This window comes from Erythranthe guttata, chromosome 11 (genome assembly GCF_056151865.1).
Source record: "Erythranthe guttata isolate IM_541 chromosome 11, IM_541, whole genome shotgun sequence".
In the NCBI taxonomy this organism is placed as follows: domain Eukaryota; kingdom Viridiplantae; phylum Streptophyta; class Magnoliopsida; order Lamiales; family Phrymaceae; genus Erythranthe; species Erythranthe guttata.
In genome coordinates, this window is record NC_142543.1 from 8,761,672 (window position 1) to 8,833,760 (window position 72,089).

Sequence of the window (72,089 nt, forward strand, 5' to 3'; positions counted from 1 at the left end):
CTAGAACACAGCATTAAGCACAAATCTCAATAATGGCTACCTAAGAGATTAACTATATTCCTATGTTAATACCACAAAGGCTCTTCTACCACAGTTCTAATTATTAACCCGATCTTCCGATTCATGCGATTAACAATAACATAAAAGCGCATAAAGTGACCAGTTTCATGAACTTAATAAAACAAGTAGAAGAAATAATCCGGAATTAAAACTTGCATAAAATCATAGAATTGAGTTCATAAATCCCACATAGGGTTCTAAATAAAATCCTAGAAATAAAAACTTAGCTACTCGTAATTCTTATGATAAATAAAATAAAATAAATAAATTAAATAAGAAAAACTATGCTTGAATCTTCGTTGATCTTCTATGCTCTTGAATTTGCGTCCAAAGATTGATCCCCAATTGTGTGCTTGGCTTGGTCTTATATAGGGTGAAGAACTTGCGGAAGAAGGCAGTTTCCTTGTGCAATTAAAATCCCTTTTCTGCGCAACTTCGGATTCTCGGACGGGGGTCCCACGATTTGCACTAAAACTGGGACGGGGGTCTCAGCATTAAATCTTCAGAATTTTGATATTTTCACTTTTGACCCATATTTTCGCCAAAATTGCAGTTTTGACCCCATACTTTTCCAATTCTTCAATTTGTACCTAAAATACAATAAATCAACTTTTTAAGCACCAATTATCATTAAAACACACCAAAAGCTCAAATAAAAAGATATGATAAAGTGTAAAAATATACACTTAACAAGAATGGTTAGCTCTTATTCTTAAAAATAATGGTGGAGTTTTCCCTTCTAATATTATTAGAGAAAAGTTTCTTGTTACTGTTGCTGTTTTTTTTTATGCTATTTGGACTAATAGAAATTTGATCACTCACGGCTTGCCCCCTGTTTCTCTGCAGGATTTACTTCCTATTGTGACCAACAAGGCTACCTCTCACTGGACTAGCCAACTTGCATGTGCCCTCAAAGCTGGGAAGCATATCTCTCAACAGTGGAGTAAACCTCCTGTAGGATGGTATAAAATCAACTCGGATTGTTCATTCATCAATGGCACTGCTTCAGCTGCCTTCATCATCAGAAACTTCAATGGTTCAATTGTGTACGCTCATTCCTCTATGTACCACTGTCACGACTCTACTATGGCTGAATCTTTTGCAATCAGAGACGCATGTTCTTTCATCAAGCGAGCAAATATCAAAAACGCAATTTTTGAAGCTGATTGCCTCAATGCAATCCTCTACATCAATGATGACACTCCTCAATCTCACTGGCCTTCCTCTCCTCTCATTGATGAGATTAAAAGATATTGGTCTCTCTGGCCAAAGTGGAAATTCAAATTCTGCCCAAGGAATTCCAATTTGTCGGCTCATAACCTTGCTCGTTGGGCCTTTAATTTAAATTGGAATGGTGTTGTCTCTTCTAGTTTTATTCCTATTTCTTGTTTTTGTGACATTGGCTACCCTCTTGTTGACTCTTTTATTCATGATTAATATATGTTCGTTTTCCTATCAAAAAAAAAAATATAAGCAGGATGGAAAAAATTATCATGGCCGGTTCCTTCGGGTACCAAATAATGCAATAGCAACTTGAACTGCATAGTAGAACAACAAAGTAACCTCAACACTATGATTTTACACTTAGAAACACCTTATAATAAACAATAAATATATACACATTCTAATTCACAGCAAATTGTTTCTGATACATTCATCAATCAAAACACACACACACACAAAAAAAAATTAAAATTTAAAATAAAAAAAAAATAATAAAAAATTCTACAAATTTGATGAAATTTGAAACTCACACCTAATTCATGCTTTACAAGCATTGCCATTCTTCACCGATTTAAGCCCCGATAACAGCTTTAGTAATTCTTGCATCGAAGGTCTCTCGAACGGCCTACTTCTCGTGCAGAGCAGAACAACTTCAATAACCGAATCCACCTCCTGTTTGAACGAATTATCAGCAACTTCTCTTACGAAACTATCACGTTTATTTTTCTCCATAATCTCCGATGCACTCGCCACTCTACCGTTCGATAAAATCTCGAGTACGAGTTCACCAAAATTGTATACATCCATGCACAGCTCATCCTTTATCAATGGTGCTCCAAATCCACCTGTCCACACACACACACACACAAAGCAAATCTTGAATATCTTTAACTAAAGTTAACTAGCCAAAAAAATAAAATGATTAAAGCATTCTTGATTTTTTACCTCTCTCCTTTGTACTCTTTACTAGTAGTGGGCTTTGACTCGGTTCCGCAATTGAATGGAGCCCGTATTCAGCCAAACGGGGCTCCGTTTTTCATCGAAAAGTACGTTTTTAGCCTCGAGATTTCCATGTGGGATAGCTGGATAACAGCCATGGTGAAGAAAGCAAAGTGCCTTAGCAACTCCAATTACTATTCTACACTTACTCCCCCACTCTCTCCTAATTGTAATCGTCTCTGCTAAACTCCCGTTTGGCAAATATTCGTACAACAAATACGCAAAATGGTTGTTATAGCAAACTCCCAACAATCTCGTCAAATTCTCGTGCCTCACATTTCCAATCCTCATAAAATTTTGCAGCCTAATTTCCGCTTCGTTCGAGCCCCACTCGATTTTCTTGATCGAAACAGTGATTCCTGTCGGTAAAACCACTTTACCGAACGAGTCTTGTTCTGTATAATTAAAGCTCCTCAACACATCCTTTGCTGTAAACTGAGGAAGTCCGCTAAAGGAAACCATTTTCCATTGGCCTTTGTTGCTTCTTCTTCTCAAGTGAAGTATTACGAAAACCGAACCCGTTACGAATAGAATCGTGACAGCACATAGTACGACAATCCAAGCTAGCTTCTGTGCTCTCCGGCTTCCTATTTCCAATTCACTCGAAATCCCGTTTTTGCAAGGCCTTAGAGGGGGGCCACATAGCTTTGGATTGCCCAAAAAAGCGGTTATATCCATTTTTTCGAAAGTGCTGCTCGAAGGAATCGGGCCTGAGATATCGTTGTATGACACATTGAGGAGTTTCAAGCTAGGTGAATTTCTGAAAACGCCCTCGATCGGACCGAAGAAGCCATTGTGTGAAATGTCTAATTCGGTAAGTACGGGCAGGGTAGCCAGCTCCACCGGTATCGAGCCATTCAAGTTATTCTCAGCTACGTCCATTTTCAAGAGCTGCTTACAACTAGACACGGTTAACGGGATTCCTCCGGTTAAGTTGTTGGTTCTCAATTCAAGAACCGAAACCGATTTGCAGGGCTCGAAAGGAGGAATATTCCCCGATATGCCGCAAGATTCCATCGAAAAGTTGCGAAGATTAGGCAGAGACCACGTCTTCAACGGTATTTCTCCTCCGAGTTCTTGATTATCGGACACGTTGAAGTACTCGAGAAACGAGGCAAGAGCAATATCCGAGGGGATTCCTCCGGTGAACTTGTTTCTCGAAAGATCCACATACGAAATAAACGGGAGATTCGAAAACCGCAGAGAAATCTCGCCAGAAAATGAATTATCTTCGATTCGGAGGCGAATGAGCGACGAACAATTGGAGAGGGAGGGAGAAAGCCCACCGGTGAAATTGTTCGAGAACAGGATTAATTTGAGTAAGCCCCCACCGGAGCATATCTCCGGTGGGATATTACCGGAGAAATAATTTGTCGAAACGTCGACGTGTTGGAGTTTAGAGTTTCTCCCTAAATTCTGTGGGAGTGAGCCGGTGAAATAATTGTTCCATATAAGGAGAGTATCGAGATTTGGGAGGTTGGCTATGGATTGAGGAACGGGGCCAGATAATTCATTGTACATCAAACTCAGCAGTGTTAAATTTGTTAGCTCCGAGAAAATCTCCAGGATTTCGCCGGAGATGAGGTTGTCGGAGAGATCTAAGCTTTTGAGGGTCGAGATTTTGCTGAGCTCCGGCGGGAGTTTTCCGGTGAGTTGGTTTTTGAAGAGGAAGAGCGATTCGAGTTTCGTGAGGTTGCTGAGCTGTTTAGGGATTTGGCCGGAGATATTTGCGTCGGCGATATCGAGGTACTGGAGATTGCTCATATTACCGAATTGCCACGGGATTTCGCCCTCGTAGGAGTTGTAACCGATCTCTGTCATGGACTAGCTTTAACATAAGAAATCAGCAAAACACAATAAAACTGAAAATAGGGTTCTTGCATTACCAACTCCAAAAGTGAGTCTTTAATCCATACAAGAAAAGGAAAACACAATAAATAAAGCCTTACACAAGATCAAATGGCAGCTGCAAAAAGACTACTACTGCTACCTACCCTAACTACACTAGCTAGTCCAAACTTGGAGGGTTTCTCCTCCACTTTCCATTTATATAGCTAGGGTTACCAAAAACGTAGGGTTTATGACAGCCATGCAACCCTCACGTGCTACTCACGAGTCAGCCCTTTTTAATTATAAAACGTTATCTCATAACACGTTTTTATAAGTGAAACACAACTCTTCTCAAAACGACGTAGTATTACTAATTCAAAAGACCCCCCTTCCCTCCTTACTCAGCCAATCATCACACTCCTCCCCCCTTACTTCAGCCATGTCTCATGGCTGAAAATTTGGGTACTTCTTCAACATCTCCTCCCCATCTTCCCATGTGGCCTCCTCAACTGGCAAGTGTGCCCATTGTACTAACCACTGCCCCACAGCTGCATTCTTCCTCTTCACCAATCTGCGCTCCAACACCTTCTCCGGGACAAGCATAATTTGGTTTTTCTCATCCAGTGGAGGCAGTTCCTCCACCACTCTATCAGACTTACCTACCTTCTTCTTTAACTGTGAAACATGGAAAACAGGGTGAATTTTGGCGTTATCAGGCAGTTTCAACTCATAAGCAACCTCTCCAATTCTCCTTAGGATAAGAAATGGCCCACAGTACTTAGGGGTTAGTTTCCACACCCTACTCTTCCTCAGACTGAGCTGCTTGTAGGGTTTCAGTTTCAGGTAAGCCCATTCTCCTTCTTCAAAAGTCCTCTCACTTCTGTGGGGATCAGCAAACCTCTTCATCCTTTCCTGAGCTTGCCTCAGCAACTCCTTGAGTTTCTGTGTAGTGGCTTGATGTTCCTTAGCCCAAGTCTCCACTCCCACTGTCTTAGGCATTAGATGAGGGCCATATCCCATCTGAGGGGGAGCATACCCATACAGAGCCTCAAAAGGTGCTCTCTGGATGGTGGTGTGATAACTGGTGTTGTACCACCATTCAGCTAAGGAAATCCAGTTACTCCACTCTTTAGGGTAGTGACCACACATACACCTTAAGTATGTTTCCAAACATTGGTTCACCCTTTCTGTTTGACCATCTGTTTGAGGATGATAAGCAGAGCTCATTTGCTGCTGCACCCCCAAGACCTTCATGAGCTCCTTCCAGAAGTTGCTAGTGAAAATGGGGTCCCTATCAGACACAATACTAGTAGGGAGCCCATGCAACTTGTACACTGTGTCAATAAAGACTTTAGATAGCACAGAAGCTGTAAGGGGGTGGCTGAGAGCAATAAAATGCCCATATTTGGTCAATCTATCCACAACTACCCATATGATATCCTTTCCTCTAGAATTTGGCAGCCCCACAATGAAATCCATGGAGATGTGGGACCATGCTTGGTCTGGTATGGGAAGAGGTTGCAGTAAGCCAGGATTCCTTACACTCTCATGCTTGTTAATCTGGCATATGTGGCACTCCTTAACTACCTCCTCCACTTGTAACTTCATCTGTGGCCACCAGAAAGTAACTTGGACTCTCTGAAAGGTGGCTTGTATCCCTGAATGCCCCCCAAAACTAGAGTTATGTATGAACTCTATGATTTTTCTTCTAAAATAAAGATTACTCCCCACATAAATCTTCCCCCTGCACCTCAAAATCCCTTCACCGTACTCAAAGTAGGAAACATCCATTGGTCTCATGGTGCACTCTACAATGGCTTCTTCTGCTTCTTTATCATTCATATAGCTTTCCTCTACTTCTTGCACCCACATTGGTTGGAGGATGGTGATCTGTGATACCTCCAGTGGTTCCTCTCTCCTTGAAAGTGCATCAGCAGCCTTGTTTTCTGCTCCTTTCTTGTACTCTATTTTGTAATTGAACCCCATTAGCTTAGCTAGGTACTTGTGCTGCAGTGGAGTAGACAACTTCTGCTCCAAGAGATACTTGAGACTCTTCTGGTCTGTTCTAATAGTGAAGGTTCCACAAATCAAGTATGATCTCCATTTCTGTACTGCCATGAGAATGGCTAGGAATTCCTTTTCATATATGGACAATCCAGCATTCCTTGGTCCCAGTGCTTTGCTAAGGTAAGCAATGGGGTGTCCTTCTTGCATCAGAACAGCCCCAATCCCATGCTGGCAGGCATCAGTCTCTACTACAAAGCTTTTGTTGAAGTTGGGCAGCTGCAGCACTGGTGTGTTGATCATGGCTGTCTTCAGTGCTTCAAATGCACTGTTGGCTTCATCATTCCAGCCAAACTGCCCTTTCTTGAGCAGTGTTGTCAAGGGCTTGGCAATGGTTCCATATCCCTTGACAAACTTTCTGTAATAGCCTGTCAACCCTAAAAACCCCCTCAAAGCTTTAACTGTCTGTGGTAGTGGCCACTCCTTGATACTCTTAATTTTCTCTTGGTCAACCCCCACTCCATTCTCATCAATTACATGCCCAAGGTACTCTACTCTCTTCTGATTGAAGCTGCACTTAGATGATTTTGCATACAATTGGTGCTGTCTCAACAATTCTAGCACTGTCCTCAAGTGGTCCAAATGCATGGTTTCATTTGCACTATATACTAATATATCATCAAAGAATACCAGCACAAACTCCCTCAGCTGCCTCCTGAATATATCATTCATCAAAGACTGAAAGGTTGCAGGAGCATTAGTGAGTCCAAATGGCATAACTTTGAACTCATAATGCCCTGATGAAGTCACAAATGCAGTTTTTGGAATGTCCTCAGATTTAACCCTAATTTGATGATACCCAGCCCTTAGATCAATCTTAGAGAACACCCTAGCCTGGCCCAATTCATCCAAGAGATCATCAATAATGGGGATAGGGTAGCTATCTTTGACAGTGATGGCATTTAACCTTCTGTAGTCCACACAGAACCTCCAGCTTCCATCTTTCTTTTTGACTAGAAGGACTGGTGAGGCAAATGGGCTGGTGCTAGCTTGGATTATCCCAGTTTTCAGCATCTCTTCTACCATTTTCTCCACTTCTTTCCTCTGCATATAAGGGTACCTGTATGGCTGAGCCTTAAAAGGAACTGCTCCCTCTTTTAAGGTGATTGAATGGTCAATGCTTCTGTTAGGTGGCAACTCTGCAGGTTCTTGAAAGATGTCTTTATACTCCAACAGTAACCTCTCCATGCTAACAGTCTGATTCTGATCTGAAGTCTGCTCCTTCTGTTCTCCACTCATCATAAAAAAACACCCCAGCCCTACTTGCCCTTTTTTAAACATCTTACTCAGCATCTGGCCAGTGATCATGCTGATCGAGGCCTCTTGCTTGTCAGCATGAATGGTGATATCTTTGATACCATGCCTTAGTGTAACAAATTGATTCACATGGTCAAACAGCACTGGCCCAAACTTCTGCATAAAGTCCACACCAATCACTGCATCACACCCCCCTAATTTGAGCAATCTCATCTCAAATATGAAGTGGTGCTTCCCCATTTCCCACTGAAATGCTGGACATTTAGCATTGCAATCCATTTGATTTCCATTAGCCACTGTGACCAACAATTTGTTGGTGTATATTACTTCACATCCTAGTTTCCTTGCTGTCTGAGGGTCCAGGAAACTATGAGTGCTTCCTGTGTCAAGAAGCATTGTCAAGTAATTGTTCTTGACCTTGCCTTTGATCTTCAAGGTGTTGGCAGTTGACTGACCAGTCAACGCAGTGAGAGAGATGCCAATAGCCTCTTCTTCTACCCCTTCTGGTACTTCCTCTAACTGCTCTAAGCTCTCTCCTTCATCTGGCTCTTCTTCAACTCCAACAATGGTGAACACATTCTTACACTTATGCCCCGGAACAAACCTCTCATCACAATTGAAGCACAGCCCCCTCCTCTTTCTGTCTTCCATTTCTGGTTTAGATAGCTTCCTTATGATGTTGCCTTTATGATTATGGTTTGGTGTGTTCCAGCTTCTGTTAGTGCCACCCTGGTGAGTCTCCTTGCCCCCTCTATTGGCTATATTTGTAGCTTGTTTGACAGTGTTTCTCAATCCCAACTTGAGGTGGTCCAAAGTGTTTTCATACATCTTAGCTATCTGTATAGCTTGTGCCAGAGACATAGGTTTGAGCACTTTCACCAAGCTCTTAAGCTCATCCTTCATCCCTCCCAAAAAAGCTCTAATGTAGTAGTCTTCACCTAAGTTCCTATGGTTCTGAGCCATAAAAGCCTTGAGCTCCTCAAACTTGAGTCTATACTCCTCTATACTTCCCTCTTGTCTCAGCTTGTGGAACTGCTCCACCACATCTATTCCTTCCTCATCCATAAATCTCTCATAAACCATATTGGAGAATACATTCCACCCTACAAACTCCCTTCCTTCCACATAATCCATGTACCAATACTCAGCCTTGCCTTCCAGATTCATAGCAGCCATCATTACTCTCTCTACATCAGACATAGGGTTTAGGACAAAGTACCTGTTGCACCTTCTTATCCAAGTTCTAGGGTCCTCTCCGTTGAATTTGGGAAACTCACCCCTCTGCCCTCTTGTGTTGTTGCAGATCTGCATCTCTTGCCCTCTCTGTCCCAAGTTTTCAGCTTCCATGGGGTTCCTCCTGTTGCCTTCAGCACTTCTGTCTGGTGTTAAGCCCGGCAAGAAATGGTCTTGGTGAGGTGTGTAGAGCCTGTCGTTTTGAGATGACTGCCCCACCACATAAACTGGTTCCTTTCCTTTGTTGTTCTTGGTCATTTCTTCAAGTAATCTCTTAACTTGTTCCATATTGAAGCTCATATTGGTCATCTCTTCCTTCAAGGTTCTCATCTCCGCTTGGTGTCTGGTGTTTATCTCTCTCTGCTCCTCTTTGAACAGATCTGTTGCTTCTTGCGATGGGTCTGTGATTTCATTCCTATTTCTGCTCATTTTTTTGTGTAAGTGAAGTGATTTGTGGTGCTGTGTTTAGTGAATATGAAGTGAGTAATTCTTGAGTGATAATGAACAGGTGATGTCCAGAACCATGCTCTGATTACCAAATGTCATGGACTAGCTTTAACATAAGAAATCAGCAAAACACAATAAAACTGAAAATAGGGTTCTTGCATTACCAACTCCAAAAGTGAGTCTTTAATCCATACAAGAAAAGGAAAACACAATAAATAAAGCCTTACACAAGATCAAATGGCAGCTGCAAAAAGACTACTACTGCTACCTACCCTAACTACACTAGCTAGTCCAAACTTGGAGGGTTTCTCCTCCACTTTCCATTTATATAGCTAGGGTTACCAAAAACGTAGGGTTTATGACAGCCATGCAACCCTCACGTGCTACTCACGAGTCAGCCCTTTTTAATTATAAAACGTTATCTCATAACACGTTTTTATAAGTGAAACACAACTCTTCTCAAAACGACGTAGTATTACTAATTCAAAAGACCCCCCTTCCCTCCTTACTCAGCCAATCATCACAATCTCCATGTGGGAGAGAAATCTCAGATTCCCCAGCTCCGGCGGTATTTGGCCGCCGAGGAAATTCCCGGCCAGGTGGATGAACTCGAGCGATTTGAACGAGCCGTACTCCGGCGGGATTGGACCGCTGAAGTAGCTTCCGGCGAAGTTCAGCACTTTGAGATACTCCACTTGAGAGACGTCGGCCGGTTGGTTTCCGGCGAAGCTGTTGCTGAACGCGTCGAGAACGACCAAACTCCGGAGCCTCAGAATCCCACTCGGAAAACCCCCGGAGAAATTGTTCCTACTGATATCTAACGATTCCAGGTTAGTGAGGTTGAAAACACCGGCGGGAAGTTGGCCGGAAAACGAGTTATGGCTCAGATTGAGATCGACGAGATCGGAAAACAAACCGAACTGCTTCCCGGATAACGAGCCGCCGAGATTCTTCATCGACAGGTCTAAACCGACGAATTTGGAGGAATTATCACTGCACCGAATCCCGGTCCAAGAACACGCGTAGATTTTGCCGGCCAGCCGATCAGCTCCAGAAGCCGAAGAAATTACCCAGTCATTTAAACTATTGGAATCTTCTACAAATTCGAATTTTAAGCTCAAGAGGGCATGGGATATAGGATCTGTGCCGCCGCCGCCGCCGCCGCCGCCGCCGGCGACAGCCATTAGTAGAAAGAAGTAAAAGGGGCGGAGGAGAATCTTCTCCATTGAAACTGTGTGTGTGTGTGTGTCACCTTATTGATGCATGGGGACTGTAAAAGAAAGATGGAATCGAGAAAATAATTGGATTTGCTTTTTGGTAGAGAGAGAAAGAGAGAGGAGAGAGAGAGAGAGAGTGGGCCCTATTGATTTAACTAACCAGAAATGAAATGTTTGCCATTATTAATTAATTAATTAATTAATTAAAATAATGATTTAAAAATAAAATAAAATTAAGAATTTAGATTTGTAAATTGCTTTATCATGAGATATGCCTTTTGTGTAAATGAAGCTTTGAAAAAATACAAAAGTTTTTAGTCTTCCATAATGGCTACTATTCATGCACTGATGTTGACCGGTCTTCAACCTATTTTATTGGTTTATTTATGTACTACTATTTTGTTTATGTGTGTTTTACTTAATTAAGTGTGTTAATTCTTATATCAAGAAATAATTAATGTATAGAAAAGAAAAAAAAAATATATTATTGTATTTTTATAGTTAGATGTCATTTTATATTTCACCTAATACCTGATACGGTCTATCCCTTATAAATTTTGAGATTTCGAACAAGGACGATCTTAGTGAACTAGGCAATTATATTGTGGCATCAAGATACCAAATCACATCAAAATCCAATTTAAGCCCCCACCAAGAAAGGAAGAAAAAAAATAACAATGAAAAATTAGATATATACACATGTTTAAAGCTTATAAGCTAAAGAATTAATAATTAATTTCGAATCTAGAATTTGGTACATAAAACGTTAACGTATTGTGAATTGGGCCATGTGAGATAAGATTGTTTAATTTTACAAGATGTTGACATTTCATTTTTTTTATTCAAGTGCACCATCACAATCACGAATACCTTTGAAATCAATTCTTGGAACCATTATATTGCCTCACCAATTTAAATATATTAACGCCAATTATATATTCAACAAAATGTATCGTGGGTAAATATATAGAATTCACAATTGAGTCGGGTCTACTCAAAGCCCGATAGCTCGATCCAATTATATTTGACTTATTTTATTAAATCAAATTCATTTATGAGTCAAATTTGAGTCTACTATGGCTCAATCCGAATAAAGCCCATATAAGGATGATATAAATTCAAAGCCCGATGAACTTTAACTTATAGTATGTGAGCTTGAATCATCCAAAACTCAACTTACACGGCTCAATTGAAATCCCAACGCGCGAGAAATATATAATTGTTAATTGTTACTTTAAATTATTCAATTAAAAAATTACTAAAGTACTGTATATATGATATAAATTTTATCTAAAAAAAAAAATTATCCTATTTTTTAATTGATAACTGATATTTTTAATAAAAATATAATATTTATTCCGATTTGTGGATAACATAGAAGAGGCATTTATTTTTGTCCTTGTACAATTACTAAAAAAACAAGTTATGTTCATAACTCATAACTGAGTATTTATGAAGTCATCTGCATTCTGCAATTATATTTATTGTATTTGTGGCATTAAATAGTAAATACTGTCACAGGGTTTTACTGCTGTACCCGTGACAGCACTGCACCTGTGCACCACTCTCGTTGGTGCTTATACATTTACCATTTTACCCCTTTACCATTTTCTGTAACTTATTTTCAAATTAAAGTATTGTCATTAGACATTGATGATGCTAATTACTTAGATCACCTGGGGTAGTGTAGAAAATGAACTGGGAGAGCAAAGCGTGCTACTACATTATCGTGAGACAACTCCCACGAGGAGATAACTCGATCAACACTATTACCCCGCGACGAGACAACTCCCACGAGGAGATAGTTCGCTCAGGGGCGGTACTTTGCTGGGGCAGGGGGGGGGCGGTTGACCCCCCAAAAAAAAAAAAAAATTTAATACTATTATATTATATATATATATATATATTATATATAAGACTTAAAAAAAAAAAAAGGAAAACCTAAACCTAATTGAAGTGAATAAAGAGCCGTAACATAACATCCTACGATAATTGTGGTCCCCTCTAACTTATATAAAACAATATAAATCCTATTCCTACAAACTAAAAGACAAAACAAGAAAACATAGAAAAGAAGGTGCTTCGTAGGTGACTTTTGTTCTTTTCTCAAAAACTTGAAGGTACAAATTTTACCAGTACTATCTTTTATTATTTTTCTTGCTTTATATTTGGATGATTGATTTTCTAATTGCTATTGCTTTTTGATTTCGAAATAATATCGTTTTGTTTATTTTTTATTTTTCTATGTTTGCTTGCATATCTAAGATTTTAGTAGTTGATTCAATGAATTATTTTTTGTGGAATCGGTTCTTTACATCTAATTTAAATTTTATTTGAATATTTTTTTTATAGTCGTATTCATTGATTTGGGGTTTATTGAGATTTGTTTCTCCATAATTGCTACCTCGAACTTAATATTTCGTAGATTCGTTTTAATTAATTTTAATTGTAGGTTTTGTTATTGCGATGTCTACACACCAATCTAAACGATTAAAAAATAGCACAATCGAAACATTTTTTAAGAGTGTCAATGAAGTGCCGAAGACACCTGATGTTGATAGTTCCGTTGTTGATGACCGAGAAATAGTCGAAACTTCTGCTCATAAAGATCAATTTTTTGCTCATCAAGTTGAACAGACTGCTGCAGTTGATTCTAACCAGGAATTAATTTTGGAACGTGATCCGGGAAAACGTCTGCAAATTTGGCAGTATCGTGTTAACCAACAAGATGAAATTCGACGGTCTTACATCAAAATGGGGCCATATCAATTTTACTTATCCAAATATCCCTATTCAAATAATACCAAATATCCGAGGAGATTTCAGCACTCTTGGTTTGCCCAATTTCCGACCTGGTTAGAGTACTCACCTACAACAGATGCTGCATATTGTTTACCTTGTTATCTTTTTGCAAGTAAGCCAAATGCACGTTTTGGGGCAAATGCATTTACTGTGGCAGGATTTCGCAATTGGAAAAAGGTTAACGACAAAAAGAAGTGTGCTTTTCTAAGTCACGTGGGAGATCATTCTTCCACACATTTTGCTGCAGTAAAATCATGTGAGGATTTAATGAATCAATCTCGACATATTGACAATGTTATGATGAACCAAAGTGCAGAACAAATACTTAAGAATCGCTTGAGGCTGAGAACATCGATTGATTGTGTTCGGTGGCTTGCATATCAATCATGCCCATTTCGGGGACACGATGAAGGGCCAAAATCAACAAATCCGGGCAATTTTATCGAAATGGTGAAACTTTTGGCAAGGTATAATGATAAAGTATCTGAAACAGTTTTGGAGAAAGCTCCTCATAATGCCAAATACACGTCTGGCAAGATTCAAAAGGAGATATTACATATCATTGCTACAAAAGTGCGAACCAAAATTCGTGAAGATATTGGAGATTCAAAATTTTGTATTCTTGTTGACGAAGCACGGGATGAATCAAAAAAAGAGCAAATGGCTCTTGTTTTGAGGTTTGTCAACAAAGTTGGTGTTCTTCAAGAACGTTTTTTTGAGATTGTAAGTGTGAAAGACACTGCTGCATTGACTCTTAAGTGCGAGTTATCTACTATTCTTTCTCATCATGCATTAAGTGTGGACAATCTTCGAGGTCAAGGTTATGATGGGGCAAGCAACATGCGTGGTGAATGGAATGGGTTACTGTTGAGTGTAAATTTTACGCTCAATACGTTTACTTTACGTGGATCTTTTGTTTAGATTTAATTATATTTGTTCTTTTAATTGATTGATTTTGTGTTTTATAGGTGAAAACGATAATTAGGTGTCCATGAAGGAAAAAAGATCAAAAAGAAAGGAAAAAGTTGCAAATAAGGAAATAAATCGAATTGGAAGAAGGAATCCCGCCACAGCTTTGGCAGTGTCCACCATTTCGAGCATATCTCTCTCATACGAACTCCAAATCAGCTGATTTTGGCGGCATTGGAAAGCTAATTTCAAGGGCTACAACTCTTATTTACGCAACATTCCTAAATTCGGACTCCAACATGGCGAAAATCGAAGAACAAATCCTGGTGGAGAAAAGTGGCGGAAATAGATTCCTATTAGGTTTCTACTACTTCATTATCAAGAAAAGCCTATAAAAGCAACAAGTCCCCACACCATAAGGACGAAATTTTACATCACAAAACGCGAGGAACGAAGATCAACGAAGACTCAAGCATAGTTTTTCTTATTTAATTTATTTCTTTTATTTTCTTTATCATAAGAATCACGAGTAGCTAAGTCTTTATTTCTAGGATTTTATTTGGAACCCTATGTGGGATTTATGAACCCTATTCTATGATTTTATGCAAGTTTTAATTCCGGATTATTTCTTCTACTTGTTTTATTAAGTGCATGAACTTGATCAACTTATGTGCTTTTATGTTATTGTTAATCGCATGAATCGGAAGATCGGGTTAATAATTAGAACTGTGGTAGAAGAGCCTTTGTGGTATTAACATAGGAATATAGTTAATCTCTTAGGTAGCCATTATTGAGATTTGTGCTTAATGCTGTGTTCTAGAATTAATTGCATAGGAATATAGTAATTGAATCTAGAGTATTAGAATCGTAATACACGCGGAAGCGGGTTATGATTATTTTAGCATCTCAGGTTAATAATCCGGGTTAATTGCTTGCATAATTGAAGGAATTGGGGGAATAATAATCACATAGGGGGAAGAATAAAATCCTAGGCTTGTCTACTTTGATTAATCTTCGTATTTTAAATTGCTTTCTTGTTTTTGTCGTTTTAATTGCTTTAGTTTAATTTAGTTTATTAATCATCTTTCGACTGTGTAGGGTGGGCTTGATAATAATTGGTAGAATTTAGCGTCTAGGGTTAGATAATTAAATATTCCCTGTGGGTTCGATATCCGGACTTAATTGTCCACTATATTACTTGTACGATACGTGCACTTGCGTGTAGGTTTTCGACCAACAAGTTTTTGGCGCCGTTGCCGGGGAATATTTTAATTATTTATTTTATTCTAGCTCTAAATTTGAACAATTTTCACGATTCACCCAATTTTTTTTATTTTATCTTTTCGTTTTAATTTTTTAATATTTTTTTTTTCTTTGGTTACATGTCAGGTTACAATTTTCGCGAAACTCAAACGGGATATGAATGGCTTCCGCCTGGCGAATACCTCCAACATACCTATAATATGCCGTTACTTTGTTCAAGATGTAGTGGAGATCATTACACTAACCAATGTTGGTATGCACCGAAAGCGAATAATTTCATAGATAACACCAACGGCGGTTACTGGAACACATACACCAACACGTACGAGCAGAGCAATTCAAGCCAAGATTTCCACAATTTTCAACATCGTGAGCCGCAATTTGATGATTTTCAAACCTATTATGCAAAGCCACGAGAACCCACTATTGAGGAGTGTTATAGGAAATCCATCCTTGAAGATTTTATGAAATCCACTCAAGCATCTATCCGAAGACTTGAAATAATGTTGGAAGAGATGAAGCTCAAGAGGTCTCTTGAAAATATTTCAGACAATATCGAGAATGGTTGCAACAAAGAAAATCCGTCTGAAACTTGTGATGAGAAAAATCCTTTAGACCTAGAAAATAGTGTCGATGAGAGGGAAAAAGAAATTACGAAGACACTTGAAGATGATGAATCAGACAATGAAATCGAGCTCAACTCCAAAGATGTCTCGGAACAAGAGAAGAAGGAGATAGATGTGGTTAGTGCAAATATTCAAATTGATGATCTTATTGTTATTCCTGACGTGGCTTTGAAGGCATCAATAGAGGTTGATAAGAAGACAAATGTGTTTGACGTGGAGGTTATACGCGGACGTGAGGTTTTTGTGTACCGATTTGAGGGAGCGGGTGACGAAGATCCCATCTTGGCTTCGTACCGATTGATTACAACTAAGAAAGACTACAAGCTAAGGTGGACCCTGACATATTGCAATCCTATCCTTGTATCGGTTGCAATTGAAGTGACAAAGCTCATGGATGGATGCGCAATCTACAAGGCTTTGGATTGGACATAACAATTTCAAGAAGCAACGTCCGGCTGAAGACTTTAAACTTAGCGCTTCTCGGGAGGCAACCCGAGCTTTATTGTTTTTCGTGGTTTTTTTTTTATATTTTTCGTTTCGTTTTTATTATTATAGGCATGCATTCTAATTAATTTATTTGAATTTTCATTTTTAGGGTCGAAAACATGGTCAGGGGGTCCAGACGGCCGTCCGAAATCGCAAGCAAAATGTCAGACGGCCGTCCGGGAAACAGAAGGCCGCATTCTGCAGCTCTGTCTGTGGGACGGCCGTCCGAAAAATGGCCTAACATGTGGGACGGCCGTCCCACAACCAGTAGAGCAAAAAAAAAAAAAAAAAAAAAAAAAAAAAATTAAAAAAAAAAAAAAAATTAAAAAAAAAAAAAAAAAAAAAAAAAAAAATCGTATTGCTCTCCCGCCAATTCTCATACCCCGATGACGACGATTTCGACTAAATCAGGTGTTTTCTATCCTTAAACTTTGTGCTAATTTCGTTGAGGGCAACGAAAATTTTAAGTTTGGGGGTGAAAAACATGTTTTGTGCTTATTTGTTTTAGTTTGCATGCATTATGATTTATTTATTTTTATTGCTTTTATTGTTTTTCCGGAATATAAAAAAAAATGCTTGAGTCGAATGCATCGATGATTTATGATGATGAGAGATGGTCAATGTTTGATGATGAAATTGCTTGTTTTGTGTGATAAGGATTTGATGTTTGTTTAGCTTTTGATTCAACGAAACTTAGAAGCAAATTATTGTTAAGAATCACATTTTGTGCATTGCTTTGGTTGAATGTTTTGTATTTTAAATTTGGAATTAATTTGTGCTATATCATGCTATGTTCGGTTTTAGAACTCACCTTAGGAAATTTATGATACGAAGTATTGAGTAGTGAGTGATTTGGGATATGATTTGGGCCTTCTTTGAACCGTTTGAGCCTTTCCAGCCGACCTTTTTATCGAAATTATCCTTAGAACCTTGATTTGAGCCTCGGAGAAAAGGTGTTCTTTCTTTTAGCCAATGTGTAAGGTAGAATAGGCGGAGATTCTTGAAAATTACCCCTTGGAGTTCGGTCGAAAAGTTTTATAAGGTCCTTCTTCTTCTTCGAAAAAAAAAAAAAAAAAAAAAAAAAAAAAAAAAAAGAGACAAATATCTATGCTTCTATATGCATATAAAAAAAAAATATATAAAAAAAAAAAAAAAAAAAAAAAAAAAAAAAAAAAAAAGAAGAAGAAGAGACTAGAAGGGGGAAATAAGGACTAGTTGTTGAATTATTTTTTAAAACTCGATCCATTGCCTCAAAAGCAAAAGTGGAGACTTTTGAACTTTTGGAAATCGAGTTTATTAAAGTCCGTAGAGGTGAATTCATTGTTTCAAACGCCTATCTTTCAAATTTTGGCGTAATCACCTAAATTCAAGAAAAATAGCCGCATATATCCATATTTCCTACCTCGAACCAAAGAGCCTAACAATTGAAAGCCACAAAGTCCCAATGATCCCAATAGCTTAATGTTCGATATTAGTAGAGTAGAATAATTTGGTGAGTATTTGGAGTCAAGCATATGCATGTAAGTATAAATTCTTTCTATCTTTAATTTGCAAATATTGGATGCTTGAAGCAATTGTATGAATTGTGGTTTTTGGTAATGGTGAGTGACTAAGTGTTGTTGAATTTTGAGCTTGCGAATGCCTAAGAATTTTCATTATAATTACAAGTTCTGAAAACGTGAAGTTGGTCATTAATCTATGTGATGAGATGCGGTAGTTGAGTTATTTGCTTACGATTAGATTTTGCTTGAGGACAAGCAAAAGTTCAAGTTTGGGGGTGTGTTGAGTGTAAATTTTACGCTCAATACGTTTACTTTACGTGGATCTTTTGTTTAGATTTAATTATATTTGTGCTTTTAATTGATTGATTTTGTGTTTTATAGGTGAAAACGATAATTAGGTGTCCATGAAGGAAAAAAGATCAAAAAGAAAGGAAAAAGTTGCAAATAAGGAAATAAATCGAATTGGAAGAAGGAATCCCGCCACAGCTTTGGCAGTGTCCACCATTTCGAGCATATCTCTCTCATACGAACTCCAAATCAGCTGATTTTGGCGGCATTGGAAAGCTAATTTCAAGGGCTACAACTCTTATTTACGCAACATTCCTAAATTCGGACTCCAACATGGCGAAAATCGAAGAACAAATCCTGGTGGAGAAAAGTGGCGGAAATAGATTCCTATTAGGTTTCTACTACTTCCTTATCAAGAAAAGCCTATAAAAGCAACAAGTCCCCACACCATAAGGACGAAATTTTACATCACAAAACGCGAGGAACGAAGATCAACGAAGACTCAAGCATAGTTTTTCTTATTTAATTTATTTCTTTTATTTTCTTTATCATAAGAATCACGAGTAGCTAAGTCTTTATTTCTAGGATTTTATTTGGAACCCTATGTGGGATTTATGAACCCTATTCTATGATTTTATGCAAGTTTTAATTCCGGATTATTTCTTCTACTTGTTTTATTAAGTGCATGAACTTGATCAACTTATGTGCTTTTATGTTATTGTTAATCGCATGAATCGGAAGATCGGGTTAATAATTAGAACTGTGGTAGAAGAGTCTTTGTGGTATTAACATAGGAATATAGTTAATCTCTTAGGTAGCCATTATTGAGATTTGTGCTTAATGCTGTGTTCTAGAATTAATTGCATAGGAATATAGTAATTGAATCTAGAGTATTAGAATCGTAATACACGCGGAAGCGGGTTATGATTATTTTAGCATCTCAGGTTAATAATCCGGGTTAATTGCTTGCATAATTGAAGGAATTGGGGGAATAATAATCACATAGGGGGAAGAATAAAATCCTAGGCTTGTCTACTTTGATTAATCTTCGTATTTTAAATTGCTTTCTTGTTTTTGTCGTTTTAATTGCTTTAGTTTAATTTAGTTTATTAATCATCTTTCGACTGTGTAGGGTGGGCTTGATAATAATTGGTAGAATTTAGCGTCTAGGGTTAGATAATTAAATATTCCCTGTGGGTTCGATATCCGGACTTAATTGTCCACTATATTACTTGTACGATACGTGCACTTGCGTGTAGGTTTTCGACCAACAGTTACAAGCATTATTTTTGAAGGAGTGTCCATATGCATACTATGTGCATTGTTTCGCTCATCGACTTCAATTGGCTCTAGTTACAGCATCCAGGGAAGTGATTCTTGTGCATCAATTTTTTACGAAGTTGGATTCTATTGTCAATATTGTTGGTGCTTCTACAAAGCGAAATGGTGAGTTAATTACTTCACAGCAGGCTGAAATTTCTTGCCTGATATCGATTAGTGAGCTTGAGACTAGTAAAGGAGCTAACCAGATTGGTACTTTACAACGGGCAGGTAATACTCGATGGGGTTCTCACTTTTCTTCAATATGTAGCTTATTAAAAATGTTTAGTGCTACTGGTATTGTGCTTCAAAGTATTATAGTTGATGGCGCCAATTTTTCTCAACGTGGTGATGCTGATTCTGCTTATTCTATCATGACATCTTTTCAATTTGTCTTTATTCTGATTTTGATGAAAGAAGTTATGGGAATTACTGATGTTCTTTGCCAAGCTTTACAGCAAAAGTCTCAAGATATCTTAAATGCTATGAATCTGGTTTTAACGACAAAGCAACTCCTGCAGAAATTGAGAGATAATGGATGGAATGCTTTTCTGAGTGATGTTACATCATTTTGTGAAAGTCAGGATATTGAGATGCCTGATATGAATGGTGCTTACAAAGTAGGCCGAGGAAAGTCGATTCATCAACCTCGTGATATTAATATTACTATTGAGCATCATTTTCATTTTGATATCTTCAATACCACAATAGACACTCAGTTGAAAGAGTTGAATAGCAGATTTTGCGATCAAACAGTGGAACTCTTGACTCTTAGCCTTGCTTTAGATCCTAGTAATTCATATAAGTCGTTTAATAATGCTGACGATATTTGCACTCTTGTTGAAAAATATTATCCTGAGGATTTCACTGAACGAGAAAGACTCCTCTTGAAGTTTCAGTTGCAGCATTATTATCTCGACGTGGTCAAACATCCAGATTTATGTCAGGTACCAACTTTAGCAACATTGTGTGAAGGGTTAGTGCAGACGAAAAAGTCTGAAATATATTACTTGGTTGACAGATTGATTCGCTTGATCTTACTTCTTCCTGTTTCTACGGCTACTACAGAGCGAGCATTTTCTGCTATGAAGCTTACAAAAACTAAACTTCGAAACAAAATGGAAGATGAGTTTCTTGGAGATTGCATGCTCCTACATATAGAGAGGGATATTGCTGATACGTTTAGCACAGATTCGATTATAGAAGATTTCTATACAATGAAAGATCGTCGAGTTCATTTTAATTAATTTTTTTTTTATTATTGTTTAGAATTTTTCGTGGGACAAAATATACGATAGTTTTATTTTTATTATTTATCGGTTAATGTTTAAATACTAATTTCTTTATCTTGATTTGTTAGATATTTATTATATATATATATATATATAATTATTACGGACCTAAATTTTTTTTCGGGGCGCTGCCCCGAACCCCGAATTACTCTGCCCCCGCTACATTTTAATCCTGGGTCCGCCCTCGTCGCGGGACAAAACCGACGACTCAATTAACTTATATCGCGGCGGAAACCCCTCCGACGCTCAAGTCAGACGTGCTGATAGAGGAAATAGTCCAGAGAATACAGTTAATAGTATTGCTCAGTTAATAGGACGTACCTTAATAAAATGAGTAAAACCTCTATTTATATGTCGTTTATTGGGTTGGGTTTGATTTGTTGGGCCCAAGCCTTACGTGAAGGTGTTTGGGCCTCGGTGATATTAGTCTTCGATATTGGGCTCGTAGCCCAGTAGGTAAAGAAATTGTAGGCCCATTGGGTTAGCCCAATTAGGCATATCATTAAGCCCCCCACTCTCGAGTCGATGTGGGGGCCATGTTGTGATGGGTCGCAAATCGTGTCGAGAGTAAAAATTGTAGAAGTCGATCGTTGGCGTATGGACTAATGGTATGTGAGAACGCGTTGGAGCGTGTGTCGGAGGGGTGTGAATGCTCGTTGGCGCATAGCGCGACAAAGTTGCCGCGATATAAGTTAATTGAGTCGTCGGTTTTGTCCCGCGACGATGTAGTAGCGAACTATCTCCTCGTGGGAGTTGTCTCGTCGCGGGGTAATAGTGTTGATCGAGTTATCTCCTCGTGGGAGTTGTCTCACGATAATGTAGTAGCACGGATCAATTTATCTCCTCGTGGGAGTTGTCTCTGGGGTAATAGAATTGATCGAGTTATCTCCTCGTGGGAGTTGTCTCGCGATAATGTAGTAGCCCGGATCAATTAATCTCCTCGTGGGAGTTGTCTCTGGGGTAATAGAATTGATCGAGTTATCTCCTCGTGGGAGTTGTCTCGCGATAATGAAATAGCACGGAGCTAGTATTCTCCTCGTGGGAGTTGTTTTTTATCGACATTGTCAATGTTTTGACGCGTTGCTTGTATGTGTTTACATATAGCCTTGTGCGTGACGTACTTGAAGAGGGGATCAGGCTCTCAAGATTTTTTTTTTTTTTTTTTTATGGGGATCGTGCCCCTTGTTAGACCTCGTGGGTCGTAAGTATGTTTGGACCGTGGCCACGTTTTAATGAAGGACCCATCGAAAACAAGTAGATAAATTTGAGTAATCGAGCTGGCCAGGCTATATGGATTCTCATAATATCTCTAAGTGTTTCTAGGGTTGTAATCGTGCTAACTTGAGCTTGCGATTATACAGTGAATTTCGGGCGAGTTGTCTCCTCATGGGAGTTGTCTCGCGGTGAGTTGTAGGAGCATTGGATGATGTGCGATTTAGGAGCGTGTGAATTGAGGTTGCTCTGAACGAGTTGTCTCCTCGTGGGTCGCTGCGGGTTGGGGTACCGAGCGAGTTGTCTCCTCATGGGAGTTGTCTCGCTGTAGTTTTGAGACTAGAGGCGGTTAGCTCCTCGTGGGAGTTTCCTTGTAAGGGGTTGTAGGACCGAGCGAGTTGTCTCCTCGTGGGAGTTATCTCGCTATGGTTTCGTAGACCCGAGGGAGTTGGCTCCTCGTGGGGGTTATCTCACAACGGGTTATAAGACGGAGCGAGTGGTCTCCTCGTGGGAGTTATCTCGCTATGGTTTCGTAGACCCGAGGGAGTTGGCTCCTCGTGGGAGTTGTCTCACAACGGGTTATAAGACGGAGCGAGTGGTCTCCTCGTGGGAGTTATCTCGCTATGGTTTCGTAGACCTGAGGGAGTTGGCTCCTCGTGGGAGTTGTCTCGCTGCGGGTGGTAGTACTGAGCGAGTTGGCTCCTCTTGGAAGTTGTCTCGCAAGCCCCCCACTCTCGAGACGATGTGGGAGCCAAGTCGAAAGGGGTACCGGATCGTATTGAGAGTAGATCGGTGCTGTAGTCTTGCGTTAATCGTTGGTATGGCGTGGAGAAATAATTTTTTTTTTTTTTACTTTCCATTTGATAGCAAACGCAATTTGGTAGGTGCGTTAAAGAGCTCGCGGAATTTTGTGGAGCGCGTTGAAATTCTCGTGCGATTTGGAGAAGCGAGTCAAAATCTACGCGCAATTTGGTAGAGAATAGGCAAAGTTGCGCGCGATTTGATGGGAGCGCGCAGTCCAAGTGTGCCTTGGAAAGCGCGCGCTCCAAGTAAAATTTTTTTTCTTTTTCTTTTTTTTTTTTTTTTTTTTTTCTGTGGCGCGCGTGCTGTGCACGCGCGCGCGTCCGGCGCGTGTTAGCCACGCGCGCGTGCAGGGCACGCGCGCCTCCAGTCTTTCTTTTTTTTTTTTTTTTTTTTTTTTTGTTGCTGACGCCAGCGCGCGCGTGCACTGCACGCGCGCCTCCTTTCCTCCTGTTTTTTTTTTTTTTTTTTTTTTTTTTTTTTTTTTTTTTTTGTTCTTGTATTTTTCTTCTTCTTTCGTCTTCTTCTTTTTTCTTCTATTTTTTCATCTTCTTCTTTTTTCTTCTTCTTTCTTCTTCTCTTTTTTCATCATCTTCTATTTTTTCATCTTCTTTTTTCTTCTTCTTTCTTCTTCTCTTTTTTCATCATCTTCTTTTTTCTTCTATCTTTTTTATTTGGTTGATATTCACCCCCTTGGGGATGTTCTATTTTTTGAATAGGGAGATTATGCTCGTTCCTTGAGATGGGATGTGGACCCACTTGGGGTTGAAAGGTAAGGGTGATGCCCAACCTTAGGATGGGGATAACTGCCCACTGTAGGATGAGGCGCTCGAGATCTATGGTCTGAGGTGGATGTGCACGATTGTGCCATTGGTTCGCGCGTGCGCGTCAGACCATTTTTTCTGTTTTTTGAAGTAGGGACGTGAAACACTTGATGGGATGTGAAACCCATTGGGGTTGAAAAGTAAGTGGATGTACCACCCTTGAGATGAGATACCCAACTTTAGGATGGGATAGCCCCCCATTTAGGATGAAGGGATCACGAACCACTGGGGTGAGATGCCCAACCTTGGCGATATATGGTGCCACCGATTCAGTGGCAGCACGAGTTGAATCTTCCGTGATCATACGCTGAAGGTCTTCTTCGGTTATCTAAACCGTTCGAGAAGTAAGTAGAAATTGATCATGTTGAGGACCCAGTGGGGCCTCACGAGGAGGAGCGTTGGCTCCTGCTATGACGATGTATGGTGTCACTGCTTCAGTGGTAGCACAAGTTGAAGCTTCCGCGATTATACGCTGAAATTGATGTAGAGAGGTGAGGGGATACCCAGCCTTTGGGATGGGATGTCCAACCCTTGGGGTGTGTTAGCCCCCCAGCTCAGGAGAAGTTACGTGATGCGGGGATGGTACGCATGGCGATGATGCGCGAGGGATAGGCGCGCGGCGCTAGCGCACGTCGGCGAAGGCGCTCGGCGAGGGCGCGCGGCGCTAGAACGCGTCGGCGAGGGCGCACGGCGCTAGCGCCCGCTAAAGGCGCAAGGCTAGGGGGCGCGCGGCGCGGTGTTGGGGCGCAAGGCCGGCGGGCGCGCGCGGCGGCAAGGGCGTGCGCGGCATTGCAGCGCAAGGCCTGGGCGTCGGAGGTCGCGTTTGCGCGTGGTAGCCTCGAACGAGTTGTCTCGTTGCGAGGTGGTAGGGCCGAGCATTTTGAGACATGTTTCACCACAATTTAGTTGAAGCGCGAGAGTTGTCACACGGGTAAGTAGTAACTGGGGAGTTGTATCGCCCAGATGTTATATCGACTCGAGAGTTGTCTCGAGGCTAAATATTATTGTCGGGGAAGTTGTCCCGCTGCGACGTGGTAACGACTCAAGAGCTGTCTCGAGGCTAAGTGTAGGCGTCGGGGGAGTTGTCCCGCTGCGACGTAGTAGCGACTCGAGAGTTTTCTCGTGGCTATAAGACATCTCATGTACTTGAAGTAGGACATCCGATGTAGTTGAAGTAGGACATCTGATGTACTTGAAGTATGATATCAGATGTAGTTGAAGTAGGACATCTGACGTACTTGAAGTATGACATCAGATGTAGTTGAAGTAGGACATCTGAATGGCCTAGTCGATCATATGTCGAATATCCTCTTTGTTTATCTAAACCACGTGAGGTGGAGCTGGTTGATGAGGGTCTTGCTGAAGGTTTCGAAGTGGATCTCGAGCGCGACCTCAAGTGTCATCTCGAAGATAGCCTCGAGGATCATCACGAGGGGGTCCGTTCGAGGGGGGCGGAAGTAGACCCCCAGAGAGTCGATGACCCATGGCGAATGAAATGTTTTGGGGGCACTGTGAACCCCCAGGGAGTCGATAACCCTTGGCGAACGAAATATTTTAGGGGCAGATGTAAGCCCCCAGGGAGTCGATAACCCTTGGCGAACGAAATATTTTGGGGGCGATGTAAGCCCCCAGGGAGTCGATAACCCTTGGCGAGCGAAATGTTTTGGGGGGCAGATGTAAGCCCCCAGGGAGTCGATGGCGGTGGAACCATAGGTGGATCCACATGTGGAGCAGGTGCTGGTATCGCGTTGGGAGCATCTGCTCCCATCGTGGCGATATATTGGGTCACGGCCTCTGTGGCAGCGCGAGTTGAAGCTTCTGCTATCATGCGTTGAAGCGCATCCTCGGTTATTTGAACCATTCGAGGAGTAGGGAGCGGTGGATCGACGAGTGGTGGGTCCCGAGGGGGATCACCTGAACCTCGCGAGGTGGATCCATGGGACATGGAGGAGGTGGCAAGCCAGAGCCTCCACGAGGTGGGAGGTCGTTAGCTGTGCCATTTTTTCTCCGAGCAGACGCCTCAGGAGGATCTTGTTGGCTACGTGATTTGGTTTGCATCGTTCCCACAGACGGCGCCAAAATGATGATGCTAATTACTTAGATCACCTGGGGTAGTGTAGAAAATGAACTGGGAGAGCAAAGCGGATCAGTAGCTTGACAACTTGATGATCCTGAGGTACCTGCGATCATAGAACACGTAAACTAGGCCGGGGGTTGATCCGGCGGAAACCCCTCCGACGCTCAAGTCAGACGTGCTGATAGAGGAAATAGTCCAGAGAATACAGTTAATAGTATTGCTCAGTTAATAGGACGTACCTTAATAAAATGAGTAAAACCTCTATTTATATGTCATTTATTGGGTTGGGTTTGATTTGTTGGGCCCAAGCCTTACTTGAAGGTGTTTGGGCCTCGGTGATATTAGTCTTCGATATTGGGCTCGTAGCCCAGTAGGTAAAGAAATTGTAGGCCCATTGGGTTAGCCCAATTAGGCATATCAGACATTAATAAATTAATGACATGATATTCTTTCTCAGTAAATTAATGACATGATAATAAATGAAATACTTTAATTTAATTTTTTTCATTTTTTATTTTGTGACGAGACCACATGTATAGTATTTTACTATTTTTTGCTTAAGTTAAAAGTTAATAGTAGTAGAAAATTGATTTATTTAATGTGGTAGTAAATGACAAAGTTTTCTTTCTATAAGGCTGTCAGATTTTTGAAATTGCACAGCCTACGTGGACTCCAAAAACCTTTGTTCCGCACAAATGTTTTAAATTTTTAATAAGAATTCATGCAAATGCAGCTTTTGAAAATCATCACACTATTCCAATTTAGTAATGTAGTGCTAAGATTAGACCAAAATTAAATTGCTAATCTCGGTGCAAACTTGTAACCAAACAAGGGTTAATTTAACTTTTTTTAATGGTAATTACTAATTAGTAATTTGAATTGATTAATTAAAGGGGTTTATTAGGGATAATCCCTTGTTCATATTTTCTAATGAGATGGATCCAATTAATTTTTCCGTTTTTGAGATACACCCAAATTTGCCAACTTGGCAAAATATATTATATAATTTCCCTTTAATACCCCTGTTTTATTTTTGAACAGCTTTTATTTCCTTAACTACGTGATATGAGATTTGCTGATACGTTGCCTAAAATCACGGAATAAATTTACGTGAGTTTATTGGCCGTTTCTATGAAATCGTGTACAATCTGTTTTGAAGATTTTCTCCAGCGTTTCATCGTTTTTCTATCGTCTTTGAAGATTTTTTCACCGGCGTGGAAATAGGATCGGATTTGAGCGTTCATTGTTGTACGTTGTTAAGCGGGTATGAATGCATTTTTTTTCGTTTTTTATTTTCGCTGTATGTCCAGGGTTGTCGTGTACGGTGGTTAGACATTTTTAATAGTTGTGTTGATACTTAATTCTATTAAGTAGAACGTTTCTTAACAAAATTACGTCGTCACATATACATCGTTATTTTTGGCTGATGATGTTTGTTTGGAAGAGGATTCACAGAGTTATAAGAGGATGGTTCACGCAGTCGGATCAGAGTTGTTTTATTTGAGCGTCGTAGTTGGTTTATGCAATAATCGAAATAAATGTCTGTTGTGGTCGAGTTCATGAGTTTGATCCATATTGATAGTTGGTTTATTTGTTTACAACAGTCGATTTTAGTGTGCTCGGTAGTACATTAAAATATATTTCGTAGTCTTTTTTAATTTAGCGTATGGATTTTGCATTTTAAGTTTATTTTTGATGATATTAATGTATTGTCATTCAAATGTATTTGTAGTCTATTTAATCATTTTTTAGTATTCTGCATTTTTAATTTTGTTTCATGATTTTAGGTTTTTTCGATGGCGAATTTCGTACGGATTTTGTTGAGGTTTGGTGGGTTGGTTGCTATAAAGAGGTGTTTACGATGTAATGGCTCGGTAACTTCGGTTAAGTGTTAAACCGTTGTAATACAGTAGTATACTATTATGAATACCGTATGATACTACCATTATCATTTTATTATACTATTATGAGATTATTAATGTACTAGAGTTTTTTAACTCGACATATTGGTTTGATTGTGTTATGATGTGTTTTATGTATTTTATCAAAACCCTAGATTGAAATTATGAGATTATTAATGTACTATTTTATTGGTTATGTTGGAATACTTTACGTTGGTTTTGTTCTCAATGTTCTTGTCATTTCAGTGGTATATTGTTTGTAACACAATTTCATATCACTACTATAACCGTAATATACTATCATAGCAGATTAATGTACTATATTGAAATTATTAATATACTATGTGGTTGAATAATATGTGGTCCATAGTCGATTAACGAGATCCATAGTCGAATTAGATCAATAAGATAGTCTATTATATGATATAAGGAAAATTACCCTAATTGATTAGTATTTCAAACAAACATATTATTCAGTTTCCATATATATATTATTATTTTTTCATATATATTAGGGTTAATAGCATTTTCCCACCTAGACTTTGCCCGTTTTTGCACTTTCCCACCTCAACTAAAAAAAGTTGCACGGCGGCACCCAAACATTCATTTTTGAGGCACATAACCACCTGGAGGGAATATTCCGGCGAATATTCTCATTTTTCAACGCATGCGCGATGCACATGCGAAAGTACAAGGGCTTTTTCGTCTTTTTACTTGAAAATATTATAAGGGGTGAAATTGAAAGTACCAGGGACTCAATTGAAGTTAATTTGAAACTTTCACAACTTCCACCCATCATCTTCTTCGTCTCCCTCTTGCTGCAAAACAGGGGAATCAGGATATTTCACACCACCGCCACCAACATCTCTCTCCACCGCCGTACCACCACCTGAAATTATCATATCAAATTACTAAAAATTCAATATGAAAAATCCTGCTCCGTCTTCTTCCTCTCTCCGGCACCGCATCACCACCACCACATCTGCTCCGCCGCCGCACCACCACCACCTCCACCACAACCAAATCTGCCACCTATACTAACGCCTAAGCCTCCACCGACTCCACCTTCAATTCCTCCACTGTCACCTCCAACTCCACCACCAATTCCTCCACCAACACCTCGTCCAAATGTCCAACTCCTCCGGCTGTACCCAAAACCCCTCGCGACGCAAAAATAATTAAATACGCGAAACAGGTATGTATAGATACACATATAGATACACGAACACACACTCAGTACTGAATACTGATATCCCCACTCTCTTATATAATCTCTGTTAATGCGAACGTGTTTGGTTTGGTTTTTGCTGATTGTTTTGCTGAGAATCAATTCTTTTCTCCTTCGCCTCTGATTTTATTTTGCGTTTTTATGTGCAACTGATTTCCTTTTTCTCGTAAATTTCGTTTCTGAAACGGGCCGCGGTGCAGTAGCTGTTGGTTTTGTGATGATGGATATTATTTTTAGGGTTTCTGATTGGTGCGATTTGGGGGTTTTCGTATGTGTTCTATGGGATTTTTCGATTTTCTGGATTCGAAATTGTTTTGAAGTTTTGCTTGTTGTTGGGTTGTGTTTTGAATTTTGTCTGGGATGCCAAATGAATTTGGGGATTTTTCTTTTACGTAACTTTGGGATTGAATTCGGAAGCAAAGCTGAAGATTTTAGTGTTTTGATTATTAGAATTTCATGTTTAGGAAACTGTTAATTGCTATTACTTTACGGCTCATTTGCTACATTGATGCAAAATGCACATTTGCTAGTAGAAAGAAGAAACTTTGTTATTGCTATAAAGAAAGTTTCAAATTAAGTTCAATTGAGTCCCTGGTACTTTCAATTTCACCCCTTATAATATTTTCAAGTAAAAAGACGAAAAAGCCCTTGTACTTTCGCATGTGCATCGCGCGTGCGTTGAAAAATGAGAATATTCGCCGGAATATTCCCTCCAGGTGGTTATGTGCCTCAAAAATGAATGTTTGGGTGCCGCCGTGCAACTTTTTTTAGTTGAGGTGGGAAAGTGCAAAAACGGGCAAAGTCTAGGTGGGAAAATGCTATTAACCCTATATATTATTATTTACCATAATCGTTTTCATATAATAAGGAAAATTACCCTAATTGATTAGTATTTCAAACAAACATATTATTCAGTTTGATATTATTTCAAAAGGTAAAGTAACGGGATTTGTGGGATTTGATTGAGTACTTATGTAATTTAGAAAAAAATGGGTTCTTATCAAAATGACAAATTTAAGTTTGGGTCTACTGTTGGCCGAAAACCTACACGCAAGTGCACGTATCGTACAAGTAATATAGTGGACTAAAAGTCCGGATATCGAACCTACAGGGAATATTTAATTATCTAATCCTAGACGTTAAATTCTACCAATTATTATCAAGCCCACCCTACACAGTTGAGTTTTGAGAGAATAAACTAAATTAAACTAAATTAAAAAAGACAAAAGCAAGAAACAAATTAAGCACGAAGATTTATCAAAGTAAACAAGCCTAGGATTTTATTCTTGGGGCAATTTGCTATAGGTCCATTTATATTATAATTTATGTGTGTAAATCCAAGTCAAAATTTAATATTTTAATAAATTAATAATATTTATTATGACAAAAATACCCTTAATTAAATCAAACAAAATCCCCAAAAATATCTCTATCATAACAAATTCTCAAACATCTCTCTTCCAAATATTAACTAAAACAAATAAATTAGTTCATAACAAAAATATACAATTTATTTTACAAACTCATACTCTAAAAACGTCACCGCAGCCCTAAAAACGTCACCGCAGCCCTACCATCGCCTATGATCCGGGAACGTCGACGTATATGACTCCGCGAACTGCAAATAGCAAACTGAAAAATTAGATTTTATATTATTAAATTGCAAACAACAAAATACCTATGATTTCGCCAAATGCAAACAACAAACTGAAAAAACAAAAATCATAATTTGTATTACTAAATTACAAACAAAAAATTACAAACAAAAAATTACATGACTTCGCCAAATGCAAACAACAAACTGAAGAAAAACATTCAACAAAACTTGCATTATTGAATTGCAAGCAATAAACTACCTATGACTTGGCCAAACACAAACAGCAAACTGAAAAAAAATAAAAAAAACCAGCATCATTAAAAACATCAACCAAAAAATTGTTTATAGAACAATTTGCAAACAACAAAAATATTAAACAAAATGTTTGTAAAATGTAACTTAAGACATACCTTGCAAATTGTAAACCAGAGGAATCGAATCTCAACATCAAACGCAATTCTTCAAACAACAAACGAAATTAAACCAACTGCAAACGGAAATTGCTAACAATAAACGATGGGAGGTTCTACATACGGAAAACACAATGCAAATTTGCCTAGGATTTTGGATTTCTAATTTTTTTGGGAGGGAATGTTTGTCGTCCTCTTTAATTCTTTCACAAAGAAATCCTCTCATAATCTATTAAGATCCTTGTTTTTTTTCATCTCTATAATATTTCTTCATTAAAAAAAGAGAAAACGAAAAAGAAAAAAAAAACGAGAGAAACACGAGAGAAAGAGAGAGAGAGGCGTGAGAATTGAGATGCAGAAGGAGAGAGATATGAGGAATTATATAGGGTGAAAGTAACGTGAGATTGGAGAGAGATGATATATAAGATTTGTTTACTTATTAATTGAGGGTGTTATGGTCTATTTACTAATTATTTTAATTTATTTATATTAATTAATTGGGTGAAAGGACCTATGCATATATTCATCTAACAACTAGGATCTCTAGCCATATAATTCCAAAATAAGGGGTGTCTAGCAAATTTCCCCTTTATTCTTCCCCCTATGTGATTATTACTCCCCAAATTCCTTCAATTATGCAAGCAATTAACCCGGATTATTAACCTGAGATGCTAAAATAATCATAACCCGCTTCCGCGTGTATTACGATTCTAACACTCTAGATTCAATTACTATATTCCTATGCAATTAATTCTAGAACACAGCATTAAGCACAAATCTCAATAATGGCTACCTAAGAGATTAACTATGTTCCTATGTTAATACCACAAAGACTCTTCTACCACAGTTCTAATTATTAACCCGATCTTCCGATTCATGCGATTAACAATAACATAAAAGCACATAAGTTGATCAAGTTCATGCACTTAATAAAACAAGTAGAAGAAATAATCCGGAATTAAAACTTGCATAAAGTCATAGAATTGGGTTCATAAATCCCACATAGGGTTTCAAATAAAATCCTAGAAATAAAGACTTAGCTACTCGTAATTCTTATGATAAATAAAATAAAATAAATAAATTAAATAAGAAAAACTATGCTTGAATCTTCGTTGATCTTCTTTGCTCTTGATTTTGCGTAAAAAGATTGATAATTGTGTGCTTGGGTTGGTCTTATATAGGGTGAAGAACTTGGGGAAGAAGACATTTTCCTTGTGCAATTAAAATCCCATTACTGCGCAACTTCGGAGTCTCGGACGGGGGTCCCACAATTTGAACTAAAACTGGGACGGGGGTCCAAGCTTTACATCTTCAGAATTTTGATTTTTTCACTTTTGGCCCATATTTTATCCAAAATTGCAGTTTTGACCCCATACTTTTCCAATTCTTCAATTTGTACCTAAAATACAATAAATCAACTTTTTAAGCACCAATTATCGTTAAAACACACCAAAAGCTCAAATAAAAAGATACGATAAAGTGTAAAAATATACACTTAACACACCCCCAAACTTGAACTTTTGCTTGTCCTCAAGCAAAATCTACCAATAAGCAAATAACTCAACTATAACATCTCATCACATAGATCAATGATCAACTTCACGTTTTCAGAACTTGTAATTATAATGACAATTCTTAGGCATTCGCAAGCTCAAAATTCAACAACGCTTGGTCACTCACCATTACCAAAAACCACAATTCATACAATTGCTTCAAGCATCCAATATTTCCAAATTAAAGATAGAAAGAATTTATACTTACATGCATATGCTTGACTCCAAATACTCACCAAATTATTCTACTCTACTAATATCGAACATTAAGCTATTGGGATCATTGGGACTTTGTGGCTTTCAATTGTTAGGCTCTTTGGTTCGAGGTAGGAAATATGGGTATATGTGGCTATTTTTCTTGAATTTAGGCGGTTACGCCAAAATTTGAAAGATAGGCGTTTGAAACAATGAATTCACCTCTACGGACTTTAATAAACTCGATTCTCAAAAGTTCAAAAGTCTCCACTTTTGCTTTTGAGACAATGAATCGAGTTTTCAAAAACAACCCTCGTCGTTAGGTCATAGAAAAACGTGTTTTGATATGCCTAATTGGCCCAACCCAATGGGCCTACAAATTATTTACCTACTGGGACACGAGCCCAATATCGAAGACCACTATCACCGAGGCCCAATCACCCTCAAGCAAGGTTTGGGCCCGACAATCTCAACTAAGCTATAAATACACATTTGAACTCATTCCATAAGGTACGTCCTATTAACTGAGCAATACTATTAACTGTATTCTCTGGACTATTTCCACTATCAGCACGTCTGACTTGAGCGTCGGAGGGGTTTCCGCCGGATCAACCCCCGGCTTAGTTCATGTGTTCTATGATCGCAGGTACCTCAGGATCATCAAGTTGTCAAGCTACTGATCTGCTTTGCTCTCCCAGCTCATTTTCTACACCACCCTAGGTGAGCTATATTTTAGCATCATCAGATTATGAAAGCAAATAAACACGAGAAAATATCAATATAAAAACGGATCTAGGATTTTATCTTCCCCCTATGCAAGAATTGCTCACCCAAAACCCCTCAATTATGAAATATATGATTCATGATTATTAATCCGAGACACTAATTTACTCATAACCCGCTGTCGCGTGTATTATGAGTCTATTATTCATAAACGGTTCACTATATGTCTATGCAAACAAATTATGAATAAAACATTAACTAACAAGTCTCGTAAATGGCTACCTAAGGCGATATCTGTATGTCTACGACACCACATGCAATTGACACACTCATCCGGTGAAAACTACTCGAAGGTTCTTATACTTACCGTCTAATTATCAAAATAGCTCTGTCGAGTCAATCCCAATAATCACAGATAAAGCACATAAATTGATCAAGTTCATGCACTAACAATCATAACAAGTATAAGAAATAATCATAAAATCATAATTGCATAATCTCAAGAAAACGGGATCACCATCCCCACATAGGGTTCCGACAAAAGCCTAGATTAAAAACTTAGCTACTCGTAATTCTTATGATAAACAAAATATAATAAATAAAATAAATAAGAAAAACTATGCTTGAGTCTTCGTTGATCTTCGTTCTCCGCGTTTTGTGGTGTAAAATTTCGTGCTTATGGTGTAGAGACTTGTTGCTTTTATAGGCTTTTCTTGATAAGGAAGTAGTGGAAACCTAATAGGAATCAATTTCCGCCACATTTCCCCATCAGGATTTGTTCGTCGATTTGTGCCATGTTGGAGTCCGAGTTTCGGAATGTTGTGTAAATAAGAATTGTAGCCCTTGAAATTAGCTTTCCAATGCCGTCAAAATCACCTAATTCAGAGTTCGTATGAGAGAGATATGCTCGAAATGGTGGACACTGTCAAAGCTGTGGCGAGATTCCTTTTTCCAATTTGATTTGTTTCCTTATTTGCAACTTTTTCCTTTCTTTTTGATCTTTTTTCCTTCATGGACACCTAATTCTCGTTTTTCATCTATAAAACACAAAATCAATCAATTAAAGCACAAATATAATTAAATCTAAACAAAAGATCCACGTAAAGTAAACGTATTGAGTTTAATATCTACACTCAACACATATATTCGGTTGGGCCGCAAAATGTATGGGTCGATTGCTTTTTTTAGAAAACCGGGTCCGATTTCGATTGGGCTACATTTGCTATAGTATTAGAGACTAATAGATCCTTGATAATTTCGTATTATAAGTTCTAAAAGTTTCGTAAGTAAACGACAACTAATAATTTTTCGGGTCGACTCCGGTATTCCATTGCATAAATTACTTGTTTTTTCATATTATCTATTTATATATATATCTGTAATTCAGTAGATCACAAAATAATTGGTTGAATGAAGAAGCATGAAATTTGAAAATCATGGTTACCACAGGTGCAAGCATGAACCAACCATAGCGAAGCCTTAGCTTTCAATACTGAACAACTAAGCTTACGTCTAAATACCAAATAATACATTATCTCTCTCTCTCTCTCTCTCTCTCTCTCTCTCTCACATGTGATGGACAAATCCAAGTTGAACAATGAAAACTGATTCAGTTTACATTGATCAAAACAAAGTAAAATGTTTCAGACTAAATCGAACCTCATACTTCCAAGGGTACAGCAGAATCAAGCTGTACTCGACTTAGTCTAACGGTTCCAAGAATGTATTCCGGGAGTTCTGCCTCTTCTCTTCCCTGTAACATAAGGAACGGTCAATTTATTCCTCGTTTCTAATATTTGATATCAGTTAATTGATTGTTACAGTAGAAAATAAATAAATAAGGGGATAAAAGAATAATATACGAACCTCTATAACAATGGAAAGATCAACAACAAGACTTGTAACATATCCAAGGACAAGACTGATAACACCCCTTGCTACAGATGATGAACCGATATCTACATCAATCTGCACGAACAATTATTAATTATTAGTCGATGAAATCCAAATAATTCAATCAAATCAAAGCAACAGTTGGAAACATATAATTTCATATAAAAGACGCCAATATCCAAATAAAACGGAAGCACCAACTAAGTTAGGATCTGACCTCCAGAAAGTTGTCTTGCCTGAGGTACTTGCAAGTTACTGCTTTTCCGAGCAGGCAAGCTTTTGTTCCAACTGCACGTTTCACCATCCAGTACCCCTGTTTAAGAAAAATAAAACGATTTTGAACGATAATAAGATAGTCAAAAATTAGCGCCTAAAGTCAACTATTCACGAGATCAGAAAATAGTGCTACCTCAACAATGCTTGGGATGAGTTTGAATCTTGAATCAAGAAACATGTCGGTGCCATCAATGAATTTACCCAATAACGAGTTCTTGCTTACTGGCCTGTCTGAAACAATTACACCAGCATAAATTTTCGCCTTCGAAAATCTCTGAACAAAACACAAAAGCAAAACTAAAAAGTTCCCAAAATATCAAGAAGATTTCGGTACTCTGCAAATAAAATACACACTGCTTGTTTTACTAAAAGGTTCCATAATGAAGTAGCTGTTGGCCGAAAACCTACACGCAAGTGCACGTATCGTACAAGTAATATAGTGGGACTAAAAGTCCGGATATCGAACCCACAGGGAATATTTAATTATCTAATCCTAGACGCTAAATTCTACCAATTGTTATCAAGCCCACCCTACACAGTCGAATTTTAGAGAGAATTAACTAAATTAAATTAAAAGCAAATTAAAACGACGAAGCAAGAAAGCAAATTAAACACGAAGATTTATCAGAGTAAACGAGCCTAGGATTTTATTCTTCCCCCTATGTGATTATTATTCCCCCAATTCCTTCAATTATGCAATCAATTAACCCGGATTATTAACCTGAGATGCTAAAATAATCATAACCCGCTTTCGCGTGTATTACGATTCTAATACTCTAGATTCAATTACTATATTCCTATGCAATTAATTCTAGAACACAGCATTAAGCACAAATCTCAATAATGGCTACCTAAGAGATTAACTATATTCCTATGTTAATACCACAAAGGCTCTTCTACCACAGTTCTAATTATTAACCCGATCTTCCGATTCATGCGATTAACAATAACATAAAAGCACATAAGTTGATCAAGTTCATGCACTTAATAAAACAAGTAGAAGAAATAATCCGGAATTAAAACTTGCATAAAATCATAGAATTGGGTTCATAAATCCCACATAGGGTTCCAAATAAAATCCTAGAAATAAAGACTTAGCTACTCGTAATTCTTATGATAAATAAATTAAAATAAATAAATTAAAATAAATAAATTAAATAAGAAAAACTATGCTTGAATCTTCGTTGATCTTTTTTGCTCTTGAATTTGCGTAAAAAGATTGATCCCCAATTGTGTGCTTGGCTTGGTCTTATATAGGGTGAAGAACTTGGGGAATAAGGCAGTTTCCTTGTGCAATTAAAATCCCTTTACCGCGCAGCTTCGGAGTCTCGGACGGGGGTCCCACAATTTGCACTAAAACTGGGACGGGGGTCCGAGCTTAAATCTTCAGAATTTTGATATTTTCACTTTTGACCCATATTTTCGCCAAAATTGCAGTTTCGACCCCATACTTTTCCAATTCTTCAATTTGTACCTAAAATACAATAAATCAACTTTTTAAGCACCAATTATCGTTAAAACACACCAAAAGATCAAATAAAAAGATACGATAAAGTGTAAAAATATACACTTAACAGTAGCAACGAATGTGTTTAGTCACAAAGCCCAGTAGCACAGTGTTGCCACGTTTCAATTTTTTGGAACAAACATTTGCAGGCTTATTTTATGGTCCTAATGTGAAACACAGTGGCTAAGTCAGTTACTACGGTACTCAAGAATTTCTTTTGTGGTTTCGAGATGATCATTTCGCTGAAGTAAACCACAAAAAATAAATAAATGGATTCTGAATATCAAGCATAATTATGTCAAATTCCTCATGATACTCAAAACGGGGAGCTGTAATAATCACATGCAAACCTCAAGATTGATGACAAGGATGAACGGAAGCTTTTTTTCCTGCGGCACTCTCCAATTAGAAATGACATTAGAGAGAAAACGCTATAGTATATAGACGCAGTCAAACCAATTAGAAAATATCATCTATGGCTACGTGATAGTGTTCACGAAACCCATCCGTCATTCAACCAAAGATTACGAATTGTTTGTAGCAAAGAACATATTGTAGAGGAATATTGGATAATGATAGGATTTTGTGGTCGCATCAAACGTTGCAAAGTCGTACTAGCATTACCTGAACAAGGTTTTTAGGATGCAATGCAACCTTTGAGACACATTCTTCCACCTTGAACCAGTCAACTGCTATGAGTTTGAGAAGAGGTTCTCCACCTTTGACCTGAAAAGGGATCAAGTAATACAATATTTTGATCAAATTAGATTGCTTACTTAGAGTTTGGAACTCAAGTAATAATGGAACTCTCGACTAGAGTGGAAACCCAGAATTATTGAAATTTATTCAGAAAGTGGATTGAAAAACAAGAATCACTTATTTCTAAAATTTGATGCAGGATAACAGAACTACAGCGTTTAAAAAATTAAAAAATAAAAAATAAAATTGCCTCTAATAAACGTACCTTCATGCTATCTCTCAGGTATGTCTTCCCTCTAATCATGAATCCAGAACCCTCCGGAGACGACCAGCAATTCTTATCAGCTTCATCCATTGCTCTCCTCATGGACCCATTAAACTGACTCAAATCGAGATTTATAGGAGGTATGTTTGTATCTAACTCATTCGAGTCTGGTGCTGTATCAGATGAATAAAAAGAATCTTTTTAGAATAATCTAAAGGATTCTTAACTAACAGAGATAAATATAGCTGCCTTCAAAATGAGAGAACTGGAGAGAAAAGTACCTGAAGTGCGTTTTAGTGTTAAACTTGCTATGGCCCATGATATATTCTTCAGCTTCATCTTCTTTTCCTGACGAATAAAACAAAAGTTAACAAAAAGTCGTGCATAATTTTAGAAGTAAATAACTCAGACAATGAGCGTAAACCTTAGGAACTTCTTTTCCATTCTCACTATCTTGATTCTTCTATTTGATTTGCAAGTATGCTCAACTCCATATCATGTGCTCGAGTGGCCAACTCTTCAAAATTTTTAGGTTGAATTACTTGAAGGATATATCGGAGTCCCCATTGCATTCCTTGGATGCACAGTTCAATAGCTGATGTCTCAGACAGTCGATCCTTGCAATTGAGACTCAAATTTCTCCAACGTTTGATGTAGTCGATGACAGGTTCCGTCTTCCATTGGTGGGAATTGGTGAGCTCAATCATGCTGACTGTTCTTCGAGTGCTGTAAAAGCGGTTGAGAAATTCTTCCTCTAAGTGCTTCCAACTGTCGATGGAGTTTGCCCCCAAATCAATGTACCAATCAAACGCGTTGTCTTTGAGCGATCGGACGAATTGCTTAACGAGGTGATCTCCGTACGTCCCGGCATCATTGCAAGTCTCGACGAAGTGTGCCACATGTTGCTTGGGGTTGCCTTTGCCGTCAAATTGTTGAAACTTTGGAGGTATATAGCCCATTGGCATCCTTAGATCATCAATCCTTTGCGTGTATGGCTTGACATAGGTTGATGGAGACTTCGAGCTTCCTTCCAACTTGTCTTTGATGGTTCCACTGATCAGTGTCATCACTTGATCTACATGAATCATCCCTTCTGGAGAAACTTGAAGTTCTTGAGCTGGAGCCTTCTCGTTTTCAACTGGTTGTTGCTTTGTGGATGTCTCGACTTCGTCTTGAACCTCTATCTGATTCTCCATAGCTTGACTAGCATCGGCTTTGTCCATCTTGTTGATCAACTCGGCAATTTGAGAATCTCGTTGTTGAACATGCTTTGTGAGTCCCTCAATGGCCTTTGTCAAACTTGCAATTTGCTCCTCCATGGTTGTAGCGTTTGTTGTCATGACGGATGCCACCTCTGAGTAGCTTGATGTTGAACGAGGCGTGGGCTGTGAAATCTCTCGTTTTGAACCTTCCACGTCTGCGCTTGTGTTGACAAGAGGTGGTAAGCCTTTCTGAATGGTTTGAGGCGTCGAGTTAGTCTCGGAGGATGCTTGCAGCTTCTTAGCCATACTCCTTGTACCTAAGCCCACACTTGATGAATCCGAAGTAGCAATCTTCATTGTGAACGTAAGAGCAGTCACTGCAACACTTCGAGGATCTTCGAGAGAGAGATGAGATGAGAGGTAGAGATGTCCCCACCGGGTGTGCCAAAATTTGTAACAACAAATTCTTATCTGCGATTTAGACAAACAAGAAAAACTTGCACAAAAATAATTTATTGAATTAAAATAAAATATTGCGGGTTACAAACTCTAATTTAATCCTCTGATTCTTCTCTCTAGAACGATATGTGTTTGACTTTGAATTTCGGAGACGGGTCGTTGACTTGGTCTTCTCCGGATTTGATTTGGATTTGAATAACGTCTTCCGAGGGTCTTGCGGCTTGAATCTCGGATCGAAACGCTGAACTTTGACGGGTTTTGACTTGAAGATCTTGAAGTTCTTGATGAATTTGACCCTTCAATCTTTCTTCGATCTTGATTTGTTGAAGAACGCCCTCGATTTGATGAAGAACGCCTTGAATTTGATGAAGAACGACTTGATTGATGAAGAACGACTTGAATATTGTTGAGAGAATTTTCTCCTACGGTTTTTCTTCTTCTTGAGTTGTGTCTTGAATTGTGTAGGGAGGGTCCCTATTTATAGTGGTAGAATAAGAGTCCTACATGAAGTCTTCTTGATGACGTGGCGCGATTTGATTGGCTCTCTTTAAATTAATATTTATCTCTTATAACTTGGAAGAGAAGAAACAATCCTATTGGTCAATAATTAATTGATAATTATCTCCATGACTTATTTTTCAAGATAAATTATAATCTTGGGATTCAATTTAATATAATATAAATTATATTAAATTTACATGTCTACAAATGCCCCCTCGAGACTTGTTCACGGACAATGCGTCTTGGAGTGAATGAGTCTCGATAATTGCTTAACTTCAATTGTAGCTTGATCTAGCAAAGCACATACATCTTTTGAAATTGTGACTGGACTTAGAGAGATTCTATGTTTCCTACGTACCCTATAAAGGGATCAAGTCATAACTTAGTTCAAAATATATCCTTTTGAGGGATGTCGTGCACAGTTTATACTCATGTGGACATGGAGAAACATTTGCAGTTTAAGCTCGTACTGAAGGAGCATTTGACTTGAATTTATAGATAGTTTATGCTCGTATCAAGGAGGCTTGACTTGATTTGGACATATAGATAGTTTATGCTCGTATCGAGGAGCCTTGACTTGATTTGGATATGTAGATAGTTTATGCTCGTATCAAGGAGTCTTGACTTGATTTGGATATGTAGATAGTTTATGCTCGTATCAAGGAGCCTTAATTTGACTTGGATATGTAGATAGTTTATGCTCGTATCAAGGAGCCTTGACTTGATTTGGATATATAGACCTTTTAAACTCGTGTCAAGGAGTGCTTCATATGATATGGACATGTAGACCTTTTAAACTCGTGTCAAGGAGTACTTCATTTAATTTGGACATATAGACCTTTTAAACTCGTGTCAAGGAGTACTTTATTTGATTTTGACTTGTAGACCTTTTAAACTCGTGTCAAGGAGTGCTTGATTTGATTTGAATTTGTAGACTTTTTAAACTCGTGTCAAGGAGTGTTTCATTTGATTTGGACTTGTAGACCTTTTAAACTCGTGTCAAGGAGTGCTTCATTTGATTTGACTTGTCATATTGCATAGGGTGTTGCTTCTTCAAAAGACTTGCCCCCATCCTCAGGATTTTCTTGTTCTTCTTCAAGATGCACTTCTTTGAGCTGGTACGGCTTTTGGAATGGTGATTCTTCTATTTGATTTGCAAGTATGCTCAACTCCATATCATGTGCTCGAGTGGCCAACTCTTCAAAATTTTTAGGTTGAATTACTTGAAGGATATATCGGAGTCCCCATTGCATTCCTTGGATGCACAGTTCAATAGCTGATGTCTCAGACAGTCGATCCTTGCAATTGAGACTCAAATTTCTCCAACGTTTGATGTAGTCGATGACAGGTTCCGTCTTCCATTGGTGGGAATTGGTGAGCTCAATCATGCTGACTGTTCTTCGAGTGCTGTAAAAGCGGTTGAGAAATTCTTCCTCTAAGTGCTTCCAACTGTCGATGGAGTTTGCCCCCAAATCAATGTACCAATCAAACGCGTTGTCTTTGAGCGATCAAACGAATTGCTTAACGAGGTGATCTCCGTACGTCCCGGCATCATTGCAAGTCTCGACGAAGTGTGCCACATGTTGCTTGGGGTTGCCTTTGCCGTCAAATTGTTGAAACTTTGGAGGTATATAGCCCATTGGCATCCTTAGATCATCAATCCTTTGCGTGTATGGCTTGACATAGGTTGATGGAGACTTCGAGCTTCCTTCCAACTTGTCTTTGATGGTTCCACTGATCAGTGTCATCACTTGATCTACATGAATCATCCCTTCTGGAGAAACTTGAAGTTCTTGAGCTGGAGCCTTCTCGTTTTCAACTGGTTGTTGCTTTGTGGATGTCTCGACTTCGTCTTGAACCTCTATCTGATTCTCCATAGCTTGACTAGCATCGGCTTTGTCCATCTTGTTGATCAACTCGGCAATTTGAGAATCTCGTTGTTTAACATGCTTTGTGAGTCCCTCAATGGCCTTTGTCAAACTTGCAATTTGCTCCTCCATGGTTGTAGCGTTTGTTGTCATGACGGATGCCACCTCTGAGTAGCTTGATGTTGAACGAGGCGTGGGCTGTGAAATCTCTCGTTTTGAACCTTCCACGTCTGCGCTTGTGTTGACAAGAGGTGGTAAGCCTTTCTGAATGGTTTGAGGCGTCGAGTTAGTCTCGGAGGATGCTTGCAGCTTCTTAGCCATACTCCTTGTACCTAAGCCCACACTTGATGAATCCGAAGTAGCAATCTTCATTGTGAACGTAAGAGCAGTCACTGCAACACTTCGAGGATCTTCGAGAGAGAGATGAGATGAGAGGTAGAGATGTCCCCACCGGGTGTGCCAAAATTTGTAACAACAAATTCTTATCTGCGATTTAGACAAACAAGAAAAACTTGCACAAAAATAATTTATTGAATTAAAATAAAATATTGCGGGTTACAAACTCTAATTTAATCCTCTGATTCTTCTCTCGAGAACGATATGTGTTTGACTTTGAATTTCGGAGACGGGTCGTTGACTTGGTCTTCTCCGGATTTGATTTGGATTTGAATAACGTCTTCCGAGGGTCTTGCGGCTTGAATCTCGGATCGAAACGCTGAACTTTGACGGGTTTTGACTTGAAGATCTTGAAGTTCTTGATGAATTTGACCCTTCAATCTTTCTTCGATCTTGATTTGTTGAAGAACGCCCTCGATTTGATGAAGAACGCCTTGAATTTGATGAAGAACGACTTGATTGATGAAGAACGACTTGAATATTGTTGAGAGAATTTTCTCCTACGGTTTTTCTTCTTCTTGAGTTGTGTCTTGAATTGTGTAGGGAGGGTCCCTATTTATAGTGGTAGAATAAGAGTCCTACATGAAGTCTTCTTGATGACGTGGCGCGATTTGATTGGCTCTCTTTAAATTAATATTTATCTCTTATAACTTGGAAGAGAAGAAACAATCCTATTGGTCAATAATTAATTGATAATTATCTCCATGACTTATTTTTCAAGATAAATTATAATCTTGGGATTCAATTTAATATAATATAAATTATATTAAATTTACATGTCTACAAATGCCCCCTCGAGACTTGTTCACGGACAATGCGTCTTGGAGTGAATGAGTCTCGATAATTGCTTAACTTCAATTGTAGCTTGATCTAGCAAAGCACATACATCTTTTGAAATTGTGACTGGACTTAGAGAGATTCTATGTTTCCTACGTACCCTATAAAGGGATCAAGTCATAACTTAGTTCAAAATATATCCTTTTGAGGGATGTCGTGCACAGTTTATACTCATGTGGACATGGAGAAACATTTGCAGTTTAAGCTCGTACTGAAGGAGCATTTGACTTGAATTTATAGATAGTTTATGCTCGTATCAAGGAGGCTTGACTTGATTTGGACATATAGATAGTTTATGCTCGTATCGAGGAGCCTTGACTTGATTTGGATATGTAGATAGTTTATGCTCGTATCAAGGAGTCTTGACTTGATTTGGATATGTAGATAGTTTATGCTCGTATCAAGGAGCCTTGATTTGACTTGGATATGTAGATAGTTTATGCTCGTATCAAGGAGCCTTGACTTGATTTGGATATATAGACCTTTTAAACTCGTGTCAAGGAGTGCTTCATATGATATGGACATGTAGACCTTTTAAACTCGTGTCAAGGAGTACTTCATTTAATTTGGACATATAGACCTTTTAAACTCGTGTCAAGGAGTACTTTATTTGATTTTGACTTGTAGACCTTTTAAACTCGTGTCAAGGAGTGCTTGATTTGATTTGAATTTGTAGACTTTTTAAACTCGTGTCAAGGAGTGTTTCATTTGATTTGGACTTGTAGACCTTTTAAACTCGTGTCAAGGAGTGCTTCATTTGATTTGACTTGTCATATTGCATAGGGTGTTGCTTCTTCAAAAGACTTGCCCCCATCCTCAGGATTTTCTTGTTCTTCTTCAAGATGCACTTCTTTGAGCTGGTACGGCTTTTGGAATGGTGATTCTTCTATTTGATTTGCAAGTATGCTCAACTCCATATCATGTGCTCGAGTGGCCAACTCTTCAAAATTTTTAGGTTGAATTACTTGAAGGATATATCGGAGTCCCCATTGCATTCCTTGGATGCACAGTTCAATAGCTGATGTCTCAGACAGTCGATCCTTGCAATTGAGACTCAAATTTCTCCAACGTTTGATGTAGTCGATGACAGGTTCCGTCTTCCATTGGTGGGAATTGGTGAGCTCAATCATGCTGACTGTTCTTCGAGTGCTGTAAAAGCGGTTGAGAAATTCTTCCTCTAAGTGCTTCCAACTGTCGATGGAGTTTGCCCCCAAATCAATGTACCAATCAAACGCGTTGTCTTTGAGCGATCGGACGAATTGCTTAACGAGGTGATCTCCGTACGTCCCGGCATCATTGCAAGTCTCGACGAAGTGTGCCACATGTTGCTTGGGGTTGCCTTTGCCGTCAAATTGTTGAAACTTTGGAGGTATATAGCCCATTGGCATCCTTAGATCATCAATCCTTTGCGTGTATGGCTTGACATAGGTTGATGGAGACTTCGAGCTTCCTTCCAACTTGTCTTTGATGGTTCCACTGATCAGTGTCATCACTTGATCTACATGAATCATCCCTTCTGGAGAAACTTGAAGTTCTTGAGCTGGAGCCTTCTCGTTTTCAACTGGTTGTTGCTTTGTGGATGTCTCGACTTCGTCTTGAACCTCTATCTGATTCTCCATAGCTTGACTAGCATCGGCTTTGTCCATCTTGTTGATCAACTCGGCAATTTGAGAATCTCGTTGTTGAACATGCTTTGTGAGTCCCTCAATGGCCTTTGTCAAACTTGCAATTTGCTCCTCCATGGTTGTAGCGTTTGTTGTCATGACGGATGCCACCTCTGAGTAGCTTGATGTTGAACGAGGCGTGGGCTGTGAAATCTCTCGTTTTGAACCTTCCACGTCTGCGCTTGTGTTGACAAGAGGTGGTAAGCCTTTCTGAATGGTTTGAGGCGTCGAGTTAGTCTCGGAGGATGCTTGCAGCTTCTTAGCCATACTCCTTGTACCTAAGCCCACACTTGATGAATCCGAAGTAGCAATCTTCATTGTGAACGTAAGAGCAGTCACTGCAACACTTCGAGGATCTTCGAGAGAGAGATGAGATGAGAGGTAGAGATGTCCCCACCGGGTGTGCCAAAATTTGTAACAACAAATTCTTATCTGCGATTTAGACAAACAAGAAAAACTTGCACAAAAATAATTTATTGAATTAAAATAAAATATTGCGGGTTACAAACTCTAATTTAATCCTCTGATTCTTCTCTCTAGAACGATATGTGTTTGACTTTGAATTTCGGAGACGGGTCGTTGACTTGGTCTTCTCCGGATTTGATTTGGATTTGAATAACGTCTTCCGAGGGTCTTGCGGCTTGAATCTCGGATCGAAACGCTGAACTTTGACGGGTTTTGACTTGAAGATCTTGAAGTTCTTGATGAATTTGACCCTTCAATCTTTCTTCGATCTTGATTTGTTGAAGAACGCCCTCGATTTGATGAAGAACGCCTTGAATTTGATGAAGAACGACTTGATTGATGAAGAACGACTTGAATATTGTTGAGAGAATTTTCTCCTACGGTTTTTCTTCTTCTTGAGTTGTGTCTTGAATTGTGTAGGGAGGGTCCCTATTTATAGTGGTAGAATAAGAGTCCTACATGAAGTCTTCTTGATGACGTGGCGCGATTTGATTGGCTCTCTTTAAATTAATATTTATCTCTTATAACTTGGAAGAGAAGAAACAATCCTATTGGTCAATAATTAATTGATAATTATCTCCATGACTTATTTTTCAAGATAAATTATAATCTTGGGATTCAATTTAATATAATATAAATTATATTAAATTTACATGTCTACAAATGCCCCCTCGAGACTTGTTCACGGACAATGCGTCTTGGAGTGAATGAGTCTCGATAATTGCTTAACTTCAATTGTAGCTTGATCTAGCAAAGCACATACATCTTTTGAAATTGTGACTGGACTTAGAGAGATTCTATGTTTCCTACGTACCCTATAAAGGGATCAAGTCATAACTTAGTTCAAAATATATCCTTTTGAGGGATGTCGTGCACAGTTTATACTCATGTGGACATGGAGAAACATTTGCAGTTTAAGCTCGTACTGAAGGAGCATTTGACTTGAATTTATAGATAGTTTATACTCGTATCAAGGAGGCTTGACTTGATTTGGACATATAGATAGTTTATGCTCGTATCGAGGAGCCTTGACTTGATTTGGATATGTAGATAGTTTATGCTCGTATCAAGGAGTCTTGACTTGATTTGGATATGTAGATAGTTTATGCTCGTATCAAGGAGCCTTGATTTGACTTGGATATGTAGATAGTTTATGCTCGTATCAAGGAGCCTTGACTTGATTTGGATATATAGACCTTTTAAACTCGTGTCAAGGAGTGCTTCATATGATATGGACATGTAGACCTTTTAAACTCGTGTCAAGGAGTACTTCATTTAATTTGGACATATAGACCTTTTAAACTCGTGTCAAGGAGTACTTTATTTGATTTTGACTTGTAGACCTTTTAAACTCGTGTCAAGGAGTGCTTGATTTGATTTGAATTTGTAGACTTTTTAAACTCGTGTCAAGGAGTGTTTCATTTGATTTGGACTTGTAGACCTTTTAAACTCGTGTCAAGGAGTGCTTCATTTGATTTGACTTGTCATATTGCATAGGGTGTTGCTTCTTCAAAAGACTTGCCCCCATCCTCAGGATTTTCTTGTTCTTCTTCAAGATGCACTTCTTTGAGCTGGTACGGCTTTTGGAATGGTGATTCTTCTATTTGATTTGCAAGTATGCTCAACTCCATATCATGTGCTCGAGTGGCCAACTCTTCAAAATTTTTAGGTTGAATTACTTGAAGGATATATCGGAGTCCCCATTGCATTCCTTGGATGCACAGTTCAATAGCTGATGTCTCAGACAGTCGATCCTTGCAATTGAGACTCAAATTTCTCCAACGTTTGATGTAGTCGATGACAGGTTCCGTCTTCCATTGGTGGGAATTGGTGAGCTCAATCATGCTGACTGTTCTTCGAGTGCTGTAAAAGCGGTTGAGAAATTCTTCCTCTAAGTGCTTCCAACTGTCGATGGAGTTTGCCCCCAAATCAATGTACCAATCAAACGCGTTGTCTTTGAGCGATCAAACGAATTGCTTAACGAGGTGATCTCCGTACGTCCCGGCATCATTGCAAGTCTCGACGAAGTGTGCCACATGTTGCTTGGGGTTGCCTTTGCCGTCAAATTGTTGAAACTTTGGAGGTATATAGCCCATTGGCATCCTTAGATCATCAATCCTTTGCGTGTATGGCTTGACATAGGTTGATGGAGACTTCGAGCTTCCTTCCAACTTGTCTTTGATGGTTCCACTGATCAGTGTTATCACTTGATCTACATGAATCATCCCTTCTGGAGAAACTTGAAGTTCTTGAGCTGGAGCCTTCTCGTTTTCAACTGGTTGTTGCTTTGTGGATGTCTCGACTTCGTCTTGAACCTCTATCTGATTCTCCATAGCTTGACTAGCATCGGCTTTGTCCATCTTGTTGATCAACTCGGCAATTTGAGAATCTCGTTGTTGAACATGCTTTGTGAGTCCCTCAATGGCCTTTGTCAAACTTGCAATTTGCTCCTCCATGGTTGTAGCGTTTGTTGTCATGACGGATGCCACCTCTGAGTAGCTTGATGTTGAACGAGGCGTGGGCTGTGAAATCTCTCGTTTTGAACCTTCCACGTCTGCGCTTGTGTTGACAAGAGGTGGTAAGCCTTTCTGAATGGTTTGAGGCGTCGAGTTAGTCTCGGAGGATGCTTGCAGCTTCTTAGCCATACTCCTTGTACCTAAGCCCACACTTGATGAATCCGAAGTAGCAATCTTCATTGTGAACGTAAGAGCAGTCACTGCAACACTTCGAGGATCTTCGAGAGAGAGATGAGATGAGAGGTAGAGATGTCCCCACCGGGTGTGCCAAAATTTGTAACAACAAATTCTTATCTGCGATTTAGACAAACAAGAAAAACTTGCACAAAAATAATTTATTGAATTAAAATAAAATATTGCGGGTTACAAACTCTAATTTAATCCTCTGATTCTTCTCTCTAGAACGATATGTGTTTGACTTTGAATTTCGGAGACGGGTCGTTGACTTGGTCTTCTCCGGATTTGATTTGGATTTGAATAACGTCTTCCGAGGGTCTTGCGGCTTGAATCTCGGATCGAAACGCTGAACTTTGACGGGTTTTGACTTGAAGATCTTGAAGTTCTTGATGAATTTGACCCTTCAATCTTTCTTCGATCTTGATTTGTTGAAGAACGCCCTCGATTTGATGAAGAACGCCTTGAATTTGATGAAGAACGACTTGATTGATGAAGAACGACTTGAATATTGTTGAGAGAATTTTCTCCTACGGTTTTTCTTCTTCTTGAGTTGTGTCTTGAATTGTGTAGGGATGGTCCGTATTTATAGTGGTAGAATAAGAGTCCTACATGAAGTCTTCTTGATGACGTGGCGCGATTTGATTGGCTCTCTTTAAATTAATATTTATCTCTTATAACTTGGAAGAGAAGAAACAATCCTATTGGTCAATAATTAATTGATAATTATCTCCATGACTTATTTTTCAAGATAAATTATAATCTTGGGATTCAATTTAATATAATATAAATTATATTAAATTTACATGTCTACACAAACATTAACTCAAAATGAAAAGGCATGAAAAACTTAGTAAGAGATTAATTATTAAACGCAGGATATTGTGGTGGGAGTAAATTTAGTATTTAATAGGAAGCCATATTGTGGCCCATATCATTCCCACCTTCAGAAATCTTAATGCCCGAGAAACTATAAGTGTATACTTCTTAGATTTAATCACTGAAATAAAGCAAACCTTCTCCACCTAAAACTGGAACATGTAAAAGTTGTACTGTAGTTCGTGTTTTTAATAAAAATATAAATACTGAAGCTTAGTCCACAACACTATATATATATATAATTAAAAATTGTACAATTTCAAATTTATTTTTTGAATGTAAATTTTGGTGTTACATTATTTTGCTTGATCTTGAGTTGGCACATAGTTCCAAAGAAAAATAAATAAAACATATCTTCATATTTTTTCTTGAATTTGCATAAGTGATTTCTCTTCGTAACATAAAGTTATATATTATTGTAATATTTATTATTCTTCCTCTTCGAAGTAAACAACTTTTGTTGACACTCCTATTTGCAAATTCTACCATTGTCATTTATTTTATCGATTTGCATTATTTAGTGAAAATAATTTTATGCGATCAATTATTTATATTTATATTTTGTTTTTATTTAACATGGTGATTTATCTGAAGACTAAATTAGAAACAATTAGAGAGAAAATCGATTATACCCTCTCTGTGCAAAAATCGTTATGAATACACTTCAAATGCATATACGCGTATATTACAACAATAACAAAATGAACTTATATTAGACATACATTTACAATTGAGATGGTATTACTTATTAGTCTTTATTGAAATTCCTTCACTACATGGACTGTAAATATTTTTTTCAAGTTTTTCTTTAACTAATAGAAAATTAATTTTATGAATAAATAATTAGATGAGTCTACTTCAAAAATAATTACCCAAAAAAAAAGATTATGAAAGTATGATTAAATGCAAGTAGTAATTGAACTGAGCCTTCAATTATTGACTCAATGTAAGAATTTCACTCAATCCTATAAGACTTTCTTGAATGGTAGTCACGTGAAGATTTTTAATTTGTTTACGCAATATTTTTTTATGTCCCTATTTACATGAAATTTCAATTAGTCCTATAGGACCTTCTTCTTCCCCTATATACGCTCTTAGGTAGCCACTTAAATGGTAGTTTTATGAAATCCTCTCTAAGTGAAAGGTGTTCTTTTTGTACCCTTGAATCAAACAAAACACCATCCTGTCGGTTACTATATATATTCATGTTCATGCTAGCTAACTAATTTATATTTGCTAATTGGTTTGTATATACCAAATTATTTTACAAACTTAATTCCAAAGGGTATTTTGTCCATAAAAAATAGAAGAACCCCCTCTCGATATTCTCACTTTTATAAAACTAAAAAAAATTATAGGGAAGTTGATGCCAATAAAATAACCTAAAGAGATTAAACAAGTACTGTAGATAGTAGCAACATAGAAATTAAAAGTCAAATTCAACTTGCATAATGCAATTTATTATATCCAAGTCTTTTATTTTAAAATAGACTATGGAATTCAAAATTCATGTGCCCAGCAACATCAGAAACCAGTAATATCAATGGTAGCAAAATAGAAATTAAAAGTCGAATCCAACTTACAGTATGAAATTTATTATCATCCCAACGTTCTATTTATAATCTTCAACTAAATTTAATCCATTCGACCAAATGCAGTATATAATTTAGAAAAGTCTAGTAGAAAGTGATAGTGCATATCGATGATGTAAAATAACTTTTTGAATGAGATACATTTGTCCAAACTTACATTAGATGATTATAGAAGATGAAATTATATGTTCTACTTTAACATGCATGAAGATATTTATCAATTAGCGAGCGGAGATCTAAATACAATAGTTTAATAATTATTATTATATCAACTGAATATAAACGAATGGAGCAAGAGGAAATAATGTTGCATCATTCTCCTTTTTATATATTTATTTGCTGACTGTCCAAATTCTTATTAATTCCTAAACAAAGTCGGTTACTTTTATTCATGTCTGTATAATAATAATTTGTATTTATAGTATCATTTAAAATATAATAATACCCTTAATACATCTCTTTTTATTGGATAAAAATAATCGAAAAATGATGCTATAAATTTAATCAATTAAAAAGTCGATGTAATATATTTAAAATTTAAATATTATATTTCCTCGATAAAAAAGTCGATGTTTATTTTTACCCTTGATGTGTCCTTAAGCTATTGGTTGTTTTGGAGGGTATTTTTAGGACAACCAAAAAATGAAAGAAATCACCCTACTATTCCCACTTTTATAAGTAGTATAGATATATAAAAAGTAACTAATTGAGAATCAGAACATACTCATCCTCCATGTTCAGCTTGCTTCTCACACTAACACCTCTTGAAAGCTCGTACTCTACCTACAATTGCATGATAAACATGAAGATATGAAAGCAATAAAAGGTAGTCAAATGAACTGCTTTGTGTTGGATCGGTTTAATAATATAGAGTGAAAACACGCAGCGGAATAACTTAAAATAGAGAGGAGGAGTAGTGGAGAGGAGATAAAAATATATTACTCACTCAATCAACACGAATATATAAACTCACTCAAGAACTCTCTAACGATGGATTTGGGATAGGTCTTCCAAAGAATCCGCAGTTCCTTATTTTTCTCTCTAACGATGGATTTTAGAAGAGACCGAATGGTTGCGTTTCTTTGGGGACCACGACCCTTTATATAACTGTAGAGTCCAGTTATATTATAATTGTGATTCAACCCCATCAATAAATCACAACTAAGCCCTAATTGTCTCTACACATTAGGCCCATAATTATAGTTTAATACCCATAAGTCCAACCCAATAATCTTTATTAGATCACAATTAATTTGGACTTTCTTTTAGATAGCCATACACATTTATGTCACATATGTGAGCCCACATAATTATTGAAATAATTCCAACAATCTCCCACTTGGGCCACATATGCTATATACCTTATAAATGTGTACACCTTATGAGCTCAAATATTGCTATCATATAAAAAGGCATTCCTTACAATCTCGTCCATTTACCATATAATAAAGGACTAAAGAGGCTTTCGTCACATTGATCGTGTCTAAACCCAACAGTAATCACGTATACCAATATAGCCAAACGACATAGATCAAATTATGGTGTGTAGCATGGAAATTACATATAATGTGATCTTAACATGCCTATTTCCAACTGGTCCTACTTTAAACTATATTGAGACCAAACCTTAACATAATTGTACAAAGCGCAACCAAATACTTTGTTTCTGCAGAAAACTAAATACACAACTTTGTGTCCAAACATATCATAGAGCTACCAAAATGTATTCATATATACACATACATAGAAACTCCCACTGAACCATAATATCCTTAAATGATATAACACCTACATGAGCAATGCTCATGAAATACCTTGTGTGTCAATCCTTTAGTAAGCGGATCCGCATTTGTGGAGTTTATCTTAAAATGCTCTATGTATTGTTCACTCTGTACCCTTCACAACTAAGAACTTTACAAGCTCTTGTTGTTGTTCAAAATTATAGCTGTTAATTATTGTCATCATATAACTTTAATACAAAACAAAATGTGCAGCCTAGTGACAAAAGTTTATAGCTATATTCTAAAATAAGATGCAAAAAATTACCATAAATTCTCAACCATCGTGAAAAGAGCTTAACGTGTTTGTTGAACACCCATGTCAAAATAGCTCAATCACTTAGGTTTACATTAACCAAAATGGATCTATACTTTATACGCATCATAAAAATCAAAATCATGAATAAACCACCGATCTCCCAAAATATCTGATTTTGATAAATGAGCATATGTATATAACTTACATTCCCTATAATTACTGTATAACCCATTTGGCTGCTTTGCTAAATGATCCACTTCATAGGGTTATTCAGATATCTGCCTATCTTTATGCACACCTTAACCAAATGCGTACATTCTTTTATTTAAAATATTTATTGGGCATTGAATTGAGACTAAACAAGTCTCCTTTGTTGTGAGATTATCTCCCACTGATCCTTGAGCATGTATAATCATTAACTTTATTTATCTCAAACTACATATGAGATAATTAGCTTAGGATTGTAACATCATTAACGGAAATTTTAATTTCATTAATGGACTACTTTAGTTTGCAATCAATATCCTTCAAATCTTTAAAATTTTATGGTTACACTTTATTGTTCCAAAATTATTACTATTTGAGAAACATATTCCTTGTGTCCATAAATCTCTTAATAGAGTCGATATGAGTGAAATATTTAATGACTAAACGTACCATATATCTTCCAATATTGCCCATTTGAATTATATTTGGTCTCAATTATTTGTAACCAAATTCACATCTTATGGCAATTTGATAAGATCTTAATGTCTTGTCATTCTAAATTTCAACTCATCTTTAATGCTTTATTATTTTAAGGTTGTTGAGTTTGCTCTTTAAGTAACAATTATCAAGACTTGATTTGGGAATTGTTCAACATTGTCTTATCAAATCTCCAAATCTACTTTTCAAACAATGACAAGTATAAAGACATGTACATTGTCAAAAGCAGTATTAGGAATCGAATTGACTTATCTTTAAAGACAATGTCTATAATCTAAATTTATCCCCTCAAACTCAACATCCTTAAAATATTTTAAATTTCCCCTTTTAAAACATAACATATTGCAGCACTTAATGTTTCTCCTAAATATACCTTAGTGAAGAACAATGGCTTATCATATTTTTCTCTCTAACGATGGATTTTAGAAGAGACGGAATAGTTGCGTTTCTTTGGGGACCACGACCCTTTATATAACTGTAGAGTCCAGTTATATTATAATTGTGATTCAGCCCCATCAATAAATCACAACTAAGCCCTAATTGTCTCTACACATTAGGCCCATAATTATAGTTTAATACCCATAAGTCCAACCCAATAATCTTTATTAGATCATAATTAATTTGGACTTTCTTTTAGATAGCCATACACATTTACGTCACATATGTGAGCCCACATAATTGTTGAAATAATTCCAACATTGACGCCCAGCTGGCGCAGTCGCAGCAGGTTGTCACGGCCCGCGAGTTTTGACCCAACCCCTTGCCGATTTCCCTTGAGTTGGGGATGTTAAAGAATCCAAGAATTAGCCCAAGTAGGGTTAGGCCCAAGTTGGCCCAATTGTATAGTGGTAGGTAGAGCCATTTTTGGTAGGTAGAGGTAGGTGGTGGTAGGTAGAGACATTTAAGGGATTGTTTCACTCCCAACCGTTAGATCATATCGATCTCCACCGTCCATTGATGAGGTGGTCTTGTATAAATAGAGGTAGGGACCTCATTTGTAATCATCCAACACATATTCAAGAAATCCAACAATAAAGTATTCTTCTACCAACTCTCTTGTCTTCTTACTTTCTTTCTTCGTTTTCCATCACTTAAGTATTCGCAACACAATTCGGGAGAGGCTGACTTAGCTATCGCGAGCGGCGAGAAGGAGCTAAGGCCGCACGGTTCTTTGTTGAGGGAACAAGTCCGTGACAAGGTGGTGGCTAAGTACTCCGTTCTCGGACAAGGTCAACACCCCCTCGACGATAAAGACCTCGACCATTTCATGGTACTACACCAAACCTAATATTTTTTTAATCTCGAATTAATATTTGTTACTCTGTAGTTCAAGAAATATTGGAATTTAATTTCCATATATCAAGATGAAATCAATTAATGATGGTAATTAATTAGTGCTCGAATTCTGGTGTTGAATGATGTTTTGTTTAATTTCAAGGGTTTATTAGGGATAACCCCTTGTTCATATTTTCTAATGAGGTGGATCCAATTTTTTTTCCCCTTTTTGAGATAGATCCAATTTTGCCAACTTGGCAAATATATTATATAATTTTCCTTTAATACCCCTATTTTATTTTTTAAAAGGCATTTATTTCCTTTACTACGTGATTTGAGATTTGCTGATACGTTGCCTAAAATCACGGAATAAAATTACGTGAGATCATTGGCCGTTATATCAAATCGTGTACAATATTTTTCGAAGGTTCTCTTCAGCGTTCCAGCGGTTCTTTATCATCTTTGAAGATTTATGCACCGTCGTTGAAATAGGATCGAATTTGAGCTTTCGTTGTTGGACGTTGTTAACCGGGTATGAATGCGTTATTCGTTTTTATTTTTCGCTCAATGTCTAGGATTGTCGATTACGGTGGTTAGAAATTTTAAGGGTTGTGTTGATACTTGATTCTATGAAGTAGAACGTTTTTTAACAAAATTACGTCGTCATATATACATCGTTATTTTTGGCGGATGATGTTTGTTTGGAAGAGGATTGACAGAGTTAGAAGAGGATGCTTCACGCAGATCGGACCAGAGTTGTTTTATATGAGCTTCGTAGTTGGTTTATGCAATAATCGGAATAATTGTCCGCTGTGGTCGAGTTCATGTTTATGATCCCGATCGATAGTTGGTTTATTTGTTTATAATAGCCGATTTAAGTGTGCTGGGTAGTACATTAAAATATAGTTCGTAGTCTTTTTTAAATTAGCGTATGGATTTTGCATTTTAAGTTTATTTTTGATGATATTAATGTATTGTCATTCAAATGTATTTGCAGTCTATTTAATCATTTTTTAGTATTCTGCATTTTTTATTTTGTTTCATGATTTTAGGTTTTTTCGATGGCGAATTTCGTAAGTATTTTGTTGAGGTTTGGTGGGTTGGTTGCTATAAAGAGGTGTTTACGATGTAATGGCTCGGTAACTTCGATTAAGTTTTAAACCGTTGTAATACAGTAGTATACTATTATGAATATCGTATGATACTACCATTATCATTTTATTATACTATTATGAGATTATTAATGTACTAGAGTTTTTTAACTCGACATATTGATTTTATTGTGTTATGATGTGTTTTATGTATTTTATCAAAACCCTAGATTGAAATTATGAGATTATTAATGTACTATTTTATTGGTTATGTTGGAATACTTTACGTTGGTGTTGTTCTCAATGTTCTTGTCATTTCAGTGGTATATTGTTTGTAACACAATTCATATCACTACTATAATCGTAATATACTATCATAGCAGATCAATGTACTATATTGAAATTATTAATATACTATGTGGTTGAATAATACGGGATCCATAGTCGATTAACGAGATCCATAGTTGAATTAGATGAATAAGATAGTCTAATACATGATATAAGGAAAATTAGCCTAATTGATTAGTATTTCAAACAAACATATTATTCAGTTTCCATATATATTATTATTTTTTCATATATATCATTATTTACCCTAATCGTTTTCATATAATAAGGAAAATTACCCTGATTGATTAGTATTTCAAACAAACATATTATTCAGTTTCCATATATATTATTATTTTTTCCAATAGTCATTTAACTAAACCCATAGTCGAATTAGATACATGGGATAGTCTATTAAAAGATATGAGATAGTCTATTAATTTTAAAACACAAATCCGCCGCCGTCACTTCTCAAATCTAGGGTTTTGATGATTCTTCGGCCCATAGTCGATTAACGAGATCCATAGTAAAATTATATTAGTGGGATAGTCTACTAAATGATATGGGATAGTATATTAATACAGATGTAATTCGACTATGCATCTCGTTAATCAACTATGGGCCGAAGAATTATCAAAACCCTAGATTTGAGTAATCCTATATTCGAGTAACCCTAGATTGGAGCAGTGACGGCGACGGCGACGGCGGCGGCCAACGACGATATCACTTCTGGTGGATGTCCTGCCCATCAATTGTTGCAATATCACTGATTTAGTGCTCGAATGCGGTATGCGATTATAACAGATCTGCAAATACACAAACGTGATAGTCGATTTAGCCAAAACATATCAACAAATCGATGGATGATAGCGATTCAGCGAGTGGCGACGACGTACCTACGGCAGCTTGCTCGGAGTGCACGAAAATCGTCGTTTCACGGCAGTGCAGACGTCTTCCCCTTTCAATCGGCCGCACCGGGAAGTTGTTTTGGGAGTTTTTGCAGTTTATTCGATAGTGGGGTTTGGGATGATAGTGATTTAACGGAAAATAGGAAGGGATTTGATTTTATTTCAAAAGGTAAAGTAACGGGTTTTGTGGGATTTGATTGAGGGTAATTATGTAATTAGAAAAAGTTTGATGATGTGTATAATTGGATTTAGGCCCAAGATGCTCAAATTGGCCCATCTAGAGGAAAAATCCAATTAACATTCTTAATTACATTCAACTTGTCCCACATTGGTTTTTAACAAGAAAACCACATCAAACTACACCTATAAATATGTGTTATCATACACATAACAAGGTAAGCACTATTTAGGCAATTAATTAATATTATTTGCTTATATTGTGATAGTTTTCTGACTTGAGCGTCGGAGGACAATCGCCGGGCCACCCCCGGCGTGTCACCTAGTGTTTTCAACTGTTTTGTAGGTTAACGAGTGGAGCGATCCCTTCGACTACCTGAGCAGCATCATTTGGGTTGTTATCAAAATGGCAAATATAAATTTGGGTCTACCCCTATTATTTGAATGTTTAAGGGGGTTATATCTAATAGACCCTAATTTCAATTAACTTGCTTGCAACTTGTCCGATTAATATAGCGGTTCTCGTAAAAAATCTGAATTTTGCTGATTTATGCGCTTAAGTGAGGTCACTGTTTGGATTTAGAGTGGGAATACAAATATCAACGACTAATCGGAATTCATCGAATGAGGATAGGAGAGAATAAGTTAGGACAGAGGATAATAACATAATCGAAATCAAACCAAGACAAATAGTTGGCAAATCGAATCTGTTACGGGACGGTATATCTGTTTATCCCATCAAATTTAGGAATTGTGTTGTTTATCGGTACACTAATAATTCGAACTCCCAATTTTTTTTTTTTTTGTAGTGCTTTCAAGAAACTCTTTCTTGATGTAGTAGCCCCACTTACGGCTCGTTTTTTGGTTGTTTTTAGAAGTTCTTGTCTGAAATGTTAGTCGTTTAAACTTTACGCAGACGCATTATGTTTTATTACTGTCCTCGTTCAAAGAACAACTGCAACAACACGTCCGAGTTCATGCAATGGAAGCAGTCATGGCTTGTTGGGAGCTCGAGCAATCGTTACAAAGCTTAACAGGTTAAATATTATTATTTATTATTCGAGCAAGAATTTGTCGACCCATTTGTCTAAATATTTTTTCGGACAATTCTTGACAGGTGTAGCACCGGGTGAAGGTACAGGCGCAACGATGTCCGATGATGACGAGGACCAAGCAGACAGTGAAACGAACCTGTTCGATGAAAGTCTCGACGGAGGAGACAACATGGGATTTGGTCCCTTAGTACCCACTGAAACCGAGAGGTCTTTGATGGAACGAGTCAGGCTAGAACTCAAACACGAGCTTAAACAGGTCAGTGCATAAAAAAAAAAAAAAACCCGGATAAATTTCGATTAAAGATGCTATTTTTACAGCTTCGTATCTAATCAAGAATTGGGTTCTTTAATTAGGGTTATAAGGAGAAGATTGTGGATATCAGAGAAGAGATATTACGAAAAAGACGAGCGGGGAAACTACCTGGAGATACTACTTCTGTCTTGAAATCTTGGTGGCAATCGCATTCGAAGTGGCCTTATCCAACCGTAAGCGTTTTCGCTCGGTTATACTTTGGTCAATATGAAAAAAAAGGTTGTCTTTAATTTCTAAAATTATATTTTTAATTATATATAATAGGAGGAAGATAAGGCGAGGCTCGTGCAAGAAACAGGGTTGCAACTGAAACAGATAAACAATTGGTTCATTAATCAAAGGAAAAGGAATTGGCATAGCAATCCTTCTTCGTCTACTCCGAAAAGCAAGCGCAAAAGGTTGGTCTTTTTTTTTTTTCTTTTTTTTTTAATCTTTAATTGTTTATAATAAAATCGAAAACTCGTGCACGAATGGCTATTTGATTTTGGGGGGTGAAATAGTGGTGCAGGTGACAAAACGGGAAATGAACGTTTTGCATGAAGAAAAAGGGTGTCGGATTCGATCGAATATACGGGTGAAGAATGGGACAACGAGATAGAAGATTATCAGTGTTAGCTGCTTTTAAGGTAGTCCTTAAAATTGGCTGGGGGCTTTGTTGAGTAAGAATATTTAGTTAGAAGCCAATTTAAAGGGACTTAATATATGATTTGGACAACTTGAAAACATATCAAAAGCTACTGTAATATTTTTAATTCTGGTGTTAATTAAATGTCAACATGAGTATATGAGCAAGATCCAATTAGTAGGGTTTTTTTTTTAATAATTTTATTTTATTTGTAGTTTGTATGGGTTGAGGCAACAGTTTTTTTTGTCTGTTTTGTGTAAAATTTGTCTTACTATGAGTTTTATTAATTAGGTAAAATATTACTAATGTCACAATTAATCTTATATATAAAAAAAAGAAATCCTAATTAATATTTGTAATTTTTTTTCAATTTTTATCAAATTTTTATCTCCTTAATATTATTTTTGAATTTTATCATATTTGTATCCCCTAAATATTATTTTAAATATTATTATTTATTTTTATCAGATTTTTGTCTCCTAAATATTATTTTTTATTTTTATCAAATTTTTATCTCCTAAATATTATTATAAATAATATTTTTTTAATTTTATCAAATTTATATCTCCTAAGTCCTAACTATAATTTTAAATACAATTTTCAACTTTTAGCAGATTTTTATCTCCTAAATATTATTTTCGAATTTTATCAAATTTATATCTCCTAAATAATATTTTAAATATTTTTTTCGAGTTTTATCATGTTTTTATTAGTTTTTTATCTCCTAAATATTATTTTCGTTTTAAATATTTTTTTTCGAGTTTTATCATGTTTTTATTAGTTTTTTATCTCCTAAATATTATTTTCGTTTTTTATCAGATTATTGTCTCCTAAATATTATTTTCGATTTTTATCAAATTTTTATCTCCTAAATATTATTTTAAATAATAATTTTGATTTTAATCATATTTTATCTCCTAAATATTATTCTAATTATTATTTTCATATTTTATCAACTTTTATCTCATTAACATTATTAGAAATATTATTTTCGATTTTTTATCAAATTTTTATCTCCTAACTATTATTTTAAATTTTATTTTTGATTTTTATCTCCTAAATATTATTTTTTGATTTTTTTATCAAATTTTTATCTCCGAAATATTATTTTAAATATTATTATCGATTTTCATCAAATTCTCCTAGATATTATTTCTAATAATCTGATTTTCAATTTTTACAGAAAAGGGTAAATAAATCTGATTTTCATCCCTAGCGGATTTTGTGACATCGTTTTACAGAATGTCTGCAACATTTGAATTTTATTCTTCCCTACCTAAGGCTTCTTCTTTTGGTAACCCGACTTTAGATTTTGTTTCTTATCTTCTTCTTCATCCTATTGCATGTGTGGCAATTAGTTTACATCTTTTTCCATCATGGCTTATAGGTAATTCCATTTTGTTAAATTATGTGTTTCATTAATTTATACCAAAGTTTTCAAATTTTATGTATAACAATTATTTCATTTTATATGTTATTGGACATGTTATTGAAAGGGATGATTTGAGAAAATTAACCAAAAATGGGCGGAGCCACAAGCTATTGGAAGTCGACCTTCAAGACTTATTGTTTGTATGCGATATTTAATTTATTGTTTATATTTATTTTTGTTTCTTAATTTTCCAATTGTTAATTCCAGTGGCAAAACAACCTTAAAATGAGGCAGTGGAGAAGGGCTTAGTTCCGATGCAAGATGTATAGATGGCCTTTTACGATGGTATGTTGTCGATAGTTTAGTTTTGATTATGTTAACTTAGTTATTAAATCTAATTACTTTTAAACTCAACATGGAAGACACATAATTGATAATTTTTTTCCTGGTTCAAATTTTCAATCTACTGGTATTAGCTGATTCAATTCATTTGGAAAATTATTCAACAGTAAAGTTATGTCCTTTTTTTTGTGTGTAGTATACTTAATAATGTTCCAGTATAATAGAATTTTGATCATACGATATATCAAACGTTTGTTTATATTCTTACAACATCAAAAGAATGCAATTTGTTGTCCCGTGCATCGCACAGATACAATTACTAGTGCAATTAATACGTAACTCTCCATCTTCTTACAATTATTTTAGTATCATTCCTATGTTCAAAATTGTTAAAATACTTGAAAATGGTGTTATGGTTAATTTAATCTGTGTATTTATTTTTTCGTAGAGGTCCCCCATTTATAATGATTTGTCGTGTGTTTTTTATAGTGATCTAAGCCCAATAAAAAAGAAGAAACACAAACAACAAGATTGATTTAAAAAAAAAATACATTCACGTGTTAGAATTAATTAATTTATGTGTTTTTCATCTCAGTGAAGAACGCGAGGAATAAGAAGAAACACCACAAATAAGATTTGGCAACGGCAAATGCACGAAAAAGATCATTTATTTACCGGTTTTCCATCTCGATAGCACCGAGCGAAAAATAGAGAAACACCAAACAACAAACAGTATGACTCTCATGCCTAAATAAAATAGTTTTGCTTAATAGTTTGAATATAATCCAAAAAATAAAATTAAATAAAGATAAGTAAATTACATAATTACCAAATTGGCCAAGCATGCCACGTGTCACATATATACATATGCTAAAAGAAAATGTCAACAATGGTTGCAATGAATAAATCATTTCTGTTGATTTATATGTCTATAGAAATCAATTAACCTAAGTTGTAACAGTTAAGTTGTGGAAACAGTATTCAGTTACAACTATAATTCTTGTGTTAACACAGTTATAAACTACTTAAAGCAAATAAATGAACACAAGGAATTAATGTGGTTCAGACACAAATGTGCCCTACATCCACGTGGACCTGCAAACACGATTTCACTAGTTCAGATTTACAGTGTACATTAATAGGACTTATTAAAAACACTAAAGACTCCCTCTTTATGTAATATGCCGTTCTTGTACACAACTCGAACTTCGTGTTTCTTCCAACAGCAGCTCCACCCGCGTGCCTTGAACTTTTTTAAACGCGGCTGATCTCCCTTCAGAAAACGCGGCTGATCTCCCTTGAGATCTATACAGCAAATCTGTATATGTTGGCACAGTGCAACGATGGCACAGTCCTGCTCCGCAGAACGCCTTGGCAAAACTTCGATGCTATGAAGAGGTTTTTCTCCCAAATAATGCCCACGGTTCTTGTATGTCTTGGAGTCTTATATAGCCACGAAAATAAGCCCTAAGACCTAACTTGAACCCCAAGAAATCTATTTAACTAGGTAATATAATCCTAGTTGATTTCTACTTCTATTCTAGATAAGTACAAAAGATACCTAACTAGAATAAAATACATGGAAATAAATCTAAGTCCTAATAGAAGTATTATAAGAATAGGACTCTAATAAATTCCAAAATAAATATGGAAAACAAATCTTTGCCAATCTTTTAATTCCAAAACTTGGCGGATTTCCTCGATCTTCAATAGTCGGAAATATGGCGCCAACAATTTCCTCAAACAATATCATATGATTAATTTTCTTCACTAATTAATAAAATTAAATAAATAATTAATTAATAAGAAAAACCGGGCTTCCTTTGATGATCATTGATAAGGCCGGCCAGCACGAGCAGGGTTCGCCGGAACGGCGCCGGAACGGCCGGAACGGCCGTCCCGGAACAGGAACGGTGCCCGCCGTTCCGGAATCCCTAACAAAACCGTTCTGCCCTCCCCGACGCAGCGGACCACCGTTACGGCCGAGACTTAGCCGGGAAACGGCACCGAAACGGTTCCGGAACGGCGGGAACGGCTCCAGAACGGAAAAATAATAATAAAAAAAAAATAATAATTGGGAAGAACGAGACCCTTGACGGAAGAAAAACTGAAAAAAAAAGAAGAAAAAAGAAAATTGGGAACCGATAATTGGTAAAAGAAGAGTGTAAATTATTTTTTTAAATTAAAAAAAGAATTTAAATTAATAAAAGAGACCCCACTAATCCCTATAATCCCTCTAATTTCCTATTAATAGGAGAAAGTAACAATAACTAAAACATGACTATAATTTATGTATTTAAGGAAAGGAAAATAGCAATCATACATATATTTTTTTTTACCGAAAATAACAACTATGATTCTTAAAAAATGGAAAATAAATATCAAAATAGAAATAATAAATAAATATAGAAACTTCTAATATATATAATATTAAAATTTTATTTAACTTTTTTTGTTTTCAATATTCTGTTACTTAAATATAATTATTTTAATTTGAAATTAATTCATCACATAATATGTTTTACTACAGATAAATATAAATATGTGTTTTTATTTTTGTTTTTAATTTGACAGCTTTGAACCAGCTCGGCATTCTACGTGGTATTGATATTGCATGTATTTTATAATGTTAATGCAAGGTTGTAGTAATATTTTTTTTTTATAATTTTTAATAATTTTAGCATATTATTGTATTGTAATGTTGGTATTAAAAATATATTTGAAATAAATATTTTTTAGAATTTTAATTAAAAAAAATCTGTTCCGGCCGCGACGGAGCCGCGACGGAACCGCGACGTGGCAATGGAACTGGAACGGCAGTGTCCGCGACAGCCGACTGTTCTGTGTCCGCGACAGCCGACTGTTCTGCACGAGCAAACCTCGACGAAAAGCTGTGCAACAAATTGCCCTCCTCTTCTTCTCCGCCGCCGTGATCTTCACTATTATCACCGCCGGAAAAGTTGAGGGCGTAGCTCTCCGGCGAGTACTTAAACTGCGCGTTCTGCTGCGTGCTGTTCACGTGTTTCTTGGGACTGCAGAACTTGCCGATTCTCCTGACGAAATTCTTCCACTTGGGCCCCGCCACCATCTCCGACAGCTCCTTCAGTTTCTTCAATTTCTCCACCAGCCACGGCGACCCGCCGCCGGTGCCCCTTTCTCGCAGCAGAGAGCTGCGGCTCCCGCCGAAACAGAACCGCCGGAAACAGTCGCATCCGCCGCCTGCATATTCTTCGGCGCCTTCGTTTTCCCGCTCGGTGATGGGCGAGTAAGGTGCGGTGCTGGTGAAGACTGGTGGTGGGTTTTCTTGAGGCCTGGCCATTGTTCGTTAAGAGAGAGAAACTAGAGAGAGAGAAAATGGTACTCTGTATTTGAAATTGGGAACGTAATTAAGATTTTATAAATGTGTGTATAACCGTGTCTCTTGTGCGTGTTGTGTGTGTGTGCAGAAAAATCAAAGGTGGCGAGTGTTAAGGAAACATCACGACAACATAAGCAACTATATATGACTTCTTCCATTCGAGGATATATATATATATATATATATATATATATATATATATATATATATATATATATATATATATATATACTAGTGTAGAGCACCGCGCAATGCGCGGTGCCGGGTGCCTCGAGGGAATACAAGAACTTATCGTATTATGTATTTTCGACATACTTTCATATATCGATTTTTAGGCTGCATTTTTTTATCTTTCTTTTACGATTAGGTTAAATTTGTGTCAAATGTGGCGATGGGAAGTGACCATTTGAAGCTGTACAGAGGGTGTTGTGGGGTCCAACTCCCTTAGAAACAAGGGAATTTGCTGGTGCACAAATGATTATCACAAAATACAAACTCGTTTCTGTGTTAACGAAAGCTGATTAATCAGGTCCCAGGAGTTAATTTTTCTTCCTTCTGTTAAAGGCTATCTGAATGACGGCGCGTGCGATGCGAAATAGGTATATAATATAGTGAACAAAAATCGTAAAAATTGATCGATTTGTTGATATTTAAGATTTATTTAACATTTGAATCGACATATATATGAATGAATTGAATCGTAAGATTTGAATCGTAAATCATAAGGATTTATGCTCGGTATTGCAAATTCTCGTAAATGTAGCGGATATTTTGGATATTGAAAGAGAGATCAACTTTGGGGTTAAATTTGCAATTTGGGTGGAGCCGATAGGAAGATGGAGTACGTATAAGGGTGATTCTGCAGTTTTCAAAACTGTTTGAGCCAGGTAGGTGGATTTTTTGAAATTACAAATTGACCTCCACTTGGGGGGCATTTCCGGTTTAAGGACCAAAATTAAAAATGGTATATAATATAGGGACAAAATGTAATTATCACAAGTTTATTATAAATAATATAATAAATTAAATTTTTTTCATAAATCGTAAATCGTAACATTTGATCGATTTGTTGACATTTAAGATTTTTTGAACTTTGAATCGACTTAGGTATGAAAGATTTGAATCGTAAGATTTGAATCGTAAGATTTGAATCGTAAATCATAAGATTTTAAACTCGGAATTGCGAATTTTCGTAAATGAGTCACACACAATTATAGCGGAGGAGTGGTAGAAGCATACTGCGTTGGTGGTGGATATTTCGGATATTTCAAGAGAGATCCGCTTTGGAGTTAAATTTGCAAATTGGGTGGAGCGGCTGGGAAGATAGAGTAAATAGGGTGATTCTGTAATTTTCAAAACTGTTTCAGTAAGGGAGATGCATTTTTAGAAATTACAAATTAACCCCCACTTGGGGCATTTCTGGTTTAAGGGACAAAATTATATATATATATATATATATATATATATATATATATATATATATATATATATATATATATATATATATATATATATATATAGCATATATAGCGTAAAATTTGATTGTTTTGTTAAGATTTATTTTAACATTTGAATCACATAGATATGAATGAATTGAATCGTAAGATTTAAATCGTATATCATAAGTTTTTATGCTAGGTATTGAAAATTCTCGTAAATGAGACGGGTATTTTGAATATTGAAAGAGCGGGTAGGAAGATAGAGTAAGTATAAGGGTGATTCTGCAATTTTCAGAACTGTTTGAGCCAGGGAGGTGGATTTTCAGAAATTACAAATTGACCTCCACTTGGGGGCATTTCCGGTTTAAGGACCAAAATAAAAAATTGTATATAACATGGGGACAAAAACCGTAATTATCACAAGTTTATTATAAATTATATAATGAATTAAAGTTTTCCTAAATCGTCAAATTTGATCCATTTGCTGATATTTAAGACTTATTTTAACTTTTGAATCGACTTAGGCATGAATGAATTGAATCAAGTTTTGAATCGTAAATCATTTGATTTTATACTCGGTATTGCGAATTTTCGTAAACGAGTCACACACGATTATAACTGAGGAGGAGTCAATGCATACTGCGTTGGTGACATATATTTCGAATATTGCAAGAGAGATCTAATTTGGGGACAAATTTGCAATTTGGGTAGTGCGACTGGGAAGATGGAGTAAGTATATGGGTAATTCTGCAATTTTCAAACTGTTTCAGTCAGGGAGATGGATTTCCAGAAATCACAGATTGACCCCCACTTGGGGGCATTTCCGGTTTAAGGACTAAATAGAAAAATGGTGTATTATTAAATTAAAAATGGTATATAATATAGAGACAAAAACTGTAATTATCACAAGTTTATTATAAATAATATAATAAATTAAAGTTTTCCTAAATCGTAAATCGTAAAATTTGTTGATATTTAAGATTTATTTTAACTTTTGAATCGACTTAGGTATGAATGAATTGAATCGTAAGATTTGAATCGTAAATCATAAGATTTAAAATTCGGTATTGCGAATTTTTGTAAATGAGTCACACACGATTATAGCTGAGGAGTCGAAGCATACTGCGTTGGTGGCGGATGTTTCAAATATTGCAAGAGAGATCCACTTTGGAGTTAAATTTACAATTTGGGTAGCGCGGCTGGGAAGATGGAGTAAGTATAGAGGTGATTATGCAATTTTCAAAACTTTGTCGGACGGGGAGGTGGATTTGTTTTCTTAAATATCAACAAATCGATCAAATTTTACGATTAACGATTTAGGAAAACTTTAAGTTATTATATTATTTATGATAAACTTGTGATAATAAATGTGGCGGATATTTTGGATATTTAAAGAGAGATCCACTTTGGGGTCAAATTTGCAATTTGGGTTAGGGACCAAAATAGTAATTATATCACGTTAATTATAAATAATATAATAAATTATTGTTTTCTTAAATCGTAAATCGTAAAATTTGATCGTTTTGTCGATATTTAAGATTTATTTTAACATTTGAATTGACTTAGGCATGAATAATTGATTCGTAAGAATTGAATCGTGAATCATAAGATTTTAAACTTGGCTTTGCGAATTTTCGTAAATGAGTGACACGCGATATTAGTTGAGGAGTCGAAGCATACTGCGTTGGAGGCGATATTTCGGATATTGCAAGAGAGATCCACTTTGGTGTTAAATTTGCTATTTGGGTGGAACGACTAGGAAGATGGAGTAAGTATATATAACGGTGATTCTACAATTTTCAAAACTGATTCAGTCAAGGAAGTGGATTTCCAGAAATTACAAATTGACCACCACTTGGGGTACATTTCTTGTTTAAGGACCAAATTAAAAAAAAATGTATGTAATATATGGACCAAAAATCGTAAAATTTGATCCATTAGTTTATATTTAAGATTTATTTTAACATTTGAATCGACATAGATAAGAATGAATTGAATCGTAAGATTTGAATCGTAAATCATAAGATTGTATGCTCGTTATTGCGAATTTTCGTAAATGTGGCGGATATTTTGGATAGTGAGAGAGAGATCCACTTTTTAGGGTCAAATTTGCAATTTGGGTGGATCATTTAGGTAGATAGAGTAAGTATAGGGTTGATTGTGCAATCTTCACAACTATTTCAACAAGGGAGGTGGATTTTCGGAAATTACAAATTGACCTCCACTTGGGGGCACTTCCGGTTGAAAGACCAAAATTAAAATTCATCTATAATATATGAACCAAATCTGTAATTATCGCAATTTTATTATAAATAATATAATAAATTAAAGTTGTCTTCAATTGTAAATTGTACAATTTGATCGTCTTGTTGACAATTAAGATTTATTTTAACTTTTGAATCGACTTAGGTATAAACGGATTGAATCATAAGATTTGAATCGTAAACCATAAGATTCTAAACTCGGTAATGCGAATTTTCGCCAATGATATAAATAATATAATAAACTAAAGTTTTCTTAAATCGTAAATTGTAAAATTTGATTGTTTTGTTGATATTTAATATTTATTCTAACATTTGAATCGACTTAGGTATGAAGGAATTGAACCTTAAATCATAAGATTTTAAACTTGGTATTGCAAATTTTCATAAATGAGTCACACGCGATTATAGATGAGGAGGAGTCAAAGCATACTGCGTTGGTGTCGGATATTTCGGATATTGCAAGAGAGATCCACATTGGGGTTAAAATTTGCAATTTTGGGTGGAGCTGGTGGGAAGATGGAGCAAGTATACAGGTGATTCTGCAATTTTCAAAACTGTTTAAGTCGGCAAGGTGGATTTCCAGAAATTACGAATTGACCCCCACTAGGGTGCATTTCTGGTTTAAGGAACAAAATAACAAAAAAACAAAGTATAATAAAATAAGGATCAAAAATCGTAAAATTTGACCGATTAATTGATATAGAAGATTTATTTTAACATTTCAATCGACACAGATATGACTGAATTAAATCGTAAGATTTGAATCGTAAATCATAAGATTTTGTGCTCGATATTGCTAATTTTCGTAATTGTGGCGGATATTTTGGATAATGAAAGAGAGATCCACTTTGCGGTCAAATTTGCAATTTGGGTGGAACGGCTAGGAAGATGGAGTAAGTATAGGGGTGCTTCTGTAATTTTCAGAACTGTTTCAGCCAAAGAGGTGGATTTTCGGAAATTACAAATTGAGCTCCACTTGGGGGCATTTCCGATTTAAGGACCGATATTAAAAATTGTACATAATATAGGGACCAAAACTGTAATTATCGCAAGTTTATTATAAATAATATAATAAACTAAAGTTTTCTTAAATCGTAAATTGTAAAATTTTATTGTTTTGTTGATATTTAAGATTTATTTTAACTTTTGAATCGACTTGGGTATGAACGAATTGAATCTTAAATCATAAGATTTTAAACTTGGTATTGCGAATTTTCGTAAATAAGTCACACACGATTATAGATGAGGAGGAGTCAAAGCATACTGGGTTGGTGTCGGATATTGCAAGAGAGATACACTTTGGGGTTAAATTTGCAATTTGGGTGGAGCGGGTGGGAAGATGGAGTAAGTATAGGGGTGATTCTGCAATTTTTAAAATTGTGTTAGTCAGCGAGGTAAATTTCCAGAAATGACAAATTGACCCCCACAGGGGTGCATTTCTTTTAAGGAACAATATTAAAAAAGTATAATAATATAGGGATTAAAAATCGTAAAATTTGACCGATTAAGTGATATTTAAGATATATTTTAACATTTCAATCGACACAGATATGACTGAATTGAATCGTAAGATTTGAATCGTAAATCATAAGATTTTGTGCTCGGTATTACGAATTTTCATAAATGTGGCGGATATTTTGGATGGTGAAAGAGAAATCCACTTAGGGGTCAAATTTGCAATTTGGGTGGAGCGGCTAGGAAGATGGAGTAAGTATAGGGGTAATTATGCAATTTTCATAATTGTTTTAGCCAGAGAGGTGGATTTTCGGAAATTACATATTGACCTCCACTTGGGGGGCATTTCCAGTTGAAGAACTGATATTAAAAAGGGTATATAATACATGGCCTAAATCAGTAGTTATCATAAGTTTATTAAAAAAAATATAATAAATTAAAGTTGTTAAATCTTAAATCGTAAAATGTAATCGTTTTGTTGATATTTAAGATTTACTTTTACTTTTGAATCGACTTAGGTATGAACGAATTGAATTGTAAGATTTGAGTTCTAAATCATAAAAATTTAAACTCGGCATTACGAATTTTCGTAAATGAATCACACGCGATTATAGTTGATATAATCGCGGAGGAGTAGAAGCATACTGCGTTGGTGGCGGATATTTCGGATATTGCAAGAGATATCCACTTTGGGGTTAAATTTGCATTTTGGGTGGAGCGGCTGGGAAGATGGAGTAAAGATAGGGTTGTTTCTTCAATTTTAAAAACTATTTCAGCCAGGGAGGTGGATTTCCAGAAATTACAAATTGACCCTGTTGATTTATATGCCTATAGAAATCAGTTGATCTAAGTTGTAACAGTTAAGTTGTAGAAACAGTATTCAGTTACAACTATAAATCTTGTGTTGTCACAGTTATACTCTACTTAAAGTAAATAAACAAAACACAAGAATTAATGTGGTTCAGACACAATTGTGCCCTACATCCACGTGGACCTGCAAACACGATTTCACTAGTTCAGATTTACAGTGTACATTAATAGGACTTATTAAAAACACTAAAGACTCCCTCTTTATGTAATATGCCGTTCTTGTACACAACTCGAACTTCGTGTTTCTTCCAACAGCAGCTCCACACCGCGTGCCTAGAACTCCTTTCTGGCCTGAACTCCCTTCAGTGACGCGGTTGATCTCCCAAGAGATCTATACAGCCAATCTGTATATGTTGACACATCCAACGATGGCACAGTTCTGTTCAGCAGAACGTTTCAGCGATTCTTCAAAGCAACGGAGTGATTTTTCTCCCAAAAAAGTGTCACGGTCTTTGTGAGGTGAGGAGCCTTATATAGGCGTGAGATGGGCCTCCAAAGACCTGTCTTCCAAAGGAATCGAATAACTAGGAAACAGAATCCTAGTCAATATCTAGTTCTAATCTAGATAACCATAAAAGATTCCTAACAAGAATAAAGTACTAGGAAATAAATCTAAGTCCTAAAGTATTACAAAGGTAGGACTCTAAATTTCCAAAATAAACATGGGAACAAATCTTTAGCCAATCTTTACTTCCCAAGTGAGGCGGATTTCTTCCTTCGTGGAAATCCGGTGCCAACAATCTCCCCCTTTGGCATAGATTTGGTCAGAACCCATGTTTACCAAGAACTCCCCCTGCATCACAGACTGTTAGCACTCCCCCTGCATCACAGACTGTTAGCACATAATATCACATACTGTTAGCACAATAGCAGTGCTACTTAAGTATTTCCTGCAGTGAGACAAATAAGAGAGAGATATATAATCACTCCAAAATTAACTCAAAAACAGTTATCAATGCAGATAAAGAGATAACGCATAAAGAGATAACACATAGAGTCAGAGATGCAAAAAGAAAACAATACTAAGCTATTACAGACCAAAAGTAATAGCAGATAGTTTTTAAGAAAAAAAACATAAAAACGAGAAACACAATTCTCTGCTTTAGTAACTAAAGCCAGAGAACAAATCATCATCATCACGAGAGCTGGGCTATGGAGGAGTGAGGAGGGATGCCTGCTTTTTGCCTTTATCTTTGGTCTTGGTGGAAGCCGCATGAGTTGGAGTTGTTGCTACTCCCCCTTTCTGACCAGAATGTGCCAAAGTCCTAAGCAGCTGATCTTGAATAGAGGCAAACCCTTGAGCTAGCTGAGCCTGGATAGACTCCTGAAAACGAGTGAGCTCATCCTTGGTGACCACATCAACTGGCGGCGGAATAGAGGCAGCTACAATGGGAACAGAGGCAGCCACTATAGGAGCCTTCTTCACACGTGGGACCGTCTGAACAACAGTAGGATCGACAGGAGGCAGATCAGCAAAATGTTCAGAAAGGACCTTACTGTGGATAGTGATTGGACGGCCAGGAGGGTCCAGTAGAGTGGCATCACGAGTGGGCAGGCCTTGTTTGATCAGAAGCTGGTAGATCAGAGAAGGAAACGGCAGATGCTCACGCTCGGTGCGGGAATTGGCTAAGGCACCAATCTGAGTGAAAATTAATTCACCAATATTGATCTTGAAGTCGTGAGTGATGCACCATAAAAACTCAGCTTGGGTGGGATTGAGAGTAGCATTGTGAGTAGTGAGAAACCAGTTGGAAATGCCTATTTTAAAGAGGACTGAGTACAGCTGAGTCAGCTTAGACACATGAAAAGCCGACTTTGGACCAGGCCATTTTTTCAGAACTTTGGCAGTGAGGACAGAGGCCAGAGTGTCTTTGGAAACAGAGGGTTTGGAAGAAACCTCGTTTGGACATTTATAAAAATCATTAATCAAGGCAGGTGTCACA

General features: G+C 36.9%; 4 protein-coding genes, 1 long non-coding RNA gene and 1 pseudogene across 6 annotated transcripts; 3 read left to right on the forward strand and 3 right to left on the reverse strand.

Moving 5' to 3' along the window:
- Positions 1–1,770: 1,770 nt before the first annotated feature.
- LOC105965385 (uncharacterized) lies at positions 1,771–10,453 on the reverse strand (annotated as a pseudogene). The gene is made up of 3 exons (XR_016034362.1): positions 9,639–10,453; positions 2,230–4,095; positions 1,771–2,129 (listed from the first exon to the last, which is right to left on the reverse strand). The product of XR_016034362.1 is annotated as an uncharacterized LOC105965385 (transcript).
- A 2,344-nt stretch (positions 10,454–12,797) lies between these two features.
- LOC105965386 (uncharacterized) lies at positions 12,798–20,774 on the forward strand. Its single transcript, XM_088825868.1, has 2 exons — positions 12,798–14,006; positions 19,482–20,774. Exons 1-2 carry the CDS (start codon positions 12,798–12,800, stop codon positions 20,772–20,774), a joined length of 2,502 nt encoding a protein of 833 aa, XP_088681994.1.
- A 6,124-nt stretch (positions 20,775–26,898) lies between these two features.
- Positions 26,899–27,830, forward strand: LOC148766942 (uncharacterized). Its single transcript, XR_016034384.1, has 2 exons — positions 26,899–26,997; positions 27,521–27,830. It is a non-coding gene; the product is annotated as an uncharacterized LOC148766942 (long non-coding RNA).
- A 7,047-nt stretch (positions 27,831–34,877) lies between these two features.
- LOC148766943 (protein ENHANCED DISEASE RESISTANCE 2-like) lies at positions 34,878–35,888 on the reverse strand. Its single transcript, XM_088825869.1, has 5 exons — positions 35,844–35,888; positions 35,643–35,783; positions 35,451–35,546; positions 35,207–35,308; positions 34,878–35,093 (listed from the first exon to the last, which is right to left on the reverse strand). The coding sequence occupies exons 1-5, from the start codon at positions 35,886–35,888 to the stop codon at positions 35,001–35,003; spliced, it is 477 nt and encodes a 158-aa protein (XP_088681995.1). The 3' UTR covers positions 34,878–35,000.
- Positions 35,889–53,978: 18,090 nt separating this feature from the next.
- Positions 53,979–58,959, forward strand: LOC105965388 (homeobox protein knotted-1-like LET12). Its single transcript, XM_088825469.1, has 7 exons — positions 53,979–54,002; positions 54,474–54,545; positions 57,970–58,090; positions 58,171–58,364; positions 58,463–58,594; positions 58,686–58,819; positions 58,930–58,959. Exons 2-7 carry the CDS (start codon positions 54,543–54,545, stop codon positions 58,931–58,933), a joined length of 588 nt encoding a protein of 195 aa, XP_088681595.1. The 5' UTR covers positions 53,979–54,002; positions 54,474–54,542; the 3' UTR covers positions 58,934–58,959.
- A 4,529-nt stretch (positions 58,960–63,488) lies between these two features.
- LOC105965389 (uncharacterized) lies at positions 63,489–64,131 on the reverse strand. Its single transcript, XM_012989930.2, has one exon. It carries the CDS (start codon positions 64,077–64,079, stop codon positions 63,504–63,506), a length of 576 nt encoding a protein of 191 aa, XP_012845384.1. The 5' UTR covers positions 64,080–64,131; the 3' UTR covers positions 63,489–63,503.
- Positions 64,132–72,089: the final 7,958 nt, after the last annotated feature.

Bases quoted from the DNA above. Each gene is read 5' to 3' on its own strand.
- LOC105965386 (XM_088825868.1), top strand. From the start codon at position 12,798: ATGTCTACACACCAATCTAAACGATTAAAAAATAGCACAATCGAAACA. The intron at 14,007-19,481 runs GTAAATTTTACG...TTCGACCAACAG, and splicing joins GGAATGGGTTACTGTTGAGT to TTACAAGCATTATTTTTGAA.
- LOC105965388 (XM_088825469.1), top strand. The intron at 58,091-58,170 runs GTTAAATATTAT...AATTCTTGACAG, and splicing joins ATCGTTACAAAGCTTAACAG to GTGTAGCACCGGGTGAAGGT. The intron at 58,365-58,462 runs GTCAGTGCATAA...TTCTTTAATTAG, and splicing joins TCAAACACGAGCTTAAACAG to GGTTATAAGGAGAAGATTGT.
- LOC148766943 (XM_088825869.1), bottom strand. From the start codon at position 35,888: ATGGAACCTTTTAGTAAAACAAGCAGTGTGTATTTTATTTGCAGA. The intron at 35,547-35,642 runs GTAGCACTATTT...TTTCTTAAACAG, and splicing joins TCATCCCAAGCATTGTTGAG to GGGTACTGGATGGTGAAACG. The intron at 35,094-35,206 runs GTTCGTATATTA...CTTATGTTACAG, and splicing joins ATCTTTCCATTGTTATAGAG to GGAAGAGAAGAGGCAGAACT.
- LOC105965389 (XM_012989930.2), bottom strand. From the start codon at position 64,079: ATGGCCAGGCCTCAAGAAAACCCACCACCAGTCTTCACCAGCACCGCA.